This window comes from Hemicordylus capensis, chromosome 3 (genome assembly GCF_027244095.1).
Source record: "Hemicordylus capensis ecotype Gifberg chromosome 3, rHemCap1.1.pri, whole genome shotgun sequence".
NCBI lineage: Eukaryota > Metazoa > Chordata > Lepidosauria > Squamata > Cordylidae > Hemicordylus > Hemicordylus capensis.
In genome coordinates this window covers 78,072,018-78,144,106 of record NC_069659.1, presented here as the reverse complement: position 1 = coordinate 78,144,106, position 72,089 = coordinate 78,072,018, and the positions used below count along the sequence as shown (strand labels likewise).

General features: G+C 41.9%; 1 protein-coding gene across 1 annotated transcript; it reads left to right on the top strand.

Annotated features, from left to right (window-relative positions):
* Window positions 1–44,659: 44,659 nt before the first annotated feature.
* Window positions 44,660–58,109, top strand: LOC128350491 (uncharacterized). Its single transcript, XM_053308915.1, has 5 exons — window positions 44,660–44,734; window positions 47,020–47,176; window positions 48,247–48,495; window positions 49,262–49,366; window positions 58,078–58,109. Exons 1-5 carry the CDS (start codon window positions 44,660–44,662, stop codon window positions 58,107–58,109), a joined length of 618 nt encoding a protein of 205 aa, XP_053164890.1.
* The last annotated feature ends 13,980 nt before the right edge of the window (window positions 58,110–72,089 follow it).

The following is a 72,089-nucleotide window of genomic DNA, read 5'->3' as shown; positions in this document are numbered from 1 at the left end:
CCTCAGGAGTCATAGATTGAAACTGATCCAATCTAATACTGCAAGAGCTATGGAGGAAGCTGTATACTTCCTCCATAGACCTTGCAGAAATAGTGGAGTCCAAGTCGGCCCGAGATATGTATAAAACTTGGAGTTCTAATTAATTAATATCACATATACCACTTTAAAATGGAAACATAATATTATGTTTGACCTGAGATTTTAGTATTTTACCTAGACATGGCCTTTTAAAAGAGAGACTGTAAAATAATCAACAGAAAATACAACTTTTCTAATTTGCCAGGAAGCACTGCTCTCACTTGCCCAGCAGTTTGTTTTGCCAACTATTAGGATGTAGGGGTGTGCACAAAACCAGCTGGCCCAGTTTGGTTTGAGGCCGAACTGGCCTCAAACCCAACCAGGCCAGTTTGGTCCGGCACCCCCTCAAACACCCCCGGTTTGGTTCTGTTCAGGTGGTTTGCAGACCAAAACAATTTTTTTACCTTGTACTCCCCTCGGGGGAGTTCCTGGAGGTAGCAGGGGAGCCACAGAGGTTCCCCCTCCCCCCGCCAGCTATCTAAATAACCCCCTTGCCCTGTTTGGGCACTCTTCGGCACCAGTTCGGTCTTCACTCGGCGGCCTGGTGGCTATGTTGGGGGCAGGCGCACAGCCACCACCTCCAAGAACTGCACCCCAAACTTCCAGGTAGGTCTGGTCTGGTCTGACCAAATTGGGGGAAGGGTTGGTTCGGGGGTCAAACCATTGAACCCCCAAACCACAAACCCCCAAACCTTTGCACATCCTTATTAGGATGTAGAAGTGATCTCGATATGTACAGATTTCCACAGACTAGTGGCATGTCAGTATGCTTCCATAGACTTAAAATAAAATCATATAATTTCAAAAACCCAGATGTAGAGATAAAATTGCTTTTCCAGCTGAACTATAACGAAACCAGCATTACCACAGTATAATTATTCGTTTACTGGAAGCTGTCAGCCACATCTTTAGAATTCATCTCCAAAATAAAACTCTATCTGCACCTTCAGCATTCTAGCTTTTAGCGGTGGAGAGGGCATGAGCCTCCTCACAGGGATTTATGCAAAGAGAGGGGGAAAGTAACAAACTGGTAAAACAGGGCTGTAACTAGACAGTTATGTGCCCTTGGCGGAGTTAAAAAATCTGTGATGCTTCCACCACTCTATTCTTCGGTTTTTGAGAAAAATAGAAATGACAGTTGAAAAGCTACAATTCTGGAACACTGCTTTTTTTCTGCTGTCCTTCATATGAACTTTAAGACAGAAAGCAGGCAGTGTCTATCCCTGCCAAGCACTAAATAGCATGGCCAGTTTCTCTCACACTTGGTCAAAAGCACAAACAACTTTTCTCCCTCAGCTCTGACTGTGCCAAACATCCCCTCCCCATCCTTAGATCAACACCCAGGATGGCCGCACCTGTTATCTTGCCTAACTATATCATTGTTGAGAAAGCTACAAAGTAATGTCTGAAGTAGGAACTTCTTGTAGCCAAGGGTTAATCATAGGTAACTTGACACTATTGCATAACTATTTCAGAATAATAGCTCTTTGTTGTGGCAGAAAATATCATGATATTGCAGTAACAGAAGTTATTATCTAAAGTGTGATATTTCACAAAAGAGACCATATGCAAAGACTGAAGCAGAACAAACTGATTCAGGCCTAAGAAATCCTGTGCAAACCAGATGTTCATGTGAAGAATTATAGAAGACTGAGAAGAAATTCAGGATCTGTAAGAGGATGAGCATCTATATTGTAATAAGCTTCTAGAGACAATAGCATGCATAGATTAGGGATACTGTAAAACCATACACAATTCTAGGTGACAGCAAAACTTGCCAGGTTGAGGTCTGGAAACAAGATTTGGGAGCTTGTAATGCTAGTTTCAAAGAAGATGCAAGCATCATTCTTATAGAGTGCAGATTCTTCTACTCCTCAATTTTTTTTGTGGGGAAAAAAATATGTTCTGGGGATTAAAAGTGTGGGTCATTACGTTTAAGGGAGATCCAGTATAATGGGGGAGGCACACCTCAAAAGCTTAGAGGGCGATCTGTAGCCCTGACACGATTCATGCTCAAAACACTCAACCCTCTCCCTCTCCACACACATCCATATGCTCCATTCACACGCAGCTTAACAGCTGATCACAAGCATGATAGTGCTATTTCCTTACTTCCCTACTCAAAAGTAGGCATGTACACGAACCTGTTCGGAGGCCCTTTTACGGGCCTTCAAGCAGGTTCAAAACCTGGCTGGCTCAAAGGTGCGACGGCAGGGTAGTTTCCGCCTTTAAGGGTTGGGGAGGATGCACTTACCCACCACCACTGCGTTTTCCCCACTTGTGCATGATTTCCAAAAAGCCTGCCTGGGCAGCAGCATACCTCCCTGCCACCCCGTTTACCAGATATACCTGGAAGTACTAAATGTGCCTGAGTTCACATTGGGTGCATGCTCATGACATGCGCATGCCTATGAGGCATAGCAGCTGTTGAACCGGCCCCCACTAGTTTCATGCACAGCCCTACTCAATAGCACACTGCTCCTTCTGTACCTAGGGCTTTTCTGCTGGCAATGTATTCCTTAGAAGGTAGAAAGTTCACGTCTGTGGCACTGCAATTGCTCAAGAAAATGTCCCTATCAAAGTGTAAAGACAGGGGTACATTCTAAATGTGGTAGAAGTGGTTTGTGAAGATACATATCTTTCCTTAAAACAGAATGCCTAGGAATACTGTGAGGGTGTACGAACCACTTTTAGGACATATGTAAAGCAAGTGGTCTTGTAGCCAAGAACCATGGAGTTTCCAAAAACAGCAGCTTGCATTAATCTATGTTTGGTTGGTTTGGGTTTTTTTTTAAAAAAGTTTCATACTGGTGGTTTTTCTCAGAATGGAACTCCCATGAGTTCCTGGAAATCTTCAGGTTCAATGCTTTACTTTGACACCTTGTTCATATATCTGTACCTTAAATAAGTGCCTGATCAGTTTCCTCAAAGACTGGTTTTCACTTAATACAAAATATACAGATAATATTTGGCTACAAAATTTATTTATGGACACTTCAGACAATGTTATCTGAATTTAAATTGGATTGTGGTAGAAGTGGCTGTTTATAGCAGATTCTTCTGCTCTTAATACTAATATGGTCCAATTTTACTAGTACGCATACATTTAAAAATGCAGAAAGCCACAGTTTAATAATTGAGAGTATCAAAAATATAAGGAATGTGTTTCACAGGAAAGCAGATAATTGATTGATAGACCACATTGCTATGCAATGATTTTCCATATGGAAATAAATTCTGTTTCTAAACAGCAACAGATTGCCAAAATCATGCAGTTGTGTTTCCAACATTAACATGGTCTTATGTGCCACTGACAATATAAATGTTAAATTTACAATTTAACACACTGCCATAGAATATATCAGTTAGGCAGATCATGCCAAACTAGAAGAAACACTTTGAAGCCTAAAATTTCTTTGAAATTTAGTTTTAGAAACATACCTCATTCTGCAAATGTAGTAAGTTAAGTCTGATATTCTATGGGGACTACTTGGCAGTGAGTCCAGCTGCAATCAGTAGGATGTACTTTTTAGGAAGCATTGCAAGATGTAATCTTAAACCAGTTTTCAAGTTTTAGTGAAAGCAATAGGATTTACAATCAACGTGACTTCAATTGCCCCAAGATTATGGACTGTTTGCATGTAATTCCAAACCACAGTTTAACACTATAGGAGTGGATCTTGTACACATGTGCTTCTTCCCACTCCCGTTGCAGACAATGGTTTGTTTTTGCCCTTCAAACCAGAACTGAAAACCATGGTTTGAAGCCATTTACATTCCTGGTTTATAGGAAAAAACACAAACCATAGTTTGTTGGTTTGAATGTAATGGCAAATGTATGGTTTGATCAAACCAGGATCTAACACTAAAAAAGAGCACACAAAGAAAGGAGAAAATGCTTGAACATCAAGTTCGTCCCTTGAGTACTTTATGACTAAACCAAACCCAAAATGATATACTGCCATTAGGCACGTGCTCGAACTGTCTTGGGTGGTGGGATCCAAACCAGTTCAGCGGGGCGGGTATCGGTTCCTTTAAAAACCTGGTAAGCAGGTTCTTACCTACTCCTCCGCCACCCCACCACTTTTCCAGGCCTGGAGCCCGCTTTCCAAAAGGCTGTGAGCATGCTGCAGCACTGCTCCCAGCAACCTGCGCATGGCCTCACACACACACATGGCCGCTGGGCATGCGCAGGCTGATGAGAGCATTGCCACAGCTGCACACAGCTTCTTGGAAAGTGGGTGCTGCAGCTGGAAAAGTGTTGGGATGGTGGAGGAGCAGGTAAGAACCTGCTCTTCTGGTTTTTAAAGGAAATGATCCTTGCCCGACACACGGCTTCCCAAGCTGATTCAGACAGATCCCTAACTACCATGAGCTATATTGTCACAATAAATCTAGCATTAGTAAACACACACATACAGAATGATCATATGATCATAGCAGCAGGCCATACACCTAATGGTGCATTCAGTTGAATATCTTCATGATGCGTACATATATGCAACTATATAGCCCTATATAGACATTATACTTCTGTTCAACATAACTTGTGAATAACTGCACCTGTGCAAAGATCTGTGCCTGTGTACACTGTATACAGTTTGTACAAGGCTCATTCACACATTATACTAAACATTTGTATGACAGTACACAGGCACAGATCTGTACACAGGTTATAGACATTCATATATTCTGCTGAATGCCAGTACAGAAGCATTTGAAGGGTATGTATCCAGGTTCACTTTTTAAAGGGACACAGGTGCAATCATTCACACAAGCACATATATTAGATCTCTGTACACTTCTACAGCATAATCTCTGAATTGGATTCAAGTGTTGAACATAGTGTATGAATAGGGCTTATGCATGTAGGCCTTTCCCCACACAACTGGAACCTAAAAAGGCAGGATTTCCTGATGCAGGCAGACAGAACCCAGTTTGTATAAGCTGGAAATGTACACAACAACAGACATTCAACTGAACAAACTTAAGTTTCCCCGACTATGCATGCTCACTGAGCAAAGATATGTTGAGAAAATAGGGATGTGGACATCATCAAATGTACCATCATATTTCAAGAAGATTGTGTCAGGGTTACATTAGGCAGATAATATCTGAAAGCAAATAAATCACCAATGCCACACTGGTGATGGTCACACTATCCCAGTTGAGGTTGAGAGAACTCACCCTGAGGTAGTTTGGTGGTCAGCCTCATTCTAAAAAATGGTAAGGATTTTATCACTTATCAGGTGCAGATGTGAGGTATAGGCATATCGCAGATGTGAGGAATAAGCAAACGGTAGATCAGGAACTATTGGTAGATATCTGGGTTTTGCAGTATATTGGGCATGTTTCTAACACCTAATAGTTTAATTAAAGGTGAACAGTTTTTGACTAATTATTTTTCTATGTAAATCACTTTGAGGACTTCTGTTGAAAAGTAGTATTTAAATATTTATAATAGTAGTAAGACTTTCCTATAATGCAGAATATACCACTGCTGTTTAAGAAACATATTTTATATATCTCTTATCTCTGTCTATCTATCAATCGATCGATAGATAGATATAAAATATTTATTGATTTATTGTATTACATTTATAGATGGCTGAACAACTAAGTCTCAAGGCAGTGTGCACATATAATGTCAGTATATAAAATATAATAACAGTGGCTGTTAAGAATCAACACTAAATGTTAAATTGGGGAGGGCATTGTATTGCAGATACTGTAATGTGTTAAAATTTCCTTTTCACAAATCATGGAAATTAAATGGTCAAAAAAACCTGCTGGTTTCAAAACAGTTTCAAACCACAATTTCAAATCTCATTTTGCCTCAAGTCACAAAATTGGAATCTAAGGCTGGTGCCTTTACAGAAGTGCCACATGAGCCATAATGAAGTTGTGCAGTATCAACAATTGTTTGCTTACAACGTGCCCTGCATGCACTCTGAACAATGTGGGATATCTTTGCTGGTACTCCACCCTTCCCATCTTGATTTGGGCCTCAAAGAGCAAATTTTAAAAAAAAAAGCTCTGGGTTCATGGAGAGCAAGTTTTAAACCAGCACAATTTTTCACACTGCAAATAATTACTGATCACATGGCATGGCATGTGATCAGTTAAAAATGTGATTAGTGAGCATCAGCTTTAGGTTCCAATTTCCTTGTTTTGCCAAAATGAGGTAGCCTTTACTGTGGCCTTAAACCAGAAGGTTTTTTACCATCACATACTGGGAACAACCTCTATCATCTTAGTTTTTGTGGGTAAGGACGCAATCAAGAGTGGATTTTTATTTTTTAACATAAAAGGACAGTGTGGCAATCACTACATACTCGTTGTCCATATTAGGATACTTTATACATTCTCCTTTTTAGCCTAATTTCCAGTAGGCTTATGAGATCACCCAGCATTCTCTCATGGTGCATTTGTCTGTGTGTCCCCACCCCCATCAATTTAGCAATGCATAGACTAATATTGACCAAATTGGGTACAGCTGTAGGGACACAAAGGGATACCGCAACAACGTAGATTGTGATGATGTAATCCAGCCCGATCCAAGATGGCAGATGCGTGAACTTTTGAGGCGCAATTGGACTAACTTGTGAACCGCTTCACTGATTTGAACCAAATTTGCTACAGCTGTAGGGACACATAAGGATGCCCTAACGGCATGGTTTGTGATGATGTCATCCACACCAATTCAAGATGACGACCACATGAACATCGTAGGTGCAAGCAGGCTAATTTGTGGACTGTCTAACCCATTTGATCCAAATAAGGTACAGTTGCAGTGAGTGACACACAGGGACACCTCAATGGCATTGTTTGTGATGATGTAATCCATATCAGTTCAAGATGGCGGATGCATAAACTTGTTGGGCGTAAGGGGGCTTTGTGAACTGCTTAACCGATTTGAACCAAATTTGCTACAGGTGCAGAGACACAAAGTGATGCCATAATGGCATGGTGTTTGATGATGTCATAGACTCCAATTCAAGATGGCGGCACATTAACATTTGAGGTGCAAGAGATCTAGCTTCTAGACCTCAATATGAACCAAAAGTAGTCCAGTTGTAGAGACAGAAAAAGGAAAGTAGTCTGATTAATTCTTACTAAAACAACTTGTTTCGGAGAATATTCTTTGCCTTTTGTGACACTGTTAATATATTTAAAATAGGTCCTATGGTTCAACTGACTTGGCTTTACTTTAACAGGCATTTTACTTGGTGGTAAGAATATATGTAGGTGTATAAAAAGGCTTATACCTGTACATTTACAGGTGCATCCGCTATATGTGTAGCTACAGTTCCATGGGTGCCTAATTATCACCCATCCTCATTATCTGCAGATACAAAAGAGTTAAAACTCATGTATCCGCAGTTTGGAGATAGCTGGAAATGACCTTGGAGATCATTTTCAGTTGCCATTTTGTGAAGGGGAGCCATTTTGAGGTCCATTTTATACAAAAAAAACCCTTTTTGGTGATGAAAAATAATGAAATAATGGAGTTGGGGGGCATTGCTAGCTTGAGATCCAAGAGCATGATAGGACACTTTACTCCACCCCCCACCTTTTTTGGCCATTTTTATCATGGTTACCCAACCTCCAGGAACATAACCCCACTATTCCCATTGCCACAATGCCCCATTATCTGTGGTTCCAATATTCACAGTTCCAGCGGAAAATTGAACCCCCGCGGATAATGGGGTCCACCTTTATACATAAGTGAGAGAGAGAGGTCACACTCTTTTAATGACACAGAGAACTCAGAAATAACAAGTGTGGCAGATATCTAAAGTAGTTTGCAGCAACGTAACAAGAGAAGGTGCATGCACTTAAAAGGTTTGCAGTAGTGTGCAAAATTGGGGTGTACTCCATGAAGTTGCACAACTGCTACTGGAAAACCTTTCTCCAGGACTTTTAAATGTGTTGTACTGTGCATTTTAAAAGGTGCCAACATCTTATGCTAGTATAAGAATTAGCCCGAAACATACGTTACTTTCTTAGCACAAATGATTGTACGACAGGTTTACACTAGCACAACAGCATTATGCTAACACAACACTAGGCTAGATGTAGCCAGTGTTGTCACGGTCTGGTTAAAGCTCCTTCCATTCCACAACATCAAACCCAATTTTTCTTTATAATTCCTTAGAACAAGATCTTAGCCCTTGAGCCAGAATAAGAGTTGGGTTGGGGCTTTACTTTGCTATTTGATATTGACAGAATTGGTCTCATTGAATGGTTTCCTTAATCCAAACTGCATGGATGTTATATTCATATTTAGAATTCCTGTGGAAGCAGGTTTGTCCAAAATGTCAACATCAGGCACTGAACATGTATGTGGAACACTACAACACTGATGTAAATGGGGAAGTCATTGCATGTAAGGGAGCACCATCCCTTAAATCACATATATACAAAGTTTAGCTGATCAATGTACTGTTTAAATTGAATAATTCTTACATCCTTAAATATATGTAGCTAAAAATCTGGCTTTAAACTTCCTGGTAATATGTACCATCAGCCCAACACTAAATGATGAAGAACTGAACCATAGTACTATTACTGTATTTTATATAGCACACTGTGCTTCTATTCTATTCAGCTTGTGAAGTGTTGTTCATCTACCTGCAAGGCCAGCATATGGAGCTGGGGCTGCAGGTCAGTGGTAGGGCATTTGTTTTGCATGCGGAAGGCAGAAGACTCCTGCCTGAAACCTTGAAGAAGTCACTGCCAGTTGGTGAAGTCAAATCTGAGATAGTTGGACTGATGGTCTGACTCAGTATAAGCCAGCTTCTTATGTTCCTGTCTGCTTGTATGATCCCTCTTCCTAGTTTGATTAGTGACCAGCAGCCAAAAAAAACCCACCCCAAAACATTTATCAGATTTTTCCCAAGGCTTTTGGAATGTGTCTCTAACATTCTAGAATCTACAATGAGTCTAGCAGCTTTGAATGTCTGTTTTGTATGTATATGAATAATAATGAAGATAAAGGGAATTAAGAGCCTACAGCAATGACTAGTGATGCATTATTTGTTTGTTTGTTTGTTTGTTAAACATCTTCCCCACGATTTCCAAACAATGCACATGGCAATCGGGATGCGGGGGGCGGGGGGAGGATAACATAATCTCTAGAAGTGTCAAAATCAGGAAAACCAACCTGATTCTGAAATTAGCCATAACAATGCCATAACATAGCATATGTACATAGTACAATGTAGAAATGCAGAACTGAAAAGAGGTATAAAGATACATCCTGGTGCGGGATGGTGGTGGTGAACAGTAGAAATCAGGGCAGGAGCATCACTTCCTGGGCAGGATCTCATACCATGAAATGGAAGATGAACACAAAGTAGAGAGTCCCAGGAGGTTGCATTTGTGATATAAAAAAAGATTAACAAGCCAAAAGTAAGTCAGAATATCATTCTAGACAGAGCTATTGTGGTGCCCTTAGATTGCCCGCAGTTAGTAAACTACAAGTAGGAGGTGAGACAATTATAAGAAGTCAAAACACCTGCATATTTCTAAATATAAAAATACTGAGATCAACACAATGTCAACACTTTTTTCATTCCTGTTCTTACTCATAAAAGAGAGAAAGAGCTAGGTGGTGTTTGATTATGTGTGCTCCCACAAACTAGAGTCTGTATGTGCCAAGAGGAGGATGGTAAAGTTTTTATTGAGTGTACCTGTTAAGGTTTTCTTTAATTGTAACTTTTTTGAAGTAACAAAAATACGCAAAACATAAAAGAATATATGTAGGTGATAGGCTATTTTAATTGCTTTCAGCTAATATTCTTTATGAGGAATTTACAATCAGACTCTATCTCTCCCCCTGAAGAAAAACCAGAAACAGCTAAAAGAGAAAAGAGTTAATGCAAACCATTTTGAAAATGAAAACCGCCCAATCATTGTTTTCAAAAATGGAATTTGATTTCTCATTATATATTTAAGCAGTTATAGAATGGAAGGTAAGTGAAAAGATAGGCCAGTTTTTCCCCAAGACATGTTATGCCTTCCAGCATTAATGCCTCTCTCTGATATGGGAAGATGCTGAAAGGCATCATCTCATACTGCACAGGAGATGGCAATGGTAAACCCTGACTGTATTCTACCAAAGAAAACCACATGGCTCTATGGTCATCAGGAGTCAACATCGACTTGATGGCACAACTTTACCTTCTGATATTTATTTATTTAAAACATTTATATACTACCCAAAACACAAGTCTCTGGGCAGTTTACAACAAAACAATAAAAACAGATAAAAAGATTAAAACATTATAACATGTAAAATTTAAAATATTAAAACTATTAAAAACACAATTAAAACAATATCTAATTAATAGCCTGGGTGAACAAATGTGTCTTGATTGCCTTTTAAACAGTTGTAAGAGATGGGGAGGCTCATATTTCAGCAGGAAGTGTGTTCCAAAGCCTCGGGGCAGCAACAGAGAAAGCCCGTCCCTGAGTAGCCACCAGACAAACCAGTGGCAACTACAGATAAACTTCTCCAGAGGATTTAAATGGGTGCTGTGGTTCATAGCGAAGAAGGCATTCTCTTAAATACCCAGGGCCCAAGCTGTTTAGGGCTTATAGGTTATAACCAAAACCTTGTATTTTGCCTGGAAACCTATCATCAACCAGTGTAGATGTTTTAAGATAGGAGTGATATGGTCTCTCTGAGATGACCTTCTGGCTACCGCATTCTGGACCAACTGCAGTTTCTGGACTACATACAAAGGCAGCCCCACATAGAGCGCATTGCAGGAATCAAATCTGGAGGTGACCAGCAGATGTACAACTGTTCTGAGGTCCTTTATCTCAAGAAGCAGACATAGCTGATGTATCAGCCAAAGCTGATAAAAGGCATCTCTGGCCACTGCCTCAACCTGGGACACCAGGGACAGGTTTGTGTCCAGAAGTACCCCCAGACTGCATACCTGTTCCTTCTGGGGAAGTGTGATCCCATCCAAAATTGGCAGATCAAAATCATCTCCCGAGTACCGACCCCATACAATAAGTACCTTTGTCTTATCGGGATTCAACCTCCGCTTGTTAGCTCTCATCCAGCCCATCACTGCCTCCAGGCTGGCATTTAGGGAGATTATGCATTCTCCTGATGAAGTTGACATGGAGAAAAAGATTTGGGTGTCATCAGCATACTGATAACACCCTGCACCAAATCACCATGTTTCCTAATACTATATACTAGCTTCTAAACAGAGAATGTTAAAAACATATTTTGTTCTCATATTTCAGTGAGGTGAAAAAAGGCTTTTAATACTTCAGTGACGTAAAATAGGCAGATTACTAGAAGATCATAACAAAAATGTATACATTTCCCTAATAGTTAGGAATTCGAGAAAAAAATAAAGGTTTTTCCTTCAAGCTGCTGCTTTAAAAAACAAGCACTCATGTTGGTTCTTTGGCTTGTTTATTTTATAGAATATTGCACTGAATGCCCTGAGCTGGCCTTTGGTCCTTCCAAACGTATGAAATTTACCCACAGCTCCCATTTGACCAGCTCTACAGCATATTATCTGGAAAATCTCTCTGTCAGCAGAAAACACTTCTCACTTCAAAAAATATATAAATATTTGGCATATGCACAACTTAAGGATGAAATGTTAAAAGCAAGCCAAGGCACAACCCACAGTTTTATTTTCAATCCCTCCACCACCACTATCCATTCTGTTTCCTGGCTTTCATCACGTGGCACACCCAATGCACTTTTGACGAATTCCTTATCCTTTTCATATTTGCAAGTATTCAAGGTTCCAAGAAAGCCTAATTTATAACATGGAGGAGGTTGCAGATTTCTGGCACATGCAGTTGTGCAGATGTTATTCCTTAAGGAAGACAATCTTGATTGCCTGTGTGAATAATGGCTTAGAGCTGGCACAGAGCCAAGAGTTCTCTCATAGCTGAATGTATAAAACTACTCTCCTACTGAAAGAAGGCCCCCAGTAGGATAATATATTATTACGCATGATTCAAATTACAGGATCTGCAGCAGGGGAGCTAGTGGCTGAAAAGGACAGGCACACACAGAATACTGATGATGGCATGATGGAATCCATCATGCATTGAAAGAGCCATCGTTTTAGCATTTAAATCCTCTGTATTCTTTTGAAAGTGACTGTACAAATGATTATACTTATGAAACGTCATAAACTGATCATTCTTATTTGTGATTACATGCACACACACATGCACACACACAGACATTAAAGCAGATCCTTCTGTATAATTTATTTTGAAATAAAATTGTGCTTTTTAGTCAGTGCTTGAATCCTACTAGCTATAATTTAATAAGACAATATTGAATTTGCCTCCTATCTGATCCAGTTCCAGCTATTAGGATACTGTAGAACAAAACTTGCTTCATTCAATTATGTGGTCTAAAATCTCTACATTCTACAGTATTCTGCACTGTTTTTAAGTCACTTGCACAACAAATTACTTTACCCACAAAGAACTAAACCCACATGTTTGACACATTGTTGGCTCACTAAGCTTTTTCCCTGTATAAAGAAGCACTGTTCAGAAAACAATGCATTAAAAAAAGGAAAAGCGGTGGGGGGGGGGAGAAGAAGCAAGGTATTTAGTACCATTGTTTGCTTACGGGGGGGGGGTCTCATCCATGCAAGCGCTATCATTTGGGGGATAAATATGCAAGTGTTAAAAACAAAAACAAAAAACCCCGATAACCAATTATGGAGTCTATATATTGCCTTGCAATAACCCAAAGCCCCAAGCAAGCTCTCATCGTAACTTCTTTTCACACAGGCTCTTGTATTCAGTTATTCTGGCAAAAGGGATGCTAATCAGGTGCATTGTGCATGGGTGGGAGGAGTGGGAATGAAATTTGTTCAGAAATGACCTCAATCCTATTCATTAATAAAATGACATCTTGGCTGAAAAGTGGCAGAGAATGAAATATAGCACCAAACTTTGCTCAGATGTGACAGATGCTTGCAAGAGAAAGCACAGCACAGAAAGAGGTTTTGCAGCAAGATAAGTCTGGAAGCATCCAAGAAATGCTGAAGTGCAGATCTCTGAAGAGGCAGAGATCTTGTGCTGCAGCAAGCTCTTTACCTTACATTACCTTAAAGAGCCTACGAGAGTGTTATAATGGAGGATGCTGGGGGTGGAATGCACACAACAGAAACATTTTAAAAATTATCTTCCTATTATTAGCAAAGAAAAGCTATTTAACAAGCCTCGTAAGGCAAAAAAGGAAAGAAAGAAAGAAAAGGAAAAGAAAGAAATAGTGCCCACAGTTATCAATACCTCCCTCCTGAGACAACAGAGAGTTAAAGAAGGAGTTAAAGAAGGGAGGGGAAGCTTCTGGGAAAATGAAACCACCATTTTGCATAGTGATTCAAATTATGCTGGCAGAATAATTAATTGAGCGACCTAATCTCGGGGAGGTGGAAAGAAAAGGATACATTAAATAAAGTTCATTACTGTATGATGTAAATGAGTTTCTCACCAATGATGTCACTGATTGGCTGAGATGTGGAGCTGGTTTCGAACAGTGCAGCATGGCCGGATTGGCTGCCAGCTCTTCTGGTTACTGCCTGTTTGGGCAGCGCTTGAACCAGACACTTTTCTGCCTCTCTTGTTGTCGTATGAAGCAAATCTTGTTCAGTCCAGCTGTGTCTCCATAGTAGTGGCACCCTAAGAGATTCTCCCTCCTGCTTCCCACAGCTCATCTGTAAGGCGGTCGCTGCTGTGAAATACCAGCCTTTGGCACGGAGCCCAGACTACGTTGTTAGATCCGTCTACAATACAGAAAAGACATTTTTTTTAATAGCAGTTCTTTCACCAAATTACATCCGAAGAAGGATTAATAACCCCCGATTGCAGCTGGTTTGTGTACTTTGAAATTATGTCACTCACAAACTTTCTGAAATTCAGAAGATGACCTAGAGTAAAGGAGAGTCGCATGGGCTCTTTTAGAAAGAAAGGCAGTAAGAAAAAAGCAAGCAAGCAAACAAGACACTTCTTTGTTTACCTTGATTACAAAATTCTTCATTTCGCTCTAAGAACTGTGACCGATTTCTTGGCACAGCCTCAACCCTTTTGATTTTTTTTTAAGCGTAAGCACCAGTTTTCTATTTGCATCCGTGTAATTTTTCTATTTAAGACAAGGGATCTTAATTAGTATTCTGTTTAAGTATGCAAACTGAAACAGGGCCATGATACCAAACAAAAAAAATGCTGTATGTCAAGAGAAAGGAGAGAAAAAAATCTGTGCAGCTTTTACTGTTCAGCTGTCTGACTCTCTGGGAAAAGGAGGGGGGAAGGAAAAAAAAAAACCAGAATGCAGTGATATCAACTTTGCCAGACAATGGAGTACCTACAGGCTTTCCCCTAGACAAGTCTTTTATAACCAGTCAGTATTATGTGCTGCAGACAGTGGCCAATCAGTAAGCTTCTTTCTGCAGCAGTGACACAATAGGTGCAACTGGCCACACTGTCCTCCTAGCCCCTGACAGCAGTTCAGGTTCATTTACTGTGCTCTGGAATATGTGTCCGCCTCTAATATTTCAATCCAAAAAGCCATTAGCAGCAGCATTCCCTTGTTTTTTCTATAATTACATCAGCCTAATTACTGCATACGATCTGCAGTACCACTGTTCAGAAAGCAGCGCATTGACTTCGCATCATATAAATGTGCACGAACACGCCTGGTTATTTAAATAGTCAAATGCATCAATTACCTGCTTTCCCTCCCACTCATCCCCCTCGGTGTCCCCTCCTCACCCCCTGCTTCCATTCCTGAACTAAATGAATTAAAACACAGGGGGAAATACAGTATATGCTTTCAAAATATGTTTATTTATATATTTCACCAATCTTCTCTCTTCTTCCTTCCCTTCCCCCATTTTTGACTGTAGTGACTGAGAAACTGAAAGCTGAGTGCAGCAAAGCAATGGGCAGCTAGGACAGACCCAAAGTACATCCTTACTTGTTCCAGACTAGAGCTTGGGAATGTATCTATGTGCACGCCATCACAGCCCCACAGCTTCTTTTAGAAGTAGAATGATTATCCGCCATGTACACATATAGCCATCTACCTTATATGTTTGCCAGTTTGGTAATTAACAGCCTCCCTTGTATAGATCCTCAAACCACTCATCTGGCCAAAAGATTAAATCATCACTTTTCATGTATTAGTTCAATATAATTGGTCACGTTCTAAGTGGATGCAGCAGGGGGGTGAAGAGAAGAGCTGTCATGCTTATTTTTGTGGTTTTATGCATGGGATTTACATATTCATGAAGAGAATAGCTGTTATGACCACCGACAGAGCAAAATGAAAAGAAAGGGCATGATTCTCCAGTATGCAAATTGCACGCATGCACACACACCAACACACACCTAAAGAGAAATGATGCAGCATAAGGTGACAAAAAGAGGAACTTGTCTCGCTTTTATTTCAGACATACAAAATTTCTATCACGTATAAACCTGTGCAAGTATATTGAACACAAGCACAAGGCACATTTGCATTATTAAATATCTTTCTCAGGGAAATGGATTCTACACGCTATCAGTTCAACCCACTTTCTCCACATTTTTAATGAGCACTCCCACCCCATACTGTTAGATTGCTTTTTACCAGGAATGCAGAAAATGCCAACAACAGACATGCACTTTCCTCTTTCTTTTGTAATGTGGACCACTTTAAAGCTGGTTTACACTGGGAATTATGTATCATTGCATTTACATGCAATGATACATAATTCCCAGTGTAAACCAGCTTTAAAGTGGTTAATCCCGTAATGTGAATTGCTACCAATTAGGGGACTTGTTTCCAATATCTGCAGACCCAGACTTAAGAATAATTGGAATTATATCCAATGTGTCTTTCAAGCTGCAAAATTCATTTCATACTAAAATTGTTGCTATTGTTGCAAAGGCAGAACCAGTGAATTTTGTACAGTGCGTACAATAAATGAGACATATTTCAAATCCTTTAGCTACTACCAGTGAGTTAATATTTAAAATACCAGTTTCCTGTCTACCAAGTAGAGATCATTGATAATTGTTTATGGATTGTTGTTTTGTTTGTTCTTAGTTCCTCAAACATTCAAATACTTAAATACATACGATGAAATGTTGAGACAAGATACATTTTTCAAGAAAATGCCAGTCAAATCTTTTATTTTTAGAAAAGTCTCCTGACATAATATCTGGATAAAACATTTTAAAATGTTGATTTTTTAAAAAAGCTTTTTCATGGGGAGAGCTACCTAATATATTCAAACCATCATAAGATCAAAAGGTTGAGGGGAAGCAAGATGTGTTCATCTAGTCCACATAACCCTTTTAGCTGGGTCAGAGACATTTTTTTAAAAAAGTGGTGGGTCTCTAATATTTAATAAGGAGAGAACAACTTTCCTTAGGCGACTCAGCATAGCATCCGTCCCAATGAGCCTTGCTGGCTTGTCTTTGTGTTTCTTTTAATGTTGTGAGCCTCTTTGGGACAGGAAAATATATTATAATTTCTTTTGCTTTGTAAGTCACTTTGAGAATGCTTCTGAAGGATTGTTATTGAGAAGTGATATACAAATATTCATAATGTTCACAATAATATAAGAAAAACCAGAGTCTGAAGGGGAATACCTAAGGACTGGGGGTGTTAGTTTCTACCACCCTGTGTGCATCATCAACAAGACTTCCTTCATTCAAGCAACATGCCATGGTGGTGGCAATCCACTTCAGACACTGCAGCCTACTAGTAACCAATATCTATCTACCTCTACATGACTGACCTTCTCTCCTCCTCTACCAGTGCTTACACCGTGGTTGGAGGTGACCTTAATGCCAGGCTAGGTCCCGATGACAACACCCTATATACATGGCAGCAATGCTGCCCGCCCGACCTCAAAGCAGACCTACTCCCCACACCATGCTGGTTGAAGAACAAGAAGTCAAATTATGCTGGCTTTTGTCCAGCAGACCTAATCTCCACATCCTTAATGGCGACACTGAAAACCCCTGCAGAATTTACCTTCTGGACCGGAACTAAAATAAGTTTCATTGACTATGTAGTTGTCTTTGGGAACCTACTTCACTTTGCAGACCACTTTGAGGTCACATCTCAGTTTGACAGTGACCACTTTTGAGTCACCCTATGCCTTAAACCTTTTGCTCAGCAGATCCACACAGGGGCTATTTACCAACCTCACAGTGGGAAGAGCCTGCCATATCAAATGGTCTACCCAACTGGACAATACAATAATGGAACAACTCTCCTCAGAACACTTTCAATCCATTTCAAATGAAAGATCTGTGAAATGTGACACACTACTTGGGAATACAGACAGAGAGAGAAGATGATGGGAACTACCTCCTTAGTCAAAGCTGTAAAATAGAAAAAAAATAGAGGACTTTGGAATGAAAGAGGCAAAGACAGTAAGTACTCCCATGGAAACCAGTTACTTAAAGGAGAGCAATACAGACCTATCTAGGTCAGTTTGGCATTCTCAACATTGATGTATGGCTTCCAATCCACATGGAAACAATTAGGGATGTGCAAGGTCTGGTGGGTGGATGATTTGGCGGCGGGGGTTTACCTTTAAGGAACAGGCAAGGTGCTCTTATTTATTTATTTATTATTAGATTTATATACCGCCCTTCCAAAATGGCTCAGGGCGGTTCACAACATACCTCCCTGGCCGCATTTTCCCTACCAGTGCTGTGCCCAAAATTGTGCTGTGTGGGGCAGCAGCATACCTTCTTGCCAACCCGGTCAGCATCAGACTGGAAGTGGCTAGTGTGCGTGCATGACGTGCACACAATCACCAGCCACTTCCAGTGTGACACTGACTGGAGTAGCAAGAAGGTATGCTGCCCCACACAGTGTGATTTTGAGCACAGTGATAGTGCAGGAAATGTGGGGGTGGGGTGTAAGAGCACCCTCCCTGCTCCTTAAAACATAACCTCCCTGCCAAACCATCTGAACTGCCAAACCTCTGAACCAGTTTGGAGGTCCATAAAAGGACCACTGAACCAGTTCGTGCACATCCTTAGAAGCAATCTCTATCTGTAAGACTATCCTTACTTGGACTTTCCCGCCCACTTACTTTCCATGGGTTACGTGCAGGCCAGAACACTTCTCAAAGAGCACATACTTGACACAGAATGCCAAACCAACTTAGATAGGTCACAAAACTCTCTTCTTTCCAAAAGTCTAGGGCAGAAGTTCTCAAACTTGGGTCCTCAGATGTTAATGGACTTCAACTCCCATAATCCCCAACCCAAGGCCACTGAGGCTGAGGATTATGGGAGTTGAAGTCCATTAACATCTGAGGACCCAAGTTTGAGAACCTCTGGTCTAGGGTATATCACTACACTTTTTGATAGCTCGCACAGCTAAAAGTACCTAACCACAGAAGGTCCTTTACCCTGGCTTGATGTGACGCTCTTCCCTCAACTGTTCTTGAAGGAAGATATGCAAAGATCCCTTTCCTGGAACATCTGTGACCCTGCAGCTTGGGGCAAGTTTAAAATATTGAGCATCTCCTCTTTCACTGCCTGTTCTATAGAGACATATGAAATGCCGATATCCTCCCACTACTTGACAGGTTGCCTGAATGTTTAGGCCAGTACTATGTCTCCCTATTACTCCCAGACTGTAAATCATCTATAACATAGAATGTTGACAAGATCTGTGTGAAAGCATGCAGAATTTGCCGGGTTCTGACTGCCAGACAGAACGAATCCTCCAATCATTCAACCCTACTGCTTTTCACATATTATAGACATTATCTTACAGATTTTAGCATTGCAGCAATTTTATAGCATGCAACTTTTAACAGTATCTCATAGATTTTAGCTCTACTGTGACTCCATTGTCATATGCTGCTGTCTTAGCAATTTTACAGTTCTTTTCTATGTTAACAGGCATACTCGTTCAGTTTTATCCACTTTTAATATTACATGCTCCTTTTATCTTATGCTCGTCTAAGACCATAATAAAGATTAATTGATTGCAAGAATATTATTTAAAATGTGTACTATAAGAACAGTGCTGCTGAATCAGGCCTAAGGCCCATCTAGTCCAGCATCCTGTTTCACACAGTGGTTCACCAGAAACCTCTCAGAGGCCCACAGGCAACATATGAGGGCATGCCCTCTCTCTTGCTGTTGTTCCCCTGCAACTGGTATTTAGAGACATCTTGCCTCTAAGGTTACAGGTAGCCTATAGCCACCAACTATTAGTCATTAATAGACCTGCCCTCCATTAATTTGTCCATGCCCCTTGTAAAGCCATCCAAGCTAGTGGCCATCACTACATCCCATGGCAGAGAATTCCATAAATTAGTTATCATATAGATTAACACACATTTTCTAAATTATACTTTATCAAAACATAAAGAAGAAGCAACCAGGTATCAGCTGGTATTACCAGAACTGCCCTGGAGTGCTGGCTAGACACTAAAACTATCCTTTTGGCTTAGTGTGGGGCATTGGCTTGGCTAGAAGGTGTAGATTGGTTCCAGTATCTTGGAAAAGAGGAGGAGGCAAAAATATAGTTCAGATATTTTATTAAGGGTATATGGGTGTACAGAATGTAAATCTTCAGTTAGACAAGGCAAATCTTAGTAAACAGGCAAGGGTATAGGTAGCAATAATTTAGCTTGAAGTTATAATTAGATCGATCAGCTTGCCTCAGGCACTTGAGCCAGGCTTGTAATGGAAAGTGCTCAAAGGCAGTTAGGCTGAAAAGAAGGAGAGTGAGGACACTTAGAAAGGAAAGAAGTTACTTTACCTATCCTTTTGGTTAAGTTGGTGTATTTGGTGCATGTTGGTTGGCTTCTTTGCCATTAAATAAGCATGAAAGAAGCGAACAGCAAAGGGCTATTGTCTGATCGGAACAGGTTCTGATCAAAACAGGATTGAAACAGATTCTGAGGCCATGTGCTTTGGCCAGAGGTATATATATCTCAAAATGTGCCTTGGGGCAGTTTCCAAGCCATTCTGCTTGCCCAGAGGGTGGCAGATTCCATGAAAGACAACGGAATCTATTGCCACTCAAACTTAATCACTCTGAGGTTGCCGAACAAAAGCAAGAGGAAGTTATGTAAATATGGTATAGAATAATGCTGTAGGACTGACTATTTGAAGAACAGGATGCCTCCCTCCAGGTGTATAGATTATATATCTCCAATTTTGATGTGCTCATTTCCCTGTGTCCTTGCCAGCTAGGTTGTTAATTTTAAAACATCCAACTAATGAAATATCCCCATTCATTTCAGTGAAGGGAAACAATAATACATGTAAACTTGGCAAATGTAGCTATAAAGGGGGATCTTGCTAGTGTGCATGATTTTATATAGTGGCTGACATGCTGATTAACGAGGCACCGGTGCAAGAAGAGAAGCACTGGTATAGCAGCTGTGCTTCTGAAGAGTTCCAGACTAACTGAGCACTGACATTCACGTGTGTGTGTGGTGGGATTTTGATAACTTCCCCTTTCCTAGGAAGTACTCCATACGGTCACTAGATTCACTTTCTGTGCCATTGTTGAGTGCTTCAATGTAGCCCTCAAACAAGAAAAACCTAGCCACTTTCCTAGCCTACTTGGAAGAGAAGCTTTAGCTGGATGCATTTCAGAATGACAGATTGTTCTGATAAGGTGTTTCCCCATGGTACCCCCAGGTCAATGCAAGACTGCAATGGATTAAAGGAAATGCCCCTCTGATTGCATCTGAGCATATACAGAAAGATTTGGGGCAGAACCTCCAAATCAGAGGAATAAAAGAAACAAAAGCAAAGGAATGCTAGATCTCCCCTATGAGTATGCATTCATAAGTCGGAAGTCGAAGGTGAACTTCACACCACTTCCTACCAGTGTTCCCTCTAAGAGAGATTCCCAGATGTTGACTACAATTCCCATAATCCCCAAGCAAAAGCCATTGCAGCTGGGGATTCTGGGAGTTGTACTCAAAAACATCTGGGAATCCCTGTTGGAGGGAAAACTGCTTCCCACCCCCCACCTCCCAATGTCATTAACGAGACTGGATGAGTAATGCCAAAATGTGTGATGTGTCTCCCCTTCCATGTCTATTCAGGTTGCTGCCTTCAACAATCTTTTGTGAAATGTTTCTTTTTTTTAATGGAGCACACAGTAGAACACACCCAGAACATAACCTAATTGATACTTAAGTCATACCAAATATGGAATATTCCAAAATACTAACATGTTTCAAATTAAGCAGAAATTCTTCAGTCATATCTCAGGATATGTTTTTGCCTGTACAACTATCCTCAAAGAAGGCACTGATTTCTCACACTCCTCTTACATTCCTGGAACCCACGCTGCATATGCACATGCTGAGCCTGTGCCCCCATAGCTTGCCAAGTGCTTGAGAAAACTGGAGAGAAGAACCTCAGCTAGATCAAGTAGATGTGAAAAATGACTTTACTCTCCCTCTCTTTATTCACCCTCAAACCTCTGTCTCCCTTCTCAGCGCTATGACATGGTACATGTGCTTTAGGAGTCACTTGAGCCATCTCCAGATAGTCCACCAAACCCCATTACAGGAAGACCACTGTTAGGAAGGTTACCAGGTGCTAATCTCTTGCTTAAGCATCCTCTTTTTCACTTTCTAAACCCCTACTACCCCTCAATAAAGCATGTTTTCAAGGCATGTCATGTTTTGTCATTTCCAATGTGTCCACACTGTGACCAGCTTTCCCAAGCATTTTCATTAATATAGCTATGGACTGGTCTGAAACCATTTGAAGTGAATTCCCCCACTCTAAGTCAAGCATATTCAGGAAGGATGGTAGTTGCAACACTTCCACACAGACCTGCTAACAGTACTATCCAAAAATATGTCCCTGGGGGCTGTATGACCCTCACAACATATTTTTATAGTACAGAGCACTTCTTGGGAAAGGGGAGGTCATCAAAATGTGTCCCTATCACTGAATCAGTAGTGGTTGACGGACTGATTTTAACTTTTCTGAAGCACTAGAAAATTTGGGGCCCACTGCAAAATCAGGTTTGGGAGCTCCTACGTACAGGCAGTCCTTAATTTTCAAAAAGAAGTATGTGGTTTGTAAAATGACATGCTTCTGCAGAATTAGTGGCAGCGTTTCAGCAATAAAAACTTTCTGATTTTTGTACCTGCAAAACAAACAGCTGATAATCATGGCAAGAACATAGCTGGTAAATATCAGGAATCCTAAAAACTTATAAGTACTTATTGTAAACTGGAATATGGTGGCGCCTAAGGGTTATTAATAGTGCAAGCTTGCTTGCTTTCTTTAAAGAGGTGGTGGGAGAGATATGGTTGCAGGAAGAACTGAAAAGATGTGGGCACTGCAAGCTTTCTATAAGCTTCCTGAAATGAAGAAATGAAGCAACATTTCTTCATTCAAACAAAATGGTTACTTTTGGACCCCAAGATGTGGAAATGTTTGTGGCTCTCTCATTTGCATGGACTGTGCAGTGTATGGGATCTTTGTAACTGAGGGAAGGTAGCATGCAAGGAGAGGTAAAAGTTTGTAAATCCTTCCCTGGTGAGATCTAGTGGCAGCTGTAGAATTAATTGTGTGACATGAAAGCCCCTGCAGTTATCAGGAAAGAAATAGGGCTTGGCATTTCTTCTCCTCCCCACTCCCCCATCAGATGCACCAATTTGCAAGGAGCAAATGCACTCCTTTAATTTATTAAGAAAAAGCTAACTTATATTCACACTTCAAAGAAAGAAATTTAGAACCCCTCACCAATACATTTTATATGGTTTTTAAGTGAAGTCATCCCATGTGAGCTTTAAGTAAAGTTATTTGCAATTATGTCAAACATTCATCCAGCAACATGGCAGAACTAAAAGGGATCGAGACTGCTGCCTTTTCATGTGTAGATCTCTCAGGGCTGACTTTCCAAAGCCATTTTAAAAAATCTCAGCAGGGAGTTTCTTTTCACAGTGATGTGGGTTGGGGGAAGCAACTCACAAGGCACTACCTGCAGGCTTTATCATCTAGCGAGTGTGTGTAGATATTGTTTTCAAATATAGTCAATATCTCTATTACACATACACTCTCATACATGTTCATGCACACACAATGGGGAATATTACACTACAGATACCCCTGCCCCCAACCCCAGTGAGAACAAACAAACTTCCAGTTGAGAGGCTTCACTCCAAATGATGGCGTGCAGGAAAGCAGCATGGGCTGTGAGGGAGGGGGAGATTCAAGTGTGGGGATTTCTATTCTGCTGGGCTGTTCCCTCCAGCTGAGTGAGCTGATCAGGCCAACCCATGCCTTTCTGCCACTGCCGCCACTGCCTCCTCCAATCACCTGCTGAGACTGCAAAGTGTGCAGGACCAGCCTGACTCAAGTTCACCTCACAAGAATAGGAGCGCCTGTTGCCGGACTTTCATTCTAGCATCTCTCTCTTCCATTCCTCTCCCTCTATCACTCACTCACTTTTACCCTCCTGCAGAGCAAACATGTAGAATAGACTTGGAGGCTTCCGCTGTTGGAGAATAAGAAGTGGAGAAGCCAAGGAGGAGGATAGGGATCCCCCAAGGAGCTGAAAGTAAGCTTTCCTTGTAGCTGATTCCATTTTTCCTCTGGGGGATGACACTGCTTCAGGGGGAGGGCTCATCTCTCCTCTGTGCTGCTGGGGAGACAGACACAATAGCCAATCACTGGAGAGCAAAAGCAGTGGGCAGTCGGACGAGGAGGAGGAGCAGAAGCAAAAGCTTGGGTGTCTGTCTGTGTCTCTGGTCTCCTGTTGCTGTTTTTCTGCACCCATCCTGACCTGGCAGGGCCCCCTCCCACAAAATGCTGAGGCCTTCCACAGTGGCAGTAGTTGTGGTAGGCTGAACTTGGTCCTTGTGGTGCTTCATTAACCAGGATGTCAGCTATTACGGCCAGTTTTCGGTGACTATACACATGAAGTGTTTGGCCATTTGAGTTTCATTTTGAGCTTGAAACAGATTGCAAAATCAGTTCCATGCTCATACCTTTTGCAAAGTACGAGGATGCTGTTGGCTGGCCTTCCTTCAGGGTGCCCATTTATATGTTATAGAGCTAAAACAAGTTGAATTGACATTTTAAAAACTGAAAGAGTACCATGAGGGAAGTGTTGTAATCAACATATTATCCTGTGTGCGATTTAAGGCCCAAAATAGTTTCCCCAAAATATCCCCTTTCTCCTGGAAGCTACTGTGCTATCAATTCCACCCACACCATGGCATTTTAAAGTAATGTGGATCATTGAATCAATCAGGGAACACAATAAGCTGACATCAATTACCTAAGGGAAGTCTGTTGAATTCAATAGCAGTTGGATTGTCCTTTGTTAATTGTCCCATTAATTTCAGTGGGATTTCCCTTGAGTAATTTAGTCAGGATGCTAGCCATAATGACCATGATAGTACATAGTCAAACTGGATCTAACTATGACCATGATAGTACATAGTCAAAGTGGATCTAACTATGTGATAAGGATATGGAAGCAAAAGAGGGCAAAAGAATGAAGAATATTTCCTGATTCAAACATGATCCAAACCAATCAGATATGATGAACAGGATGTGTTATTGTACAAATTTAAAATAGGGGAAATTATGGACTTCACTCCCAACTCCTGGAGCATGTCCATTACCACAGCAGAGGAACTAATTATTATGTCCTCAGATCTGTTTGTCCAATAAGAAAACAATCAGAAACATTGCTCATATACAAATATTAAACCAAGTTTATTAATATGAATGTGTCGGGAAATATATGTTTCATTAGTATGTAAAGAGCCCCCTTGCATATATGAGTTACCCTTGCTTATTTGAATTACTTAGTATACAATACCATATGATACATCTCTACACAGCTAATTAGATTTTGTTACACGAAGGATGTGACTAAGAGAAAGTGAACTACTACTACAAATATTTATATACTGCTTTTCAACAAAAGTTCCCAAAGCAGTTTACCTAAATATAAACAAACAAACAAATGGCTCCTTGTCTCTAAATGGCTCACAATTTTTAAAAAGAAACACAGGACACAACAGCAGCAGCCACTGGAGGAATGCTGTGTTGGGGTTGGATAAAGCCAGTTGCTCTTCTAAAGAGAATCACCACTTTTAAAAGGTGCCTCTTTGCTAGTAGGGAGTATGGGAACCCAATGGAGAATGAGAGGAAAATGACGGTAATGTAAATGAATGGGCAAACAATGAGGTATTTAGAAACTCAATCATACACAGAAGTATTTTGACACTGCCAAAAATGTTTGCAAAAAACTGAGTTACTGCACCTCAGTCTTAGTATTAAAGTATGTTAGAAGTCAACTTTGCATATGTACAATTACGATTACTTTTCCCAATGAGTATCCTTTTGTTCCTCATTAAACTACTGTTCTGTGCGGGTGTCTGCTTTATTGGGGATATGGATATCTTTAGGAAAGTTGTGTTCTGCTTTTTAGACTCAATGAAAGTTCAGTTAATATGATAAAAAGTTGGATTTTAAGTTGTAATCCCCCCCCCCCAAATCCCAGTTGTTTAAAACAGCTTAGATCACAAGAAATACTAGCCATCACCTTCTAGCAGCAGGCCAGTAAAAAAAAAAAATTTAACTGTAAGTTCCAAACATCAACACTCTTAAGAAGGTCAACACAAATTCTGGTGTGTTCTAATCTCACAGAAAACGAAGATCTGATAGCAAACTATGAGTCAGCCACTCAGAGGGTAATTAACCAAGGGCGCTGGTGCCAAGACACACCATAGTACAAAAATAAAGTGAATTTGTAAACAAACCACTTTGGGTTTGTCACGTGCCTTGATTTTTCAATGACCCTCAAGATTAAATAAATATTTTAATATCTATTTTTAAAAAACCCAATGTTCTACAATCATGTAAACTGCAATCCATAAGCAATTTTCTCTGGAACAAATCCTACTGGACATAAGAGGCAAGGGCATAGGGAGCTTGTTGCAGCCCCAGGAAAGGCTGCTACTGGGAAGCCCCCACCCCCCGACAGTTGTGGGCATGCCCCCTTCTGATCTTTATTGATCTAGAGATCCTAACCACTTCAGTTTGGTGACTTCCCTCTTCACTCATTGGATATAAAATCATCCCATTCCTTTTGGCCTTTTTTCTTCATCTTAAAAGCCATTCCACTTCCTTTTCTGTTTCCACTTTTCTCTCTCACAGCACTATTAACATACCCTTATACCATGGTTTCCCAGGGAGGGGAACGAGAATAATTGAAAAGTTTAATGAGTGGGTATCATAGCTGATATCCCGACTAATGCTGAATGTGCTTCACAGTGCTCAAATAGTACTAGTCCTCACATTTCTGAAATTCAAGTGCTCTTGTTCAATAACACAACTATTTCAGCTGTGTCAGAGGCGTATCTAGGGGAAATAGCGCCTAGGGCAAGCATTGAAATTATGCCCCCTGTCCAAACATCTGACACCCATCTTTCAGATAACTTTACCATAATATCAGCTGAAAAATACAAGTCAAGCTCATTAATCTTTTAATATTTCAAGAACTATTTAGCAGTGAACGTAACCAGACCAAAAAATGCTGGAAAACTACAAATTTCAGTATGTGGGGGCTCATGAAATATCCAAATACTATGTGGAGATGTACTTGGAAAACTAAACAGAAGTGCCTGTCTAATTCTCTACTATGCATTGTAGCATCACTATTACATAAGTATTAAAAATAAACGGAGAATTTGACTTTTCCCAGATACTCTGAAAATAATTAAAGGATATGCAGAGTAAACTATGTCACTGCTTGGAATATATTCTAGAAAGACAGTTAAAATGAGAGAAAGAGAACAAGAAACTCCCAGTGGGCCTTAATACTAAGGATTTCACACTGATTCAAAGACAAACTCACCATTAATAGCCATATTATTAAGACATCACATTTAACTCACGTATCACAAGAAGCAAAGTAAGAGCAAATGAATACAATCCTAGCTCATAAGCTTCAGCTCAATATTCACAAGTCCTGATTCTCTGTACATAGTGCCAAACTGAATATGTGTACAGTGATTATATTATTATATTATATTATATTAAAGTTTTTTTAAAAAATTACCTGTAGTCCCTTTGGGGGGCTTCCTAAAGGCTGTAGGGGGTGGTCTGCAAAGGTCCCCCTCCCCCCGCTGGCCTTTAGGGCCTTGCAGGGACCATCTGAGCATGTGCAGTGGCCATTTATATATATATATATATATATATATATATATATATAAATGGCCACTGAAAACAAAATGGCCACCGTGCATGCTCAAATGGCCTCTGCGAGGCCTCACATTGCCTAGGGCCTCATAGAGGCCATTTGAGCATGTGCGGTGGCCATTTTGTTTTCAGAGGCTATTTTTTTATTTTAAAAAATGGTGCCCCCCCTTCAAGTGGTGCCTGGGGCACGTGCCTACCATAGTGCTGAGCTGTGTGGCTCTGGAAACATTCTGTTAAAGCAGAAACACATCCCTACCTGTCTGTTAACAGGGCTTATGGAGCACAAAAAAAGCTCAAAATATCGTTGTGTTCTAGCACCGTGTGCATACTGCTGTTAAAGTGCACATACAGTGTTAGGTTGTTAGCCAATGTATGCAAAAATTGCAGCAGATTTACAAAACATGTGTATGGGAGCCTCTGAAAATGTGGGTAGGTTCACACTTAACTGTGACAATCACAACTTCCCCAGAAGGAACAAGTATGCAGTCTGGGGGTGCATCTGGACACAAAACTCTCCCTGGTGTCCCAGGTTGAGGCAGTGGCCAGAGGTGCCTTTTATCAGCTTCGGCTGATATGCCAGCTACATCTGTTTCTTGAGATAAATGACCTCAGAACAGTAGTACATCTGCTGCTCACCTCCAGACTTGATTCCTGCAATGCGCTCTATGTGGGGCTGCCTTTGTACGTAGTCTGGAAATGGCAGTTAGTCCAGAATGCGGCAGCCAGGTTGGTCTCTGGGTCATCTCAGAGAGACCATATCACTCCTATCTCAAAAGATCTACACTGGTTGCCAATAAGTTTCTGGGGAAAATACAAGGTTTTGATTATAATCCCTAAAACGCTTGGGCCCCAAGTAGTTAAGAGAACCCCTTCTTCACTATGAAGCACAGTGCCTATTGAGATCATCTGGAAAGGTTCAATTGCCACTGGCTTGTCTGGTGGCTGGCTACTCAGGGACGGGCATTGTCTGTTGCTGCCCCGATGCTTTGGAATACACTTTTTGTTTAAATAAGAGTCTCCTCATCTCTTACAATGTTTAAAAAGGCGGTCAAGATGCATTAGTTCACCCAGGCTTTTAATTAGATATTGTTTTAATTGTTTTTAACATTTTAAATTTTAAATTGTTCTAACGTTTTGACCTTTTTATCTGTTGTTTTTATTGTTTTGTTGTAAACCGGCCAGAGACTTGCATTTGGGGAGGTATACAAATGTGTTAAATAAAATAAAATAAAAGAACTGTTGGTTCTCTACAAGTACATGCTGCTCCTCCTATAGCTGCTGCTTCCATACAAGCCCAGAAATGTGGAATGAAGAATGTGCGTCTGCCTGATATTTGCCCAACATCTCAGTCCAACAGCTGAAGTTGGGCAGAGAATGTTGGACAGAGATTAGTACCCACCATGTCCAGGTTTACACAACACGGAAGCAGCAACAATAGGGCTGTGCATGTCCACCAGGAATTGGTGGTTTTTATGTACTTATTTGCTGCTATTATGTGTGAACCCATCCTGTGTACTGTAGAATGCTTCTTCTGCAGGACCATTAAAAAAAACTGGCTGGCATCCAGACTAAGGAAATATATGTGTATTTAATGTCACACAATTTAAGACAGCAGAGAGTTTTGTTGCTTCCCATTCTTCCCTCTGAAGCTGACTGAGTCTCCTGAAAATATGTCACCGAAGGCTGTGTACTCTTTAGGGATTATCTCATAATTCCCTTAGCTTCAGATGGAAGGTCAGCTCAATGACAATAACCACTGTACTATGTGCACTGTCACTACATTAGTCCAGATGTGAGCCAGTGATTGCAAATACAGAACAAAATGAGAAAAATATTATTTAAATAAAAGAACTGGAAATACAACATAAACCACCATTATTGTAAGTTTCAACAAGAATTAAACACAAACAGAGGATATCTAAATTTAACAAACAAACTTGGGGCCAATATCGCATAATGCTTTAGTATAAAATTTTACTTTGGAAAAAAAAATCTGTAAATGCTTGGGTGTAAGCTCTTGAGTGTAGCTATGTGTCTTTAGTCCATCTAAAGAAAGAAATAAGCAAATAATTCACCCAGCTATGTCCAGTGACCTACACTGACTTATCTGAATGAAGAATGTTAGTGCATTTGTAACTTTTATTAAAACATTTATCAGTCCAATAATCCAGTTTCATCCAGCATAAAGTAATTGCTTAAAAAAGAAAGTATAACCAAGGTTATCAGAGGAAGATAGGAAACTCTTAAACTTTCTAGTAAAATAAGAAGTATGAAGACTAGTAAAAACATTTCCGTTGAATAACTCCCTTGACCCATATGGATTATCTGTGTAATGTTATAAGGTGTGATTAGATCCACTAATCCTTCCACTAATTTTATTTAATATTTATATACCTTCTGAGATACATATGTGGGGTGGTGGTGGTACATAATCCAAATTACTAATTAGTCTTTTAAATTTGCACCTTCATGAACTTCAGATTCTGGTTGATTCTTCGTAATGCCCAAACTGGTTAGATTAAACTAGGTTTAATTTAATCACCCAGTTTGGGCATCACAACAGATCACTGCTAGTTCTAGAGCCCTGCCTGATATTTTTGCAGACTTACTGCCAGGTCAGATAAATAGCACAATCAACTGATGGTCTGACATGATATAAATTAATATTATTTACCTGCACAATCTATCATATGTTAATGCTGCTAAATGTTTATCTTGACCTATATTATTCCTTTGCTTACCTGGTGTTAAATCCCCATACATTTCTCCTTGTGGCACATATTTGCAAATTGTGCTAATTCCATTCCGTCCTACCACTGTTCACAGGGTTATGGCCCTGGGACTGAAACACAGGAATTATTTTTTTAACTTAAGGAAAGATTCAAAAGTACCCTGCACCTGCAGTCTGCAGTGACCCAGTCCCTTCTATACCTTTCAGAACTATACCTCTCTATTGTGTAGACCAGGCCTAAAGCTCATAATATTTCCTTCTTCAATTTGAAATTAAAATGTGCAGCTTTGATTAATATCTTGTAATTTTGAGATTTGAAATAAAATTATTATAGCAACAGGAAAATAAATTCTTCATCATCATCTTTATTTGTTAACCAGCCCATAACAAATTGTTCTCTGGGTGGCATACAACAGAGGATTAAAACATACAATAAAAACATATGACACATTTAATAATAAAGACCAAAAAAGGTAAAAAGAAAAATAAATACAAAACAGACTCATTTTAAAACTAGTTAAAGATCAGAACAAGTCTAAAAACCCTAATTTAAAAGCCCTGTGTGAACAAAAAGGTCTTTACCTGGCTTCTAAAAGAACAAAGTTATGAAGCCAGTTGAACCTCATGGGGGATGAGGTCCCATAAACGGTGTCCAAACACTGAATAGGCCCTCTCCCTGGTAGCCACCCACCTCACCTCATTTGGCACTGGCACTGAGAGGAGGGCCTCCAAAGAAGATCTTAAGGTATGGGTAGGGTCATATGGGGCAAGGCGCTCTCTCAGGTGACCCAGTCCCAAGCAATTTATTTTATTATTTATTTACTTACTCTATTTCTATACCGCCCTTCCAAAAATGGTTCAGGGCGGTTTACACAGATAAATAATAAATAAATAAGTTGGATATTTTAGGCCTTTAGGTGAAAAACAGCACACTGAATTGGGCCTGGAAACAGAGTGGGAGCCAGTGCAAGCACCGGCATAATATGATCAAACGAATCATGACGAAGCACTGGCATAATATGATCAAAACGTCCAGTCCCATGTTAAAAATCTTGCAGCTCTATTTTGTACCAGCTGCAGTTTCTGGACCATTTTCAAAGGCAGCCCTACGTAAAATGCATTGCAGTAATCTATCTGAGAAGTTAGATTATTGCAAGCCGGGAAATCAAGTAGGGAAAAGTCCACAAAAGGGCAAGGTGTGCAGGTGAGTGGTAGTAAGGTGACAACCTCCCAGCTGCTTTTAACTAATATTGGGGGAAATATATGTTCCCTCTAACCACTGCACCATATGGCTTGGATTTCAATTGTCAACCTTCTGGTTGCAACCAAAATTATTGATGCTTAATCATCAATATCTGCTGATGTGCCTACTTTAAAGGAGTGGCTAGCCCATGCCCCTGAAGTCACACAAATGGATAAATTGATGGAATTTGTCTATTGAAGAAGGGGACAAACAGTACTTCCTGACTGTTTCCAATACTGGGGGGGGTGGGGGGAGAGAAACCATTTGCAGCTTATGGGGATCAGAATTATGGTCTAGAAAGATATGACTCCTCTGTTTGTTCTGCAATTAATATAAAATGTAGTTTTTAAAACAAATGTAACGGGTAGCTGCTGAATGGCAAGACCATGATTTGCATTTTAAAAGATTTTTCAATAGTGTACACACATTCAAACCCAATTATTTTCATACAGCAATGAAAAGGAAGGCAAGAGCAGAAAATGGCTGATCAGCTTTAGATAAGAATTCAAAATCCCTACAGATGACTTAACACTAAAATGCTGCCAGCCTGTGAAAATATACTATTTTGATAAGGCAGAGTGACATAACATCAAAGTTAACATTAAGATAAAGGCTTCTCAGTGGAATAAACCCAGATATTACTAAGTAGACACTTTCAAGACATCTTTAAATTGTCTAGTTTTCCTTTAAAAACAGCAACACTTAATACATGATTATCAGTTATCTAGTAAATGAGTGGCATTATATCCAACACCACCTCATTAACTGGAAACTATATGCCACTTAAGCACACCCTGGTTATATAATTATGGTTTCCTGCTCTGGTTCTTATTTCATTCCAACCTCTTATGCCAGCAGTTGGAAGCAGGGAGCAGAGAGGACAATCCTAATGAATATACATTTAAAGTAACACACAAGGATTTAGCTGCGTGATGCCCATAAGAAGCAGCAGGAGATGTTAAAAGATTTAGCTGCATAGCAATGTACACCTTACTGTTGGTGGTAAGACACAATGTATTTGATATTCTACCTAAGCCTCCACCGAGGGCACATGTAAGGTTAATAAGAAGTTGAAAGAGAAGCATGCTGGTCTAGGTCTCCAGGATAAAGGCACATGCAGCCTGTCACAGTCAGTTCTCAACCTTCTTGACAGACTGAAGGTATCACTCTACATCGGCTAGCAAATGCTGCCCTGATGTAACCATTCAAAAGGGAATACTGCCAGAATCTCTGTGGCATAGGAAACAAATGGCACCTGAACATTCTGAAGAAGTTGTTCCACCTTAAAAAAAAGCACAACATGTTCCTCCATGTGCATCAGTTGCCAGCCTGTGCCACAGACTTCTGCGCAGTTTCAAAACATAAAAATTAGTGCAGGATTTCCTTCACAATAGATGGCCTAGGATTATTAGGCTGAATACCTCATTCCCTGTCTGTTAAAAACCTAAGGATACAATCTTACTGGGCTGATAGCTATAAAATCCCAAATCACAAGGTTCTAGCACATTCTAAGTCCAGGTGTGTTCAACATATATCCCTCTAGGAGAATTCCCAAACATATGGTTTTCAGTCCAGCCCTCACAGATGGGCTATCAACGCTCATGTTCTGTATTACTTTCTCTGTCCTTAAATTGAAACATGCACAGTGAATTGACATTTTCCCAATCTGTTGCTGTCAATTAGCACAATGAGAAGCACTTCAGAAACAAGGAGACTAGTAGGAGCTTTACCCTCAGTATCAATGTTCTTTCTCTCTAATTTTTCTCATCTGTGTGCAGAATGAGTTTTGTTCTGGGTGGCAGCATCAGGGCAAAGCGTGAGCATGAGCATTCAGAATGGGGCCTTCCTGATTCAACCTGAGCGGGATCTAAAATTAACCGAGCGGACATCAAAAAACGTGTGAGTGCGTGCACATGTGCACGCCTGAGAGGGAACACTGCTCAGTATGTTAAAATCAAAGGGTAAAATTCAGCAAGGTAGTTGCCCTCAAGATAGGATTTCTTCAGAAACTAGAAATTATTTTATAACAATACTATGGTTAGGGTTCCCTGCATTTCATCTCTTAAAACAAAGAACCACAGGAAATGGGACTGAAGAGCAGGGACAGTTAATTTTTTTTCTGCACAGTTTCCCCCTAAAAGTCCCACTTGCAATAAATGGCAAATCTTAGATAGGTTTTAATAATCAAGACAAGAAACAGCTGGTGGGGGGAAAGCAGCACAGGGGAAGGCTACCCCTGTCCTGAAGTCCTGATCTGAACTGCCCCTCTGCACAGTTACCATCATTATGGACAAGCTGAGAGACTTACAAAGGCAACTGGAAGAGACTGGAAATGTTCTCAGTTCTCAAACCCACAGAGGCTGTGAGTCAGCTGACTGTTCACAGTACTAATTGATAAAGTTGGATATTGGCAAGTTAAGAGACATCTGAACTGTGCATCTTTAATACACACTGTGAAGGTTCAAGTTTCCTTGCCTTTCTTTTTGTATTGTTTTCAAGTGAAGTATTCCAACAGAAGAACAATGACGCTTTTAGTGATATTTCTGGTTATCATAGCTAACGACATGATTATAGTAGCCTCCAGAGAAGGGTATGGCTGGACACTGTGGGAAATGATGGAGGTGGCCCAAGCAGAGACACCAATTCAATATAGATAAGGTCCAGTTCATGGTGATGAGGTCTGATATGTGGGCTGCATACTCTCATCAAAAGGAATTAAAATGTATAAGCAAAGATCAAACCATAGCCAGTAAGAACAAGATTGATTGATTGATTTCTATACTGCCCTTCCAAAAATGGCTCAGGTGGTTTACACAGAGGGATAATAGATAGATAGATAGATAGATAGATAGATAGATAGATAGATAGATAGAGTGAGTAAGTAAGTAAGTAAGTAAGTAAGTAAGTAAGATGGATCCCTGTCCCCAAAGGGCTCACAATCTAAAAAGAAAAACATAAGACAGACACCAGCAACAGTCACTGGAGGTACTGTTACGCTCCCCCTGCTAAATCACCACATTAAAAGGTGCCTCTTTGCCAAGTTAGCAGGGGCTGGAACAAGATGGCCGTACAGAGACTCTTGAGGATAGTAATATTTCTTACACAGCATATTATAATGAATAAAATAACAAAAACAAAACAACAACTTCATTTGTTAGTTGCCCCATAACAAATTGTTCTCTGGGTGGCTCACAACACAACATTAAAACATCCAATAAATTATATACTGGTATACAGTATATAGCTGCCTAATGGCGCAGCAGGGAAGCAACCTGTCTAGAGAACAGGAGGCTGTTGGTTTGAATCCCAGCTGGTGTGTTTCCCAGAATATGGGAAATTCCAATTTTGGGTAGCAGCGATATAGGAAGGTGCTGAAAGGCATCATTTCATACTGCATGGGAGGAACGCAATGGTAAACCACTCCTGTATTCTACCAAGAAAACCACATGGCTCTGTGATCGCCAGGAGTCAACACTGAATCAACGGCACAATCTTTCCTTTCTATATAAAGTATATACCAAATGAAGCATCCCTGACAGCTCCATTGAGGCATTAATGCCACATGGCATTCGGAACAAGATGGCACTACAAGAGCTGAAAAGTGGGACTATACACAGCATGTGTATTGCAGTTTTATGACCCCTAATAAGCCAATCACCACTGAAGCAGATGCATCAAGAATTGTTTAGGAGTCTGCCATCTATAAGACAGTGACCCTGTATCATGAGACTTAATTGAAGCAGAGCAAAATTATATGCAAATAGAGAAAAAGCAGTTTGACATTGTGTTTATTTGTATTTATTTATTATTTCTCTATGTAAACCGCTTTGGAAACTCCCATTGAAAAGTGGTATATAAACATTTTTGCTGTTGTTACTACAAAAGTTTCCCTAGTTGATTGTCAGCATACAGGCTCATCCTTGCCAGCTCCCATATCTACCATTGGCATTGGCTTTCGTCCCGTCTTGCTGAATTCTTGCCCTGTTGCCTTTGTGGGCTCCAAACCTGGAGGCTTGTTTCCCAGCTAGTTTGGGGTGGGGTCATGAGCCCTTGCCAACAAAATGCCAAATTCCCATTCTGTCACAGCGTAACCTCCATATCCTTGTTCTTAATAGGGTACTCAAACTATGAGTTCAGGGTTCCCAGTCTTTGTTTCATTTAAAGACTAACTGTATGGCTTGCTTGTTCCTGGAAGACATTTTCTTATCTTTCAGTCAACATGAAAGAGGGCATTTGAAACTATTCAAATTAAAAGTTAACTGCAGCATTTAACATCTGTGGCTTCAATCCGAGTCACACAGGAGAAAAGGTATGTCAAGAAATACATGCACCCTGTAGGTCATTTTCACAATTTATGGAATGCTGCTGAAGTACCTTTGTTACTCTTTTTGCTATCTGAACACAATATGCCTTTAAATTACAACATGAATTACACACATTAAGAAGGATAAGTGCTACCAGTAGGCTGAAAAGAGCATAATGGAGCAAAAGTGGCAATGAGGCCAGCAGAAGCTCATTCTGAAATACATTTTTATGGTTTATTATGCACACTATGTTTCTAGATAACTGGGTATGTTATGTGCTTGTAAGGGACATGAATTTGTACCTGTCATCTTCAGAGAATCTATGGATACTATATAAAACCAACACTCTATAATAGGGGTTCCCAACCTGTGGTACTCCAGATGTTGCTGAACTCCCATAACCCCCAGCTACCATTTATAATCTCCAGCTACAATTCATTGTAGCTGGGGATGATGGGAGTTGAAGTTCAGCAACATCTGGTGTATCCTGAGCCTTTTGGAAGGGCAGTATAAAAGTTTTAATAATAAATAAATAAATACCACAAGTTGGGAATCCTTTCTCTGTAACATTCAGCTGAAACAAGCCTAAGACTCTGGGCATCATGACCATCAGTCATGATGATCAGTCATCAGTTATGGTGATCAGTCATCACTTTTAATTTCCTGCATTTTATAACTTCTCTGTTTTCTTTCAGACATCCTGTATACATTGAGCCAGCTTTCATTTGGCCTGTCACTGCAATCAATTGAGGAATACTCACTGGCCCAGATGTCGAGCTATCCAAGATTGTTCTGGGCAAGTGAAACTTGCATCCAATTTGTTAAATTGTTAATGAAAGGTAAGATATATAAGTAGTCTTCACAGATGCGGAAATAAACCTGAACACAGTATATTCAGATTATACTCTCCAGTTGTACCAAGTGTATAACACGTAGCAGTTATGAAACATTCCTATATAGTAGCATCATACAAAGATTCCAAACTGTTATGAATGGAAAGATCCTAAAGTTCAGCAGGGTTGGAAATGAAATTTCCCTACAGTAGAATTCAAGATGTTAGGGTTCCTACTACCTTAAGTGATGCTGTGGGAAAATGCTTGACTAACAAGCAGAAGGTTGCCGGTTTGAATCCCCGCTGGTATTATATGAGGCAGCAGCAATATAGGAAGATGCTGAAAGGCATCATCTCATACTACGTGGGCGGAAGCAATGGTAAACGCCTCCCATAGTCTAGCAAAAAACCCCACAGGGCTGTGTGGGTGCCAGGAGTCAAAATCAACTTGACGGCACACTTTACGTTTACCAAGGAGATGCTTTAGAGAATTATTCGGTTCCCCACCCACCCACCCACAATTTCTCCACATCCCACCTCCAATCTACACTTTGCAAGTTGCACTTGTAACATTTTCATCCAAAGCCACATGTGATGACACCATCCTGACTTTGCTAAACAGCTTTGCCCAAGTGATCTGATGCGGTGACTGTAGAATTTTAGGGTCATAAGAACACCAAACTCATGTCAAAAATCATTTTAAAATCAAACTGAATGAGCACTTTGAAGAAAGAATATTTGATTGACAAAATAGATGACAAAAGGAGAAAAATGACAGAATATTGTTCAAAAGGTCTTTCCAGTGGTTTTTTTTGCTAAAATTTATGTTGCCAGAACAAATACCCCATGAGGATGCCAACCCGTATTCTCTGGAGTGTAGAACTCATTACTTCTATACATGTTTTCAACCTCTCCTTATTATGCATCAGCACCAAGTAGAGAATTTGCATAGCAAACAAAGATGATTTAAAGTTAGTATTGGCTTTAGAAATGAAATAGCAAATCCCTCATCACTTGAATACGATCTTATTCTATGGCAGCAATTAAGATTATATTTCTAACACACACCACAAACAATCTTAATAGCTGGAATGGTTTTTCCCTTACATAAGCGAGAGTAACTTAAACCAGCTGAGTATGAGAACACAATGAAGTCCTGCAGTGTCTGAATTTTGCTGTAAACCATTCGCTGCTTCTTGTTGGTAACTGATGACACCATGTGGAACATGATTCTGTACTGTTATAGTCTTAAGAGTCTAAATCCCTTTACCATCTCAACAGTTAAAGCCAGCTGCCAGAGTTTTTTTATATCAGCATGGCGCAAAAACCTGTGTGTGTGTGTGTGTGCATGCGTGCATGTGCAGTGCTACAGTTATACTTTATTATTATAGACTAAACAAGATGAAAGCTGCTACCCACTCCTTTCACTGCATTAGCAGGGATATGGGGTAAGCAGGGGGCAGAATTGTGGGCCCGGCCCCAGACGGGGCCATTTGGTCCGCTGGTGTTATGTGCCATTTTAGTCCCCCAGCACGTAACACCAGCGGACAAATCATGTGCAAGGAGCAGCTGCATAAGCACTTGGCTCCCTTGCTCTTTCAGGTGCTCTATGGGCTGGCACCCTCCCACCCACCCCTGGACTCAGTGAGGGATATTCTGGTCACCACTGGGGCCAAGTAGAATTTTGGGGGTCTCAACTGATTGGCTAATGTTGGGGCCTTTTTTCGCCTACTTCTCACTGGTTTCATTAAGGCAGATTGATCCAGGTCAGAGTAGGTTAATTTACATTGGTGTTGGGCAGGAGGGCCATTATGGTGAGTGGGAATATGGAGGGAGGCTTGGTGATCTCACGATTCTCCGGCTGGATCTGCTCTCATTCGGATGCATGCCAGCAAACACTGCTCAGTGCCTCACGACCTGGATTGAGGTGGTCTGGCATGCATCACCTCAACAGGGGTAACCTCATGGTAGAGAAGAGGTTTGGACTGGGTACCAAGCCAAATCAAAGCTTGGTCCTTCACCCTCCTATGGGCATACCTCCCATGAGATTGGCCCACACAGGGGATACCCGCACTTTAGTTAAGATTCCTCTTTGCAGGTTTTGTAAATATTCAATGAATTGGTCCTAGTTTTCCAACTATGCGTGTCCTGTCCTTATTTGGGCCTGGATTTGCAAACAGTCATTCAAAAACTGGGTTTTTCAAACAGCATTATTTAAATACACTTGTGTTAACTTCTCATCTTGTGGATTCACAAGGCAACTATTAATAATTAAATGTCTTCAAAGAGTCATCAAAATAAGAACATAAAAATATTTAAAATATTTATTTAATTCATCAAGCCAGCAATTAAAATTTACCATTAATTGGGAGCGAATACATACAACACCAAGAACGAAAGAATGCCAAGAATGAAAGTATGAGCTGGTGCTCACTGTGTGAGCTCCCATTGTGATGGGGATGTGCCAAGAATATGATGTCTAATGTCCCAGGATCCATCTGATAAATGAGGCCATGAAGGCACCAACTTGAGCTAGGAAGAGATGAAAAGTGAAGAGATTAGGCACTGGCCACAGCAACAGCTCCTGTAGTGGTGGACGTAGAGGGTAGGAGGAACAGAAAGCAGCAGCTGTACAGGAGCTGCCTCAGCTCCATCAAGCCAGCAATTAAGCCAGGATACAAAGTGTAAGAGGAAAATGTCTTGCTGACATTTAAACCAGATTTTCAATAATAATCCCAGGGTGTTGGGAAGAGTTGCCATTTTTAATTGGCATTAGCTAAGCGTATGCACAATTTGTGAAATAAAAAGGTAACTGACTATGTCACAGATGATTGAATATTTTCACAGCAATGTACTTATTGTTTTCCCCCACCCCACCCCCAGATTATTTCTTTAGCTAGGATGGGTGGAAGAAGGGCTTGAACAAAAAGACTGGGAAATTTCCTAGTTTGAAGAATACTCCCTCAAGACACTCACAATCCCTTCTGCTTTGGAGGTGGGGGAAATGTTTAAAACATTACTTTTCTTACCAGCCATTGCACATCTTTTAGAGAGGGAAAGTGTTTTACAAATTTAATCTCTTCAAGTCAGGGGATAAGAAAAACATGTGTGTATGAACTACCCTGAGTTCTTGAGGACAATATGCACACTTAATCTGTTAATCATTGTTTGTGTACAGGCACACATAAAGACGCACAATGAACTAACAACATTCACCATTAGATATAACTTACTCCATTATCCATTTCTCTTTCTACAACCTCAGCAAATATTGATGAAAACATTAAATTTACCCTTCAGCAGCTATTGAATCTTGGCCAAAACCAACAGATGAAGTTCAGTTAATATAAAGTCCTGCATTTAAATCAAATGGTCAAGTACAGGATGTGGGAGACCTTGCTTGGCAGCAGTACTTGTGAAGGAACTAGATGTCTTAATGAACCACAAGTTCAGCAACCTTAGACTCTAACAACAGAAGCACACTTCTGTTGTTAGAAAAAATATTTAAACTCTATTCTGTGCAGTCTTACCATGTTTGCTTGAAGCTGTGTATCCTACACAAGTCAGCATGTCCTTTGAGGCTGAAATGGGAAAATTACTCCAAACCAAATGTGCAAGCATGGATAATATATCAATCTCAATCCAGACGATGCTGAGACTCATTAAGTACCACATAGAAAGTTGGAGACTTTTGAAAATAAATAAAGCTTAGTTTTACAGAGCAAATAAATAATGTAAACATGTGGTAGCTTGGTAATATGGGAAGTAAAGGTAACTCCTATGGAGAGAGAAAGAAAAAGTGAAAGAGGGGAAAGGCAGATCCATGAATAGCCTATCAGGTTGCAGAAGATGAAGTGTGGTTGGAGTTGGGGGGAAAAGTAGGGATGTGCGAACCGGTTTGAATTTGAACCAAGGTGGTTCAAAGGTTCGAATTCGAACCGAACCAGCCATCAGGTTTGAGCTGCAGGTTCGAATTGGAACCGAACCAGGGGATGGTTTGATTCGAACCGGTTTGAACCGGTTATGACATCCCAAAATTGGTAGGATGGTAGCTGGCACCCAGGGGTACCTGCCACCCAAACCCCAAAGCAATCGGACACTCGTACGATTTTTTATGAATTTTTGAAAATTATTTTAATTTTTTCTCATAGGGTATAATGGGACTTGAACCAGCCCATTATTCCCTATTGTGGAGCACCCATGGGTGCCAACAACCAAGCAAACCCTGAAGCAATTGGACACTCTTATGACTTTTAATGAATATTTGAAATATTTTTAATTATTTTTCTCATAGGGTATAATGGGGCCCGAACCAGCCCATATCCCCTATTGTGGAGCACCTAGGGGCATAAAGGTGGGGTGGGTGGTAGACAACCAGGGGTGCTTACTATCCACAAAGTTCCAAGGCAACCAGACATTCCTCTGATTATTGGTGAATTTTAAAATTATTTTGGAATTCCTCATAGAGAATAATGAGGATTGCAGCAAATGTATAGCTTCACGTAGAAGAGAAAGGGGTGTCCTAGAGTGGAGTGTGGTGGGTGGTAGTTCCCAAGGTGGGCAAGGAAGCTATCAGAATTATTTGAAAGGAATTGGGCAAAGGGCTGGTTTTTAAGTGATTTTTGAAGTTTATGTGTCTGTAAGGTTTTTCTCCATATAGAAGCATGGAGGTGTGAGCAAATGTATAGCTTCATGACGGGGGAAAAGGTATGTCCTAGAGCAGAGTATGGAGGGTGTTAGTGCCCAAGGGTGTTAGTGCCAGGTAGCTATCAGAATTATCTGAAAGGAATTGGGCAAAGGGATGATTTTTAAGTGATTTTTGAAGTTTATGTGTCTTTAAGGTTAGCAGATGAGAGTGGATTCATGGTTTGTCATTGAAAATCTTATATGCTACCAAAGAATCTACACTCAGAACACTTCAGAAACAACAAAACCCAGTACCCCATGGGTTAGCAACCCATGGAGGTGGTTGGCACCCTCGCTCTGGGAAAAACCTTAAAGCCACTTGTGGGGTGCTGGGGTGGCCCAGAGTGAGTGGTGGTCTAGTGCAAAGAGGGTGCCAACCACACCCTCTTGTTTCAATGACAAACTATGAATCCACTCTCATTGCTAACCTTAAAGACACATAAACTTCAAAAATCACTTAAAAATCAGCCCTTTGCCCAATTCCTTTCAAATAATTCTGATAGCTTCCTGGCCCCCCTTGGGCACTACCACCCACCACACTCTGCTCTAGGCCACCCCTTTGCCCCCGACGTGAAGCTTTGTGGATAGTAGGCACCCCTGGTTGTCTACCACCCACCCCACTTTTGTGCTCCACAATAGGGGATATGGGCTGGTTCGGGTCCTATTATACCCTATGAGAAAAATAATTAAAAATATTTCAAATATTCATTAAAAATCATAGGGGGTGTCCAATTGCTTCATGGCTTGCATGGTTGTTGGCACCCATGGGTGCTCCACAATAGGGAATAATGGGTTGGTTCGAGTCCCATTATACCCTATGAGAAAAAATTAAAATAATTTTTAAAAATTCATATAAAATCGTACGAGTGTCTGATTGCTTTGGGGTTTGGGTGGCAGGTACCCCTGGGTGCCAGCTAACATCGTACCGATTTCTGGATGTCCAAACTGGTTCTAATTCGAACTGAACCAGGGGGAGGTTTGAGCAAAACCAAAACCGAACCACCCCCTCCTGGTTCGAACCTGGTTCGAATTCAAACCGAACCGGGCAAACCGGTTTTGTGCACATCCCTAGCGGAAAGAGAGAGAGAAATAAAAAACATAGAGCAACTTTTCTACTTGTCCTTTAGTCTACTGCTTCATGCCAATGACATGGATCTCACCAGGGAAATCCAACAGTCCTGTCCACAAAAGTGGTAAGAGAAGGATGAACCCACAGTTGCCTCCTTCTATCCAAGTCTAATTGGTGGCCTGCCAGACAATGATGCACATAGCAACTTCCCAACTGGAAGGGAAACCCAGAAGTACATCCATGTTAACTTGTGCAAGGGGATGAAGAACAGGACAACAATTTGGGATAAAAGAAGACAACTCAATGTAACATCAACCACGTGAGGATACCTTAGGAGGGGTAAGTACAACAGGAGAACACCTGTTTAGGAGCATTTCCAGACAGCAGGCTTTACTGAGAGTTCAAATTTGTCCCACAAAAGTGACACAAAAAGTTGATTTTTTTTTTACACTGAACATAAATTGAGCTATACTTTAATGGGCCATGAAAAACCAGAATCATGTGTGAAGCACTCTTCGATAGCTCACAAGGACTTTGTGGTTAATCTGGCCAATATGTGAACACACACCCTCCATTCTGGAGGAGAAGCAAGCTAAAAGCCCCATCTGGAAATGCTCCAGGAGAAATTCAGTACAGTAAAGTGGCAGAGTGGCTGCCAAAATCCCACACATGTCTCAAAAAGTAGAGAGTACTTGTAAAGTTTCCTTCTGGGGCTTCCTAGCAGGTACTGTAAAGGAGAAAAGATTCAAGGAGATAATTAGGAATCTCTATTATCCCCTGCTAACTGAGCAAAGAGGCACCTTTTAAAGTGGCAATTCTCTTATATTTAGCAGTGGGGTGCAATTTGCCCTATCCAACCACAGCACAGCATCTCTCCAGTGGATGTTTTTGGTGTCAACTTTATGTTTCTTTTCAGATTGTGAGCTCTCATTTATGTATTGTTTATTTTTTCTATTTATACCACTTTGAGAACTTTGGTTGAAGAGCAGTATATAAAAAAATTCATAGTAGTAAAAAATTCATAGAGTATTGTCAAGGCAGGGGGAAATATATGGGTGGAACAGTTGCTATTCAGTCAGACCATCAGAACAAAAGGGTACTAGAATGCAGAATTTAATCATCCGTCTTAGAACTTGACTTGATTGGAATTTAGGGTCTGCCTTGCTTTGTTTTTCAGGGCTTGTCGTTTTCTAAAATCTGTTTACTTCAGATTCTTACTTAATTCAGATTCATTATAAATTCAGTAATCTCTGTAGACTGTTGCATGATTCATGTTGCATGATTCCAGGCAGCAAATACTCATCTCTGCAACAGTCCCACTCATAAGCCTTCTTCATATTAGTGAGCTCAGTGACATTCACAGTTACAGCTGGGAAAGTGGGGAAGAATTCTCACCCAGAGTTGTCATTCACCCCCATCTCCTGCTAGGTGCTCACAGCTACAATGCTGTTTGTGTGAAGGGGGCAGTGCCATAACCGTGATGGCCAACACTTCCATGATCAGCAGCCTGGATAACCTGAGACTGCTGCTCATGGACATGCCAGTGACAATTACAGTGTTGTTCCCTTCAAACAAACAGCACCATACCTGGGTGAATGACAGTTCTAAGGTGGGACTTCCTTCTCTCATTCCCATTGTAAACATGAGTGCCCCTGTGCTCAATAACATCTGGATAGGGATCTTAGCTATAAAGGTAAAGTGTGCCGTCAAGTCGATTTCGAGTCCTGGTGCCCACAGAACCCTGTGGTTTTCTTTTGGTAGAATACAGGAGGAGTTTACCATTGCCTACTCCCGCGAAGTAGGAGATGATGCCTTTCATTATCTTCCTATATCACTGCTGCCCGATATAGTACCAGCGGGGATTTGAACCAGCAACCTTCTGCTTGTTAGTCAAGCATTTTCCCGCTGCGCCATTAGGTAGCTTATGTTAGCTATAGTCAAAGCTAAATTGGAATACTAAGGGCACTTGCAGTTGAGGAATTATTCCACCTAGAAATTGAAGCGTTTATGTACTCTCTTTCTAGATGATGTAGCCCCATTTCTTACCCAACCTTTGCAATTTTAAATGGAGAGATCAGAAAACAGCTACTATTATGCAAGGCCACTTGCTGGCCATTTGCAGGAAATCAGTGATGAAAATCACACTTTTTGAGACTGCTTTAAAAGCAAGTTGACGTTCATAATGCAAATCCTGAAAATGGCCAGCAGGTGGTACTGCATAATAGCACATCATCATCTGACCACTTCATTTGTTGCCTGCGAAAGGGGCTGACATTATCTGGATAGAGTGTAGAAACAACTTCCATTTTCAGGTGGAATAACCCTTGACAGGAAATGTTCTATGTCCGGTTCTGAGCAGTGTATTTTAAGAAGTACATGGCTAAGCTGCAAGGTAACAAAGTCGGTGATGGGTCTTGAAAACCAAGTACTATGAAAAAAGGTTGAAGCTGCTCTTTAGACAGAAGAAGGAAAGACTATGAGCAGGTATGACAATGGAGCTCAAGAGTTGAAGAGTTGCACGCAAGAGAAGGAGGATGAGGAGGAGGAGGAGGTAGGTCTCTCCTTTGTTAGAGGTTTTTCAAACAGAGGTTCGATTGATTTCTGCAAGAGATGCTGTAGCAGTTTTCTAGATGCTAATCCAAAGAGCATCTGTAATAATTCTCCAGTTCTATAAAAGTTAACAGCTATACAAAAATACTCAATATATCTAGATTTGTGCATGGTACAAAATTATAAAATCACCACCAGTATTGTTGGAAACAAATTCTGGACTCTTCAATTACTTCTGAGAACCTTTTTCAAAGTCCCTTAGAGGAAAAAACAGCAAAAAATTATTTTGATCAAAATTGTTGAAAATATTAGGTTGAGGGGATGGGGTTGCAAGTAGGGATGTACACAGAACCGGTGCCTGCTGGTCCAATGGTGGGGGCAAGTGCTCTTACCCTTCCTGCCAAGTTTCTCCCACAGGCGCGGTGCATTCAAATGGTCTGGCAGGGCGGCAGCATATCTTCCTGCTGCCCCATTGCTTCCTCAGACCAAAAGTGACTGGAAGTTCCTGGTGTGTGTGCGCACGCTGTGCATGCATGTGCATGTGCACATGCACACATATGACATGCACATCAGGAACTTTGGGTCACTTCCAGTCCAAGGAGGCAACGGGATGGCAGGGATGTACGCTGCCGCCCTGCCAAACTGTTTGAATACACAGCACTGGTGGGGGAAACATGTGGGAGGGATAAGAGCACCCTCCCTCACCCTTAAAGTTATTCACCCCCCACTGGTACTACGCTTCTAGAATGGAGCACCAAATGGTTCTGTGCACATCCCTAGTTGCAAGTGCTTCTAACAGGTCATGTTGTCAAGCTGAGCTGCAAAATCTATCAAATTTCTAAAGTGGTGTCTTTAGTAGTTAAATTGGTTAAACACGCATAATATTTTGTTCTTATTTTTATCACTTTCATTTTGTATTTTGCAAGCTTTCCAAGCAGATATTTTCTTATAAATGGTTAGCTAATTCATCTAATTAATTTACCCTAGAACAGTTGGTAATGGAAGCAACCAGAGAGAAGGCAACCTTGGACTTAATCCTGAATGGTCCCTAGAACCTGGTGTGAGATGTCAATGTCATGGAACCTTTAGGGAACTGTGACCATAGTGTGATCATATTCAGCATACATACGAGGAGAGAATCGCCAAGAATGCCCCTCCCCCGGCCTCGTTGCTGTAGGGAGGGCGATTTGTCCCAGCCCGGCAACAGGCCAAGGGGACGCCGATTGGTTCTCGGGCCGGGGGGGGCGGGGCTTGACAGCCGTTTTCGGCGTCTTCCCGCCCAAAGCCCCAGTCCGGCCCGAGACTTTGCAGAGAGAGGAGCTCTGTTTGCGAGCTCCTCTCCTTCAGTTTGTGGGGCCCTGATCGGCCCGAGTGACGCAGGCCTTTTTAAGGATGGGGATCGGGCGGCTAGGCGGCGGCGGCGGTAGTTCGGGCCGATTTGGCCCCTAATCCGGCCACATGGGGGCGGCTTGTTTGGCCCAAAATCGGGCCTTGTGCTGGGCAGTTGAGTGGGCGGTCGTCGTCGGCAGCGGCAGTAGTTTGGGCCGATTCGGCCAGTAATCCGGCCGCGTGGGGGCGGCGGCGGCAGCTTCTTTTGCCTGAAATCGGGCCTTTGTGTTGGGCGACTGGGTGGGCGGTCCGCGGCAGCAGCGGCAGTCTGGGCCGATTTGGCCCATAATCCGGCCGCGTGGGGTAGCAACGTCGGTTGGTTTGGCCCACAAATCGGGCCTTGGGGGAAGCAATTTGTGAGGCAATTGATTGGGCCTGTGCAGGTTTGGTGTGGATCCCCTGTGGAGGGTGCTTTGTGAAGTGAGGAATCAAATAAATAAATGAAAATAAATAATACACAAAAATTATTATTTATGTTTAGATAGATAGATAGATAGATAGATAGATAGATAGATAGATAGATAGATATAAAAAACACTAAACATAAATAATAATTTTTCTTAAAAAGAGGGACACGCAGACAAAAACAAATTCTTATTACACATAGGGCGGAGTGATTTGGGATTATGCCTCCCAGGAAGGCAAAAGGGAAAGCTGGTGGCCAGCCAATCAAGCCACCTAAGAGACCTGCACCCCAACCATCATCTACGGATGAAGATGATGGGGAAATGGTACTCATTCAGGGTTTGATTCAGAGGATGGAAGCTTTGGAGCGTGCCAAGGCACTGCCCCAGGACAAGGGGGCAGGGCCTTCTGGTGGGGGGGGGCAAGCCCCTTAGGCAGACGCGGGGGGCTGCGAGGACTCAGTTAATTAATTCTTTATCTGCCCGATTGAAGGTCATGGAGGAGGGAGCAGTTTCTACTGGGCCAGTTGGTCTCGGCATCCCGTGTGAGCAGCCTGTAGTGGTTCCAGACGATGCAGCGGTCCCGGTGGAGGTGCAGCAGGGAGAGTGGCCTTCAGCAGCAGTGGAGGCGCCATCTGTCATGCAGCTGGGTGAGCTTGGACCTGTTGCACCACACGGTGGTACCGGCCAGTGGCCACTGTTTTCCTGGCCGATACCAGCCGCTGGGGTTTTCCTTTGCAGGCCAATATTATTTTGATCGGGCCCTGCCTATGGGCTGCTCCATTTCATGTGCAGCATTTGAGGCATTTAGCACCTTTCTGGAATGGGCAGTCAGGAAAAGGGCGGGTTCTATGTCTACAGCTCACTTTCTCAATGATTTTCTTTTTGCTGGGAGGGCTTATTCTAATGAATGCCACTTCCTGCTTCAGAGTTTTGTTCAGTTGGCCAGGGAACTAGGTGTCCCGCTGGCTCAGGGGAAGACTGAGGGTCCCGCGTCTAAGTTATCTTTCCTGGGTATTGAGTTAGACACAGTTGTTGGTTGTTCACGTCTCCCGTTGGAGAAGTTAGCAACCCTGCGTGGTCTCCTATGGGCCATGCAGGTGGCACGTAGGGTCTCTCTTAAGGAGCTGCAGGTGGTGCTGGGCCATTTGAACTTCGCCTGCAGGGTAGTGGTTCCTGGGCGGGCATTTTTGAGGCGCTTTTGCAACCTGATGTCCGGCTTGCGGGCTCCTCACCACAGGGTAAGTTCACGGAAGGGGTTAGGGCAGACTTGACTGTCTGGGGCTCCTTTTTGGAGGACTTCAATGGCATCTCCTTTTGGAGGGCTGAACAGTTAGTTGAGGCTGAGCTGCAGGTTCATTCCAATGCAGCTGGGGGATTGGGTTTTGGAATTTATTTTCACAGGGGTTGGTGTTCTGGGCATTGGCCGGTTGGCTGGGAGTGGGCTGGCATTACGCGGGACCTTACCTTTCTGGAGCTGTTTCCCATTGTGGTGGCAGTGCACCTTTGGGCTGCGGAGTTTTCTAACTCCACAGTCCGGTTTTGGTGCGACAACCAGGCAGTAGTGCAGGTTGTCAATTCCCAGACGTCCCGCTCTCCTCGTGTCATGGGCTTGCTTAGGGCTTTTGTTCTGCAATGTTTACGTGTCAATATTTTATTTGTGGCGCGACATGTTCCCGGGCTTCAGAATAATATCACTGATGCCCTATCTCGGTTTCAGTTGGACAGGTTCCAGGAACTAGTGCCGGAGGCAATGCGGGACACAGAGATCATGCCGGAAGCCCTGTGGCAGCTTGGCGCATAGCTGCACTGCAGGCCATCGATGCCTCCTTGGCGCCCAGTACCAGGGTTAGTTATCGGGCGAAGGTTGGGGCGTTCGCGGCATTCAGGAGAAGAGAGGGCCTTGTGGAAGCATGGCCTGTGCCTGTGGAACATGTCATGCAGTTCCTGGTGTCTCTTTCTGGGGCAGGTAAGGCAGTCTCTACTATGGGAGGCTAAGTCTCTGCTCTGGCTTTTGAAGCCCAGGCGCGGGGGGTACAGGATGCTACAGGTGATCCTAGGGTTAGGAGGATGCTTGAGGGTTGGGCGCGGCGGCAGCCCAGGGGCCCGGACAAAAGGAAGCCACTGACGTTAACTGTGGTTGCAGCCCTAGTTCGCCATTTACCTGCCTGTTGTTCTTCCCCTTGGGAAGCTACATTGATGAAGGCCACTTCCTTAGTTTCCTTTGGGGGGGCTTTTAGGCCCAGCGAGGTTTTACCTCGGGGTAGGCATTCACCTTCGGGGCATTGCCTGCAGTTTGGGGATATGTCGTTGGATGGCCCTGGGGGTCACGCTGCTCCTCCGCAGTTCTAAGACCGATCAGAGAGGGAAGGGTCAGGTGATTCACCTACATGCTGCCTCGGACCCAGGGATGTGTCCAGTTACAGCTTTGAGGCAGTACGTGGTGGGTGGCCCCAAGACAACTGGGTGCCTGTTTGTTCATGAGAAGGGGGATCCCTTGACCCAGTATCAGCTATGGGCTGTTTTGAGGAAGGCTATGGCCTGTGCTGGGGTGTCTGAGTTGGGGTTTAGCCTGCACTCATTTAGAATTGGGGTGGCTACTACAGCTAGTGGCTTGGGCCTGGAGGCGAGGGAGGTGCGGAGGATTGGGCGTTGGAAGTCCGATGTGTTCTTACGCTATGTGCACTGATGCAGCGCGGTAGCGGCTGTTTGTTATTTGTTTGTTCTTTTGACAGGTGCTGGCTGGGCGGCGGCTCCAGTAAGTGTGCTCCTGTGCGGCCATTCCTTGGTTTTTTGGGCATACAAGAGGGCCAGCGCCTCACATTTTGGGACCCAACTCGGTCTGGGACACTGGTCCAGGGTGTCCTGGTTGGGTATGCAGGGGATGCTCTGGGGGTAGTTGCTCCCAGCTTTACGGGATTATATAGATAGGTGCTCCTGTCCAGATATTTTGGTGTTGCACTTGGGTGAGAATGACTTGGGCAAGCGAACAGGGCTCTCCATCATTCAGCAGGCCTCTTCTGATTTCGCATCCCTGCGGAGTAGGTTTCCAGGGATGAGGATTGTGTGGGTGGAGTGGCTCCAGCGCAGAGTTTGGCGTGGTGTGCACTCTCTGAGGGGGGTGGAACGAGCTCGACATAAGGTGTCTAATGCTATTGGCAGGCTCATTCTTAGTGCCGGGGGTTGGGTGTTGGCACAGGCAGGCCTTTCGGCCTCCTTGCCTCACCTATTTAGGCTGGACGGAGTACATCTGTCTGTTCAAGGCTGTGATTTATACTTGTCCAATATTCGGAAGGGGCTTGAGGAATTGTTGGTGAGTGGTTGGGCAGGAAGGCCAAGCTAGGCTGACCTACCTGTGTGGCAGGGACAGGGTCAATCGCTCCCTTGTGGCTTGTACGGCCCAGGGATGACGATTCGCCATGAACCGGCTTCAGGACTTTGCAGATCCTTGGGCTGCGCGGTCCGGGGTGTGCAAACGCCTAGAAGGTTCCAGGCCCTCGCTTGGGGGTTGGTAGAAAGGAGATGGACCAGGCCGGTGCCTGATGCTCTCCTGAGCCAGGGTGTGTCGCCCAAGCATGGTGCAGGGGAGGACCGGGGTGTCTGAACCTGGCCATTGCTAGGTCCCGCACTGTCTTGGGTGGGGGAACATCCCTACCTAGTTCGCTTGCTCACTGTTGATTAAGTTAATAAAGTTATGGCCAGTTTCACCCAACAAATTGTGTCAGTGTCTTCTTGGGCTGGGGTCTGGGGACAAAGTCTAATTCTATAAAATGAGGAGTATGGTGGGGAAAAAACTGAAAGGGAAAATCAGGAGAGTCACTTCTCTCCAGAATGTATGGAATTTATTTAAAACCACAATAATAGAAGCCCAATTAGAATGGAGGAACGGTACCACCAAGTTCAGGAGGCATGCCTAACAAGTAAAGTCAAGGAACCTATAAAAAGGAAGACTTCCTTCAGAAATTGGAAGGCCTGCCCAAATGAAGAGAACAGAAAGGAATATAAACTCTGACAGAAGAAATGCAAGGAGACAATAAAAGAGGTGAAAAAAGAGTTTGAGAAATACCTGTGCCTGAACCAAGCCTTCTCAGGGACAGAGGCCAAAGAACTGAGTGAGATAGAGGTGATGAGAGATGATAATTAAAACTGTTTTAATTTTTAAAAATTAAAATTTAACAAATCACAAGGGCCAAATAGCAACCACTCCAGAGTCCTTCAAGAATTCAAATGTGAAATTGCCAACCTCCTTGCAAAAATATTTAACTTATCCCTACAATCAGGCTCTGAACCTGATTGGAAAGTAGCCAATGTAACACAGATTTTCAGTAAGGGATCCAGGCAGGATCTGGGAAATTACCGGCTTGTTAGCTGAACATCTTTTCTGGGGAAATGGATAGAAAACATTCTCAAGGATAAAACTTTTAAGCATATAGAAGAACAGGCCCTGGTGAAGGAGAACCAGCATGGTTTCTGCAAAGGTAAATCTTGTCTCACAAATCTTTTGGAGTTATTTGAGTGTCAACAGGTGTGTGGATAAAGGTCATCTAATTGGCACAGTATCCTTGGATTTAAAGCTTTCGACAAAATTTTTCATCAAAGACTCCTGAGAAAACTTAGAAGTCATGCGATAAGAGGATAGGTTCATCTGCGGAATGATAACTGGCAAGAGGACAGGAAACAGAAGGTAGGTATAAATTGACTGTTCGCTAGATGGAGGGAAGTAAGAATTGGGGTTCCCCAGGGATCTGTACTGGGATCACTGCTTTTTCAGTTATTCATAAATGATCTATAAGTTGGGGTAAGCAGTGAGGTGGTCAAATCTGCAGATGACACTAAACCATTTAGGGTAGTGAAATCCAAAAGAGATTGTGAAGAGCTCCAAAAGTATCTCTCCAAATTGGGGGAGTTGGAAACAAAATGGAAAATGTGGTTTAATAAAGCGATGTGCATGGGACCGGGGAGGCCCTGTTCGAAGGCGGGGGGTGTCTGCCTTTAAGGGCAAGAAACGTACACTTACCCCTCCCTCCGCTGGTGCTTGGTTTTCTCAAAGTCCATCAGGGCGGCAGCGTAATTCCCCGCCATGCTGTTGCCCTCTTTACCGGATGTAACCGGAAGTACTCGACACGTAAGTGCACTCTCCCCCGCCCTTGAAGGCCGACATTCCTCACCTTCAAACCAGCCAGTTTCGGAACTTTTTCAGAAGCCCCTAAAAGGGCCTCAGAACAGGTTTGTGCACATCCCTAGTTCAATGTAAGCAAGTGTAAAAGTGGTGTATATTGGGTCAAAAATCCCCAACTTCATATATATGTTGATGGGGTCTGAGTGCTCAGTGACTAACCAAGAGAGAGAGATCTCAGGGTCGTGGTGGACAGCTCATTGAAAGCATTGAGTCAATGTATGACAACTATGAAAAAGGCCATTTCCATGCTTGGAATCATTAGGAAGGGAATTAAAAATAAAAATGCAAATATTATCATGCCCTTATACAAAACTATTATGCAGCCACATTTGGAGTACTGTACACAGTTCTGGTCACCATATCTTAAGAAGAACATTATAGAACCAGTAGATGATGCAGAAAAGAGTAATCAAGATGATCAGGGGCCTAGAGCACCTTCCTTACAAGGCAAGTCTACAACTCCTGGGGCTTCTTAGTTTAGAAAAGAAGAAGACTGAGGGGAAATACATAGAGTTTTATAAAATCATGCATGGTGTGGAGAAAGTGGATAGAGAGAATTCTTTCTCCCTCTCACAACACTAGAACCAGAGGTCATCCCATGAAACTTTGCCAAGAAATTTAGGACCGACAAAAGGAAGTACTTTTTCACACAACACATAAACATCATATGGAATTCTCTTCCACAACATGTAGTGACAGCCAACAGCCTGGGTGGCTTTAAGAAGGGTTAGATAAATTCATGGAGGACAGGTCTATCAATGGCTACATGTTTGAGGGCTATAGCATGTTTGAGGGCTATAGGGTGGGAAATGGGCTGGTTAAGCCACCTCAAATCCCAGTTGTTCCCTATGGTGGAAATATTAAAAATGGCAGGAGTGCCCTATTGCTTTGTATTTTGGGTGGTAGTTTGCACCCATGGGTCCCTACCACCCAACCCAGTTTTCTGCCCCTAGGAGGCCACAATCCAAGAGACAGTGACACAACAGTAACACAACTAAAGAGACACGAAAGTGCAAATCAAAAAATTACAACAGAGAGTCAGACTTGCACTACACCATAAGACTGACATCATCATAAAAACAACTGCAAACCAAGAAAACCAGCGGAAAAGGGGAAAAACACACTAAAGACCACAATTAGCCTGAGACCACACAAACCTAGGAAGGTGGTACAAGGCAGCAAAAAACAACCTGTTACAAAAACATTAAAGAGGCAAAGTAATTCTTAAAACCCACATTTAATAAAAAATTTAAATAACGCATCTTGAGATGTTTTCTTTTCTTTGTGCATGATACGATAAAAGGAAATCTGCCTCAGACTGACAGGGCCACCACATCTTTGCTGAGAACCTACCTAGCAAGACTAGATTCAGACACGTGGTGGCAAAATACCACTGACTCATCACTGGCAGTGCATGAGTGTTTGGTGTTTGGTGCATGTGTGTGGGTGCTAAAACTAACTGAGGGAAAAGAAATGAGGGGAAGCTATATACACTAGTGTGTGTGTGTGTGTGTGTGTGTACACACACCCCTGTACAGTTATCTATACAACAAACCTCCACACAACTATCTACACAAAAGAAATCTCCCACACAACTATCTACACAACAACCACAAAGACCTCCACACACTAGTGTCTACACATGCAGTACACATCTGCCAAATTAAACATTTACTCATTTACAAGCAGTCTAACACATGTACACTTTTACAGATTTACATATTTGTAAATTTACAGATGTACCGATGTACACATTTGCATGCTTACACATTTACACAGTCCTGCTGCATCTTCCCACCACAGGCCAAGCCACCTATCTACACATTTGTCAATTTACATATTCACAAATTTACACATTTACAAATATATACAGTGTCATGCTAGACGCGACTACCATCCTGCCTAGTGGTTGTGTGTGTGCCCGTGCCCATGCCACACCCAGTGCTGCTGGACAGGTGCACTAGAGATGCTCAGCATCACAGGTGGAGTGTGTGTGTGTTTGGTTACAGCACTGTGTACGGCTTATATAAAATTCTATATCTCCAGAACCATAAATCCTATCCACTTGGGTTTTCTGGGGGTAGTAGAGGCCATCCTGCCATGCCCCCTGAGCCACTTTGGGGGGCCATGCCACCACCCAAACGTGGGGTTTGGGGCTGCCCCAAATCCCCATTGTTCCCTATGGGAAATACCCAAACCTCCCTAGAGACCTCCATGGGTGTGTGTGTGTAATGTGGAAGGCGCCTTCTGGTAGCCTATGAGATTTTCAGTAGCTACCAGAGAATCTACACTCTCAACACCTCAAGAACAACAAAACCCAATACCCCAGGAGTTTGTGGGTATGGGGGTGGTTGGCACCCTATGTGCACAGCATAACCACCTGCTCTGGGCCACCACCACCACCCTGGTGACTCCCAAGTGGAGTTATAGGGCTGCTGAGAACTCCATTATTCCTTAAGGGGGGAAAGCTTAAAGATGCATAGAATTTAAAAATCAAATAAAAATCAGCCCTTTGCCCAATTCCTTTGAAATAATTCTGGTAGCTTCCTTGCCCCCATTGGGCACTAGCACCCACCACACGCCGCTATGGGACACCTTGATTTCCCCGACTTGAAACTATATATTTTCTGGAATCCCCATTATTCCCTATGGGGAATTCAAAAACACTTTAAAAATTGACCAGTAATCGGAAGAGTCTCTGATTGCCACCCCACTTTTGTGCCCCTAGGTACTCCACATAGGGAACAATGGGCTGGTTTCAGTCCCATTATACCCTATGAAAAAAAATTAGAAATATTTCAAAAATTCATTAAACAAACATAGGAGTGTCCAATTGCTTCAGGGTTTGGGTGGTAGTTGGCACCCATGGGTGCTCCACAATAGATAATAATGGGCTGGCTTGAGTGCCATTATACCCTATGAGAAAAAATAATAGAATATTGTATGAGTCTCCAATTGCCTAGGGGTTTGGTAGGTGGTAGGCACCCCTGGGTGCCTACCATCCACCCCAATTTTGTGCCCCTAGGTATTCCACATAGGGAATAATGGGCTGTTTCGAGTCCCATTATACCCTATGAGAAAAATAATTTAAAATATTTCAAAAATTCATAATATATCATACAAGTGTCTGATTGCTTTGGGGGTTGGGTGGTAGGCACCCATGGGTGCCAACTACCACCCCACCCACTTTGGAAGGTTAAAATGGGTTCAAACCAGTTCAAATTCAAACCAAACCAGGGGGTTCAAATGGGTTCAAACCGGTTCAAATTCAAACTGAACCTCCCTCTCCCAGTTCAAACCCGGTTCAAATTCAAACCCAACCTGGCAAACTGATTTTGTGCACATTCCTACTAACTGGGCTAGAAGCAGGAGAAGGCCCACTCACTCACTCAATGCAGACATTATTTTTTAAAATGGAACAGCCAGCAAGGAACATTTCCTTAAAGAAGGAGGAAGGATTTTTTAAAAATCATTTAAAAAGTACAACAAAACAAAACAAAAAACAGGGCAGCCCAAACCAGACCTGAGACACAGACAGGCTGCAGCCAGCAGGCTGCAGCTCAACTCTCTCTCACAGTCCAGGCCGCAGTCTCTCTACCGAGTAATTTTGCTAGGCCAGGACTTGCCTTTAAATATCAGTTAAATCTCCATCCTTTGGAACACACACACCCCCGGTCAAAAGGGTGACATTTTTCAATGACAGGTAATATTACCAAGCCTACCAAAAGACCAGACACATATGGCCAGTCAGAGAAGCAGGAGCTTGGCCAATCACTTAAAGTGACACAAGTGTAACAAAATGGCCACTGGTACCTAAAATGGACGCTGGAGCCCCCAAACCGGTTCAAACCTTTTCGAGTCAAACTGGGTTTGGTTCTGTTCTAACTCGGACCGGCATTGCCATTTCAAAGGCAGGTTTGGTCAGAGCGAGAGCCTTCTAACCAAACTGGTTCAAATTTGGACTGGTTCGAATTCAAACTGGTTTGCACACCGAAAGTTGGCAGTAGTTATGTGTATATATATAACAGAGCTGGGAAGATCCACAATGTCTCCTGATCATGGAAATGCCTGCCATCATAGTTCACCTCTTCATACAAATACGATGTCGACTATTAGCGACCACATAGATAGATTCTCTCCAGGATTATCTGTCTTCAACTTGGCCTTTAAGGTCTCTCAGTGGTGCCTTCATTACTGTCATAATCGAGCCCATCCACCTAGCAAGGTCATCCTCTTTTTCTCTTTCCTTCAACTTTCCCCAGCATTGTGTATCTCTCAAGGGAGTTGGCTTTTTACATAATGTGTTCAAAGTATGATAGTTTGAACCTGGTCATTTGTGCTTCGATTGAAAATTCTGGATTGATTTGTTCTATGATCCATTTGTTGGTTTTCCTGACTGTCCATGGTATCCTCAAATGTCTTATAAAGCACCAAAGTTCAAAAGTGTAATACTTTTTCTATTTTGCGTGTTCAAAGTCCAGCTTTCGCATCCATAGAGTGTCATGGGGGAAACCGAACAATTCTAATCTTTGTAGGTATAGACATCTAAATATCCTTTCCAAAGACTTCATTGCAACCCTAAGTGCTAGTCTGAAGAGTGTTTCTTGACTGCTGGATCCTTTACTGTTGATGGTCGATCCTAGAAGGCGGAAGCTATCCACCACTTCAATGTCTTCATTATCAATTGTGAGGCTGGTTGCCGTAACGTTGTCATTAGTTTAGTCTTCTTTGCATTTAGTTGTAGTCCCATTTTTTCACTTTTTTCACTGACTTTCATTACTAGAGCTTACAGATCATCTGCATTCTCAACTATCAGAGTGATGTCATCAGCATAGTGCAGGTTATTGATGTTTCTTCCTCCAACTTTAAAACCACTCTCTTCTTCTAATCCAGCTCCTCTCAGTATATGTTCAGCATATTTTGAATAAATAAGAAGAAAGTATACAGCCTTGCCTTACTCCTTTGCCAATATGGAACCAGTCTGTTTCACCATGTTCCGTCTGGACTGTGGCTTCCTGTTCTGTTTATAAGTTTCTCATGAGAACAATGAGATGTTCTGGGATACCCATTTTCCTAAGGATATTCCACAACTTGACATGGGTGACACAATCGAAGGCTTTTCTGTAGCCAATAAAGCACATATTGACTTCTTTGGGGTATTCTTTGGCTTTTTCAATTATCCAGCATGCACCAGCAATGATGTCTCTTGTTCCTTGGCCTTTTCTGAAACCAGCTTGAACATCCAGCATTTCTCTTTCCACGAAGGGCTCTAACCTGCGTTGGATGAAACTGAGCATTATTTTGCTAGCGTGTGTAATTAAGGATATTGTGCAATGGTTTGCACAATCTGTTCCTTCCTTTGGTATGGGTATGTAGACTGACCTCTTCCAATCTGTTGGCCACTGTGTCATTCTCCAAATTTGCTGGCCTAGTTTGGTTAGAGCCTTGACTGATTCTTCCATCAATTCCTATTCCATCAATTCCTGTAGCCTTCCACCTTGGTAATGACCAGAGTGCTGATCTAACTTCATCTTCCCAGACCAGAGTTTCTTTCAAGTAGGGAATATCTTCTAGAGTATCTTGGATGCTGACATCCCCGCTGTACAGATTTTTAGTATACTCCTTCCATCTCTGTTTGATCTTCTCTGAATCATGCGATCTGGCATCCCTTAACATACCAGTTCGAGGTGGGCAACTCCTTCTGAGTTCATAGATCTTTTGGAAAAAACTATCCTTGTTTTTCCATGTCTATTTCTATATTCAAGGGCTTTGCAGATGTCATTGTAATACTGCTCCTTGTCTCTTCTAATAAGCTTTCTGGAATTCCCTATCAAGTTCCTTCATGAGGTATTTATCTTTCTTGACTTTGGTTTCTCTTCTCAGCAATTTCTGCCATCTGTTCTGACATCCATTTTGCTTATCTTCTGTTTCTTGGTCTTTGAAAGTCTCTTTTCACATTTGTCCTTAACAACTTCTTTGATTTCATTCCACAGTTCCTCTGGTTCCCTATCAATGAGGTTCAGAACTTCAAAGTAGTTCCTGATAGTCTTCTTGGAAATGGAAGATACATTCTCAAGTATCATGGAAACTGGGTAACTTTGCTTTTCTGCTTTAGCTTGACTTGGAACTTGCATATGAGCAGTGTGTGATCTGCTCCACAATCGGTTCCCAGCCACGTTTTTGCTACTGTACCTGAGCTTTTCCACCTCCTTGCACCAATAATATAATCAGTTTGATTTCTGAGAACTCCATCTGGTGATGTCCATTTGTATAGGTGCCATTTGGTTGTTTGAAGAATGTGTTAGCAATGAGGAGATAATTGGATTGGCAGAAACAAATAAGTAGTTCTCTTGTTTCATTTCTGTTTTCTAGGCCATACAGTCCAACGGTGTTTTCCTCCTTAACATTTCCAGTTTTGACATTGCAGACTCCATCAACCTGCAGCACATCTTGCTTGCATGTTCTGTCAATTTCAGACTGGACTTGAGCATAAAACTCATCAACTTCGTCTTCTTCTGCATCAGTCATTCGGGCATAGAACTTGAAAACCTTTGATGTTAAAGGCTTGTCCACGAAATCTAATTGATATTAGTCAGTCACTGACCATTGTACCCATACTGTCATTGCTATATCCTTCCTGACTATGAAAGCAACACCGGTCCTTCTTTGTTTTTCATGTCCTGAGTAGTGTCCTAATTTTCTTACTGAAAGTGTCCAATTCAACTTGATGTTAATTCACTGATGCCCAAGATGTCAATCTGTAGTCGATTCATTTCATCTTTCACTGTGTCAAGCTCTCTCATATTCATGCTTCTTGCCCACTATAACTCTGCCTTTGCAGCTTCGGATTTTATTTTCCTGCATGGCAACATCAGCTGCTAGACATCCAAAAGGCTTTAGCCTAACTACATCGTAAACACCTGGGATTCTCAACATTGGGTCCCCAGGTGTTATTGGACTTCAACTCCCATAATCCCCAGCCGCCTTTGGTTGTTGTTATTATTATTAATTTGATTTCTATACCGTCCTTCCAAAAATGGCTCAGGGCAGTTTACACTGAGAATAACAAACAACAAATAAATAAGATGGCTCCCTATCCCCGAAGGGCTCACATTCTTAAAAAAACACAAGATAAACACCATCAACAGTCTCTGGAGGTACTGTGTGGGGGTGGATAGGGCCAGTTACTTCCCCCCTGCTAAATAAAGAGAATCACCACGGTAAAAGGTGCCTCTTTGCCCAGTTAGCAGGGGTATGGTTGGGGATTATGGGAGTTGAAGTCCGATAACATCTTGGGACCCAACGTTGAGAATCCCTGATAAACACCATTGATACTCAAGAGATTTTCAACCCTTCCTCAGTAACATGTTGAGTACCATGTGACCTGAGGGGCCCATCATCTGACACTACATTGACAATTATTCTGTTTTGTCTATCCATGTGGTTTTCTTGGTAAAATACAGGAGCAGTTTACCCTTGCCTTCTCCCACACAGTATGAAGTGATGCCTTTGCAATTAGGGATGTACAAACCGGATCGAGCTGGTTCAGTATGACAGTCCGGGGTCGAACCGAACCACCCTCTGTTCAGTCTGACCACTGACTAAACACTCCTTTAGTGTTCAGGCGTTCACAAATTTTTTTTAATGAAAAAAAGGATTTTTTTTACCCTATCCCCTTCAGGGGAGTTCCTTGGGGTGGCAAGGGGGTCTTTGGAGCCCTCCCCCTGCCAGCATCCATTAGCACCACTAGCAGCCCGTTCTGCCATTTTTTCAGCCCATTCGGGCCTTTGAACTTCGGTGTGGCAGCCATTTTGGACAATTGCGCTGTGCCTGTGCAACTGGCCTCTGAGAGGCCTGGGTCATGCCAGGCCTCTCAGAGGCCAATTGTGCAGGCGTGGCAGCATTCAAAATGGCCACCGTGCCGAAATTCAAAAGTCCAAACAGGCTGAGAAACCGGCCAAATGTGCAGCTGGCGGTGAAAACCTCTGCAAACACACACACACACACCACTCCAAGGAACTCCCTTGAAGGGAATAAGGCAAAAAAATTTTTATTTATTTTTAATCGCGAACCCCCTCCTCCGACTGAACCGGGGGAGTTTGAGGGTGTGTCGGACCGAATTGGCTCAGTCAGGTACAAGTCCAATTCGGACTCGAACAAAACTGGGCCAGCCAGTTCCATGCACATCCCTATTTGTCATTGTCACTAAATTGACCAACCTTCCTATATTGCTGCTGCCTGATATAGGTGCCTGCTTACTTTAGCTGGGCAGCTGGGATGACCTTCGCACCTTGGGTGACCCTACTGGGAGTATACCTCCTGTCGCACTTCGCTCATCTCTCCCAGGAACACCACCACCACAATGAGGAAACAGCCAATCCAGTTTTGCATTTGTAAGAGGAGAGCAGGTCTTGTGGTAGCAAGCATGATTGGTCACCATAGCTAAGCAGGGTCTGCCCTGGTTGCATATGAATGGGAGGCTAGAAGTGTGAGCACTGTTAGATATTCCCCTCAGGGGATGCCCTGGGAAGAGCAGAAGGTTCCAAGTTCCCTCCCTGGCTTCTCCAAGATAGGACAAGATTTTTTTTGATTTATTTTTTTTTAAATAGGACAAGATTTTTTTCAATTGAACCAACAAACTACCAAAGCATACAGTACGTTGCCAAAGCACAATTATATACAAAGTGGTTGTTTGTACATCATATATCTACAAAGATTTACACACAAGCATTTGGAAACCAACAGGGTTATAAAGTATATGCAGGCAGTATGGTAACTCGGGGATGGGGATTACAAGGCACAGAAGGTAATATTCCTGCCTGCAACCTTGAAGAAGCCATTGCCAGTCTGTGAAGACAATACTGAGCTACATAGGCCAATGGTCTGACTCAGTATATGGCAGCTTCTTATATTCCTATGAGATTTAGGAAAGGCCAGATCACTTCACCCAGTTTAGCCTATTTAAAGTGTCTTGTGTTTGTGCCTGTCCTTGTAGACAGTAAATAGATGTGGCTGATTGGTACATGAAGCCTGCAAACCGAATTAAAAACTTTTAAGTCAAGCTTATTTAAAGGAACATGTTTAAGTAACTGGTTTGCTAACTGTTTGAAGAACAGGAAACAGAGGGTAGGTACAAATGGAGAGTTATCACAATGGAGGTAAGAAAGAAGTGGAGTCCCCCAGGGATCTGTATTGGAAGCAGTGCTTTTTATTTATTCATAAATGATCTAGAAGTTGGAGTAAGCACCGAGGTGGCCAAATTTGCATATCACACCAAACTATTTAGGGTAGTGAAATCCAAAACAGGCTGTGAAGAGCTCCAAAAGGATCTCTCCAAACTAGGTGAGTGGGCGACAAAATGACAAATGCAGTTCAATGTTGGCAAGTGTGAAGTGATGCATATTGGGGCAAAAATACCCAACTTCACATAAGCTGATGGATTCTGAGCTGTTAGTGACCGACGAGGAAAGGGATCTTGGGGTTGTGGCGGACAGTTAGTTAAAAGTATCGACTCAATGTGAGGCAGCTGTGAAAAAGATAAATTCCATGCTAGGGATCATTATGAAGAAGACTGAAAACAAAACTGCTAATATTATAATGCCCTTATACAAAACTATGGTACAGCCACACTTGGAGTACTGCATACAATTCTGGTCACCATACCTAAAGAAGGACATTGTAGAAGTAGAAAAGGTGCAGAAGAGGGCAACCAAGATGATCAGGGGCCTGGAGCACCTTCCTTATGAGACAAGGCTACAAAACCTGGGGCTTTTCAGTTTAGAAAAATGACAACTGTGGGGAGACATAATAGAGATCTATAAAATAATGCATGGTGTGGAGAATGTTGACAGAGAGAAATTCTTCTAGATCTCACATAACACTAGAACCAGGGTTCATTCCATGAAAGTGATTGCCAAGAAATTTAGGACCAATAAAAGGAAGTACTTTTTCACACACAATGCATAATCAAATTGTGGGATTCTCTGCCACAAGATGTGGTGACAACCAACAACCTGGATGGCTTTAAGAGGGGTTTGGATAACTTCATGGAGGAGAGGTCTATCAATGGCTACTAGTCTGAAGGCTATAGGCCACATCCAGCCTCAAAGGAAGGATGACTCTGAATACCAAATTCAGGGGAGTAACAGCAGGAGAGAGAGCATGCCCTCAGCTCCTTCCTGAGGGTTTCCCCCGTGGCATCTGCTGGGCCACTGTGTGGAACAGGATGCTGAACTAGATGGTCCTTGGGCCTGATCCAGCAGGGCTGTGTTCTTAAGTATATGTTTAATTCTTAATGCCAAACTTCGATAGGTTTTAATGTGCTTAACTCTGGTTGGATTACATGTGTCTTGTACAACGGCCTATGGCATGCATACCACATTCATAGCCCTCCAATAGTTCCCTCACTCCTTTCAATAATTCCTCCAGTAAATAAAAATGTGTGTTCAAAAAACTAAATAGCATTCCATACTTCTTGAATTGTAGAGATGCAAGTATGCATCCTTGACATACAGAACTATACGAAAGACATACCAATCCATGACACCGCTATTTTCTTCAGGGTCACCCTTTCCCCTCTTCGCAGACATCACACAGTTTCTCAAGTAAGAAACCTGACAGCTCTGTCATCGGACTTTACAGAGCAGCTGATAAAACCTGACAGGAACAAGAATAATACAATGGTTTAGCTGTGTTTTTAAGAAAAGGCTCAGATGTTTTGCATGCAGTTCTAATGGAAAATGTTGCAGATTTCCCATTTAGTTTCCATAAAGTTAGTTCATGCTCTGATACTACTCTGCCCTCTGCTGACCAATATTTTGGCTTGCAGAAAGGAAAAGTATAAAAATCCACTTGCATCCTAAAAATTATTTCTACAAAGTAATAGCACTCCATGCAAGACTAATTGAATGACTAAATTACTAATTGAAGGGTGAACATTATACTTTACTATAAGACATAGTTAATATTTTAATGGCATTGCTGAAGCCAAATAAAACTTAAGCGTGTTTTTTCAGCTCAACTACTTCATTGTTACATTTATAAATTATACAATATTTGTCCTATTGCACAAGAGACATTTGGAAATCTGAGAAATTTACCATGCTGTATAACAACAACAATAATGTTTAAGGAATGTAAAGACTATTCAGAGAGGCAGAACCCTGTGCATATTAATACTGTGTATATTTGCAAACAAATTGGTGCTATTGTATCTCTGCGTGTGCACATGTACTCACAGGCTGGACAGTTGTGTGTGCATTGCCCCTATCTGGTTCTCAGATGCAGTGCAGCAAGAATAGTTTTGCTGCTGTGACATACCTGGCCTAGAAAGAATGGGACTCTCTGTCCGCAGAGAAACACTGGGGACAGGAGCCTGTGCAATCATCGTTATGGCATCTCTAGGATTTACTGTATAAATGAAATCACAATTTGAAACTGTACAAAATCTCAGTGTTTGGGAGTGCATAAGGGACAGGATAGTGTCGATTACTGTTTACAGACACATAGAGGTGTTTTGTTTTGGTTTTTTAAGCAAGCTACTTTCTGACTCCTACTTCAGATATTAATTCATTGGTCCAAATAGCTATGCATGTCGGCCTTCTCCATACCTAAGCATACAGACTTTTTCATTTGTTCAAAGTTGACACTATGAATGCACATGTGGGAGCGAAGACAGACACTTCAGGCTAGTTAAGTTCATTTATAACCAGTAAATGAAATGAGAGAATCCCCCGCACATGCAAGAGACCTTACATCTTACATCCATTTTAATGTAAGCATGTAAGTTGGAGGAGGAACCTGTTACTACCATGCATGCCTCCCCATTCTCATGCAGGTTGATCATAGCTACTTTAAATGCCTGAAGACGACCCATGTTCTACAGGTTATTAGGGAAACATATTCCCATTAAGAACAAGACTTGTCAAACTTTTCATTGTATATCCTTGGTTTTTGCCATTTAAAATGGCACTGACTTTACGCTTGAACCCTGCACTCAATGAAAGCTTTCCTGTCATTGCATTTTCTGTACTTCTTAGATGCCTGATGTCAAAACTACCATCAAGTATTATCAAGCAGTATTTCCAACCTAGAGAGCCATGGCACTAAATCTGAAACTATTCAACTGTAGAAGAATATGCTGACAGTGGACAACATTCCATTTCATCCGCACATTCCATTCCATCCACTCTCTCCCACCTCTTGCCCTATATCTAAATAGTATGACAACTCCCTGTTTCATGCTCTACCAGCTATAATTAAATACCATGTTTATTTCTCCAAAAGAGCCCCAGATGTTAGTAAGCGACAAGAAGGAATTAAATTATTCAAAAAGCCACTGTCTACACCAAGCAATAAGGAAAAATAAGCTTCTTTGCAAACAGACAGAAATGACAAGCTTTTTTAGACATATCACTTCTGGTCCTTGTCCTATAGCTGATTTGCTATGCAAGGAAGAATAGCCAAACCAGAAATAATTCATGGGTGATTTAATCAAACAGTCAAAGAGTCACAACTTTTAATGTGCACGTTCGGTTGGCCAGATGATCAAGGTCTATTTTATACTGCTGAGTCAGTATTGCCAATTCTGCTTTCAGTTGTACAGATGAAGCTGCCTTCTACTGAGTCAGACCATTGATCCTCTAGGTTGGTACTGTCTACACTAACTGGCAGTAACTACTGAGGATTTCAGAGTGTCTTTCTCATCAATACCTGGGGGTGCCTAGAACAGAATCTGGGTTCTTCTCATGAAAAGCAGCTGCTCCTCCACTGAGCTACAGCTTCTCTCCACAGTGTAGTTCAGCCACATTTGCCTAGTGGGACTGGGCTCGGTGGCAGGCAACAATGCCCGGCTTTAACCAAATTGCTACAAATAAATAAAAGGTGTGCATGTTTGGATCTGAGCTATTTCCAGCCATATGAGTAGGCATGGGTAGTTCTTTATTTAATTTATATTACACTGATATCCAGTGTGGTGGCTAAATCATTCAATGTAAACTAGGGGCACTTAGGTTCAAAATTTCACTTTTCCATACAGTTCACTAGGTAGCCTCAGTTTGGTACATGAGATCCTTTTAAAAGGAAGTCAGTGACTCAGCCTTATGCATGTGAAGCAGATTATATGCTTCTCTCTCTTCTCCAGTCCCCTGCATAAAGCTACAAAAATGAAATACAGTGGTCCCTCGACTTACAAACTACTCGACATAAGTATTTTTCGAGTTACAAACGGCAGTTTTAGATCCGGTTTTAGATGCGTTTTTTTTGACTTACAAATTTTTAGATAGGGTTTCCTCGACTTACAAATTTTTAGATGGGGTTTCCTCGACTTACAAATTTTACATGCGGTTTCCTTGACTTGCCTGCCTGTTTACTGCCTGTTTATTCTTGAAAAGAAATGTTCCTGTGCAGTTTGCAAGCCTTACTGGGGGTCTGGGTCTTTTTTCTAGGCTCCGGAACGCATTAATCCATTCCCAATGCATTCCTATGGGAAACCGCTTTTCGACTTACAAATTTTTCGACTTACAAATGTGCATTCGGAACGGATTAATTTCGTAAGTAGAGGGACCACTGTATACATAGGAACATAGGAAGCTGTCATATACTGAGTCAGACCGTTGGTCTATCTAGCTCAGTATTGTCTTTACAGACTGGCAGCGGCTTCTCCAAGGTTGCAGGCAGGAATCTCTCTCAGCCCTATCTAGCAGAAGCCAGGAAGGGAACTTGGAATCTAGAAGCTCATCCCCTAAAGCAGGCATCCCCAAACTGCAGCCCTCCAGGTGTTGCTGAATTACAACTCCCAGCATCCCTAGACACAATTTTTTGTGGCTGGGTATGCTGGAAGTTGTAGTTCAGCAACATCTGGAGGGCCACAGTTTGGGGATGCCTGCCCTAAAGGGAAATATCTTACAGTGCTCACATGTAGTCTCCCATTCATATGTAAGCAGCATGGACCCTGCTTAGCTATGGGGACAAGTCATGCTTACTACTGCAAGACCAGCTCTCCTCCCATATAAATGGGACCACAAGAAAGCTCTTCTCCAACATAATAATGGAGGTTAGAGTTGTTGGGGCATGGGGTGGGGGAAGGGGAGAAGTCTTCTTCCACATAGGACCGGCAAACACTGTAGTATCTTCCTATAGGTAAGGTTGTTAGGCATACTCACAACCAGTCACTTTGTTGTTTTGACCTTGGGCCTGAAGGAGCAGGAAACAAAGTAGGTTTAGGAGCCTTCTGTATTCAGACAAGTCTGCAACAAACTCTGGGCAGCTTGCACTTTTAAAACAGAAAGCTAAGCCACACCCAACCAAACACAACCTAATCTTAAAGAGACAAGACATATATACTACAAACACCATGGTCAAAACCTGGGATATGAACTTCAAACAGTCTTGTTCTACTTGAAACTAGCTGATTTATTGTAACACAAGCTTTCATCAGTTGCATGAAATTTATCTGAGCCTTTCATCATTCATCTGATGGGCTCTAGTCTACAAAAGTGTATGCCATAATAAATCTGGTCATCTTTAAAAGTGCAACAAGATGCTTTGTTTTTGCTGCAGCAGATGGGTATAGCTTAGCTATGGAACTGGAAAATATTTTCAAACAGTATGACTTCCAGGTTGGATCTTAACAAAGGAAAACACGGAATATCAGCGTGGTCTACGTCTCACACTTTGCATGTGTAGCCCATGCATCTTTGTTTATTCTGCAGGAGCTGAAGCTAGAAATGTGACTAATCATTTAATTTATATTGAATTGAGATTCAATATTCAAGCACTGGATGCAGTCTACGAATGTTCAGGTTCAAATCCTCACTTGTCCATACAGAGACCTTGGGCCCAATCAGCCTCTCAGCCTAGCCAACAGCACCGGTTGATGAAATGGAGAAGTGGTGGATGAAATGGGAAGTTATATACCCTTGTTGCACTGAATTTCTTGGACTAAGGGCAGATAAAAACATAATCATAAGTACATTGCTTTTCTGACCACGAAAGGTCCAAAAGATCGCTGTAAAGACAACACTCGGTGCAGAATGCTCAGCATAATTCCAACCACACTTAGGTATAGATTGCAAAAAGCAACAGGTAATTATTACAAGAGTAATATTATTTATTACTCTTGATAAAATAATTATTACAAGAGCAGACAAGCTATTCTAAAATGCAGCTCTTTTCCTTTCAATAGGACGTAGTAGAATACTACGTAATAGTAGGACGTAAGTAGGACGTAATAGAATAAAATAGGACGTAAGTAGAATAAAAATTCCTAAGAACTATAGAAAAATCTTTCTTTGCCCATCCAGGTATGCCTATAAACCCCTTCAATTGCATAAAAACTGAATACATAAATACATTAAATAAATAATAATAATATATAAATTACATTTATATTTATGTAATATAAATTATATTATTTATATACCATATAAATAATATTCAGCATATTAATCAATCAATTAAATAAATAAATAACAACAACTGCCATTTCTCTATAATGCTTTCATCTTTATTGCCATATGTAAGAATGTTTTGTAAGGAGATATAGGCATTATTACATAGTCTTGCCTATGTAATTATCTGCAATATTCACCCCTGAACACAATCCACAGATCCATGTTATATGTCACTCTAGCATAAGGGGTGTGCAAACTGGCTTGAAATTGGTTTGAAGTCTCAATCTCAGATCGAATCAGGTCTTAGACCAAACCACTTAGACCGAACTACTCAGGCCAATTCAGGTCAGTTTGAGGACTGCGAGGGCTTCCCTAAGTGGTAGTGATTAGTAAACTGAAGTACTCACACTCTCACAGTTGCCCTATTGGCAGCTGCAGTGGCTGCGGTGGACTGTGGCAGTCACAGGGGTGCTGCAGTGGCTCCCCCTAGCCCCGCTGACCTCCCTCCCCAAGTCTCTGAGGCTGGCTTTTGCCCATTTCAGACCTGTTTCAAGCCTGTCTCAGCCCTCTGCGTGTGTATGGCAGCCATGTTGTTGGTCTCTGCTCATGCACATGGAGGCATGTGTAGAGGGGCCTGTACGCATGTGCGGAGGTATAAAAAAATGGCTGCCATGACCACTGCAGCTGCCTCCAGGGCAACTGTGAAAGTGTTAGTACTTCAATTTACTAATGACTAACACTTAGGAAAGCCCCCACCCCCGCCGCCCTTGAACCGGGCCCAAACCTACTTGAATTAAAGCTGAGCCAGGCCCTGGTCTAGAGATGGGTAAAACCAAACTAGAAAAACAAATTTTGTGCACATCCCTATCTAACATAAACACTCTAGAATTACCTCTGAACTTTAAAAAAAAAAAAGCACTACATTTCTAATTTTCAAATGATGATACAGAAAATGTGCCAAAGCATGTAGGTCCTCCTGACTAATACAGCAAAGAGTGGGGAAGAATTACTTGTTCAGGGAACCAGGTGTCAAATCTTGACTGACAGAATGCATTTTAGAAATGTATGGGTAGATATGTGATCGTACTGCTGGATCAAAACAATATCTGAGCAGCGATCACTACCATCACCGATCTTCCACCCCCTCAAAACAATCCCAGTGATGGAATATTATAATATCAAGGAAAGCTGAATATTTTCCTGCAAACTCAAACATTTCCAGACTGACATCCAGACTAGGGAATCACTGGTCCTGCATGCAACACAGCAGCGCTGTCGACTTTTGCAACATTAGTGCTCATGTGGAGGGAGGGAAATTTCAACAATCTACAACTGGAAATGCAAAGTGCACATGAAAATGTGACCCTCAGGGACATATTTTTGTGTCACACTGGCTGCCTCCGGGGGAAAGGTGCTGCCAAAATCCCTCCCTACTGATTTAGTTGAAGGCACTGGGAGTGCCACCACTTCTCACACAGCATCAGTGCTTCCTTGTTCTAGATGTCAGCCCCAATATTTTGAATATTTTTAATAATAAAACAACAACAACAACAACAACAGTAGGAAGTAAATATATCAGAACAATTAGAAAAATTCTAAAGTCCAAACTCAATGGCGGGAACACCAGACAAGCCATAAACCCCTGGACTATACTGATTATTAGATACACTGCAGGAATAATAGACTGGACCCAGGCAGAGCTAGAGATGCTAGATCATAAGACCAGGAAAATAATGACCATCAATCATGCTCTGCACCCCCACAGTGATGTAGATAGGCTATACCTCCCTCGCAGCTCAGGTGGAAGGGGAATGCTGCAAGTCCATCAAACAGTAGAGGAGGAGAAAAGAGGCCTTGAAGAATATATAAAGGATAGTGAAGAAGATGCACTTCAAATGGTCAATAATGCGAAACTATTCAACACCAATGAAACAAAGCAGGCCTACAAGAAAGAACAAGTCAAGAACCGAGCAGAAAAATGGAAAAACAAGCCACTGCACAGTCAATATTTGCACAATATAAGTGGAAAATCAAACATCACCAAGACCTGGCAGTGGCTTAAAAATGGCAATGTGAAGAAAGAAACAGAGGGTTTAATACTGGCTTCCCAAGAACAGGCACTAAGAACAAATGCAATAAGAGCAAAAGTTGAAAAATCAACAACAAACAGCAAGTGCCGCCTTTGTAAAGAAGCAGATGAAACACAGACTGACACAGTAAGTTGTACAGACTGACTACAAACAAAGGCATGACAAGGTAGCAGGGATGATACACCGGAACACCTGCAAAAAATACAAGCTACCTGTAGCCAAAAATTGGTGGGACCATACAACTGAACAAATTGTAGAAAATGAAGATGCAAAAATATTATGGGACTTCCGACTACAAACAGACAAACATCTGCCACACAATACACCAGATATAACTGTAGTCAATAAGAAAGAAAAACAAGTCATGTCTTTGTTTGTAATCAGTCAATAACACCTGTCTGACTGTGTAAACAAGAAATAATAATTTTGTAAAAAACAACTTTATTTCTTAGCCATCCCATAACAAATTATTCTTTGGGCAGCTCACAACAGAGGATTAAAACATACAATAAAAACACATGAAACATTAAATCATAACAGATAAAAAAGAAGGGGGGAAAATACAAAATACAATACAAAACAGCTTAAAAGCTCATTTTAAAATTAGTTAAAAATCAGAACAAATCTGCAAACCCAAAATTTAAAAGGCCTGGATAAAACAAAAAGGTCTTTATCTGGCATCTAAAAGAACAAAGTGATGAAGCCAGGTGAACCTCACTGGGGAGGCTATTCTATTAGTGGTACACCCACCTCACCTAATTTGGCAGGGACACCCGGAGGGCCTGCGAAGAAGATCTTAAGGTTTGTGTAAGGACAAATGGGGCAAGGTGCTCTTTCAGGTAACCCGGTCCCAAGCCATTTAGGGCTTTAAAAGGTAAAACCAGCACTTTGAATTGGGCCCAGAAATGGACTGGAAGCCAATGCAGCTGACAGAGCACTGGTGTAATATGATGAAAATGTCCATTCCCAGTTAATAATCTTTCAGCCCTAGTTTGTACCAGCTGCAGTTTCCAGACTGTTTTCAGAGGCAGCCCCAAGTACAATGCATTGCAGTAATCTAAGCGAGAGGTTGCCAGAGCATGAGTCACTGTGGCTAAGCTATTTCTGTCCAGGCAAGGTCGCCGTTGAAGTATCAGCGGAAACTGATAAAAGGTGCTCTGAGCCACAGAAGTTACTTGAGCATCTAGTGACAGTGCTGGATCAATGAACACCCCCAAATCGAGAACCCGGTCCTTCAGGACAAGTGCAACTCCATCTTAAACTGAGGTGGATGACATTATCACTAACCATGCCATTGAGGTGTCCCTCTCTGTGTGTCCCTACAGCTGTAGCAAATTTGTTTCAAATTGGTTAGCCGGTTCATAAATTAGCCTAGTTATGCCTCAAACATGCATGCGTCCACTATCTTGAATGGGGTGGATGACATCATCACAAACGATGCCATTGAGCTGTCCCTATGAGTCCTTGCAACTGTTCCAAATTTGGTTCAAATTGGTTATGTTGTTCACAAGTTAGCCCATTTGCGCCTCAAACATTTACACATACATCTTGAATTGGGGTGGATGACATCACAAACTATGCCATTGAGGTGTCCCTATGTGTAACCCCACAACTGTACCCAATTTGGTTCATATTGGTTCATATTGTGAAGTTATTAGTGGGACACACACACACCACACACACACTCACAATGCCAGGTGATCTCATATGCTTACTTTCCTTAAGAAAAGTAGGCTAAAAATATTGGGATGAGAAGTCTGTATGCCACCCTTAGTTCCTTAAAGAAAGGGAAGAATTAAATAAAATAACTAAATATAAGAACATTACATACTGATTCTTCTAGCCCCTTTTTCACCACAGTAAGATAAAATTCTTCTTACATCTGGTCTTCAATCTTCTCGCTGAGAGGAATTTCATACTTTGCACCTAAATATGCTTACCTAATTACATTTGTACTATTTTTAGGCAACATGCCCCACAAAAAACAAGGACATCTCCACAATACACAACAAAACAAAGGGTCTGTTTATTAGGAAGAAAACAATAGCAATCTCAACATATTTTTAAGAGGAGTTTTTCTTCATGAGATAGGACAGAAATATGTTTTTAAAACACGGACCTCCACTTTGCAAGAAGAAGCCCTGAAAAAAAAGCTTTGCTTTCAAACATGTTAGCCTTGCTAATGTTTTCCCCCCTGCTAATGTCCCCCCCCCACTTTTCACCCAGAAAATTCTGGCTTTTGTTTATTCTATTTTGTAAAATGTTTACTGATATGCTATTACTTACTTCTTCCACACATTTCCATTTCTTAGACTGAAACTAGAAGTTGTAGGCAGATGTGTGTAAGATATTCCAATTTTCTGTTTAATTCAAAGCAGAGTATAGGAGCAGAGGAGCAGCATTTGGTGCGGTGGGTTGGGATGGGGGATTTCTGCATGTTGCTTGAACTAGCTTTCAAAACATGGACTATGGAGAAGTGTCCTTTTAAATGTTTGGTTGTTATGTTCAAACCGCTCATCATGGGGCTGAGAGAAGTACAAAATGTCCCACTTCGGACAATATTTTCTGTATTCGTTTATATATATAGGTTTATACTTTCACTTTCTATTCTTCCTGGTAACCAGCCTAAACCACCACTACCCCCGCCGCCATTTACTATGTAGTTTACTAAAGGCAGGTGTACCTAAGTTGCCCTCCAAGACCAGAAACAGTCAGAGAATCTTGTTACCTAAACATACGCCAAATTCAGACATAACAGGAGCCTGGAGGTCCTTCACCTTGGACGCACATCCAAATCCAGGGAACCAGATTTGAAGGAAAGAAGGGACCTGTGGTTTCCTTCCGTGCACGAGTTTGGGCACCTCCAATTCTGGTCCAATTTGTGGCGCCAGCATTACATCCA

What these genes read in the sequence shown, in the direction of transcription:
- LOC128350491 (XM_053308915.1), top strand. Translation starts at nt 44,660, where the DNA reads ATGAGCAGGTATGACAATGGAGCTCAAGAGTTGAAGAGTTGCACGCAA. An exon ending in GCCATCTGTCATGCAGCTGG is followed by an intron (nt 47,177 to 48,246) that starts GTGAGCTTGGAC and finishes TCTCGGTTTCAG; the next exon opens with TTGGACAGGTTCCAGGAACT. An exon ending in ACATTTTGGGACCCAACTCG is followed by an intron (nt 49,367 to 58,077) that starts GTCTGGGACACT and finishes TCTGTTTTCTAG; the next exon opens with GCCATACAGTCCAACGGTGT.